Source organism: Sphaerodactylus townsendi, linkage group LG03, assembly GCF_021028975.2.
Source record: "Sphaerodactylus townsendi isolate TG3544 linkage group LG03, MPM_Stown_v2.3, whole genome shotgun sequence".
NCBI lineage: Eukaryota > Metazoa > Chordata > Lepidosauria > Squamata > Sphaerodactylidae > Sphaerodactylus > Sphaerodactylus townsendi.
The window spans coordinates 110201159-110259693 of NC_059427.1; the positions used below are offsets into that span (position 1 = coordinate 110201159).

Genomic DNA, 58535 nt, shown 5'->3' on the forward strand with positions numbered 1-58535 from the left:
GGTGGGGGGGGGGGGGGGTGGGGGGGGGGGGGGGTGGGGGGGGGGGGGGGTGGGGGGGGGGGGGGGTGGGGGGGGGGGGGGGTGGGGGGGGGGGGGGGTGGGGGGGGGGGGGGGTGGGGGGGGGGGGGGGTGGGGGGGGGGGGGGGTGGGGGGGGGGGGGGGTGGGGGGGGGGGGGGGTGGGGGGGGGGGGGGGTGGGGGGGGGGGGGGGTGGGGGGGGGGGGGGGTGGGGGGGGGGGGGGGTGGGGGGGGGGGGGGGGGGGGGTGGGGGGGGGGGGGGGGGGGGGGAGGGGTGGGGGGGGGGGGGGGGGGGGGGGGGGGGGGGGGGGGGGGGCGGGGGGGGGGGGGGGGGGGTTGGGGGGGGGGGGGGGGAGGGGGGGGGGGGGGGGGGGGGGGGGGGGGGTGGGGGGGGGGGGGGGAATTGTAGTCCATAACATCTGGAGTGCCAAAGGTTCGCCAGCATTGGGCTACAGGGTCTCTGGTGGCATACCATTATCCAGAAGGCTATGGGCATGACCTGCACTGAAGCCAAGCCAGAGAATAGGTGGTTGAAACTGGGAGCTCCTTCTGGGCTGGACTGTCCTTTCTCTTACCTTGCTTTCCTTGTTGCAGGCTCGGACCATTTTTGAAAAAGCCAGCAAGGTGAATTTCAAGCAAGTGGACGAGCTGGCCAGCATCTGGTGCGAGTATGGTGAGATGGAGCTACGACATGAGAACTATGACCAGGCACTGCGCATCCTTCGGGTGAGGCATATTTGGGATCTTTTGGAGAGTGGTGGCTAGGAAAAGGGGAAACAGGAATTACTCTTTGAGATGATGGATGGATGAACTTATGGTCAAAGCATAGGGACCTTTTTTTTTACTCTTTTGTCTATAATGTCTGGAGTGGGATCTGCTGGCTGGGGTTCCCTTTTAGAACCAGAAAAGCACATCATGGTTAGAAATTGGATGTGAGAAGCCAGCACTCTCAAACTTCTGTATCTTAAAAGGTTAAGAAGGACCTCCTTCCTGTTCAAGAAAAGGACCCTGTGCAGACTAAGGGTGACAGCTATTTCAGTAGGCACTTGGGCACAGGGTAGCACTACAACTCTGCCCCCCTCCCTTGTGTTTCTGTTCTCTTCCCAAGCCACAGCAATGCTGAAGGGAATGAATTTTGACTTTCTCCTATTACTTTAGTCCCACTGATGCCAGTGAGTCTAAAAGAAGCAAGAAAGGGTCTTGCAGAGTACAGCCTGCAGGCTCACTGGGAATGGTGCTGGGGAGAGGCAACAAAGCAAGATCTGCTTCCTCCAGCCAGGCCAGCCTGATGCCTGTCCTTTGACTAGGACAGCTAGGTTTAAAAATGATCCCAGTTTTCAATCTCCGGGGCTCCCTGGCAGTCTGTTGTCTCGCCACGCTGGGGGTCTGTTTCCTGTGCACTCATCACCTTCATCATCTCTTGGGTCTGCAGAAAGCCACAGCCATCCCAGCTAAGAAGGCAGAGTATTTTGATTCCTCCGAACCTGTGCAGAATCGTGTATATAAGTCCCTCAAAGTTTGGTCCATGCTGGCTGATCTGGAGGAAAGTCTGGGTACCTTCAAGGTAAGCAGTCCTGCTTTGTTTGTCTTCTCCCTCCACCCACAGTGTCCACTTTGCCTGCAGAGAAGAAGAATGCCAGGAGCCCTGGGTAGACCATCCATAGTTGCCACATCGCTGAGATGCGTAAAAGGATTCCTTCTCATTATCTTCATTACTGTAGTCACAAAGAGGAGTGCATTCTTCCTGGCTGGTCTAATGATTAAGGCTGATTGAATAATCTCCTTCTGCCCATTAGTGTCTGGACTGAGGAAGCAAGCACTGGGCAACAAAGGTCTCCTTGAGCTAGCTGAGAGACAGAATAAGGGTCAACATCTGGGAATTAGACTAAAGACAAATTAGAAATCCAGCCCCAGTTTAGCAGGCAAAAGGATTAACTGCCGGGACAATCTGTCCTGGCAGTGAATGACTTTTACTGCTTAAGGCCTCTCTCCTGTCAGTGAGGGAGAGGTGAGTTGATTTTGAATTCATAAAATATTTCTCATCTTTTGCCTGAAGCTGAATCTGGATATTCTGTGGATGTCTGTGCTTGTTGTTGGATTCAGGGTTCTTCGGAGTTGTCCGAAATGAAAGACTTGGATGTTTCCTTGACCCCATTAGGCCATTGTGCAGACTGCCGCCCTCCAATGCCCTTTCATGCCTATAGCTGTGAAATGATGCCGTGAAAAGGCACTAAGGCTGCAGCACGGCAGCACTGCATTGGTTCCCAGTGCCTGAAGAACTGAAGGATCCGTCACTTTGGGAGTTCACTCCAGAGAACTAGCCTCCATTTTATACAGCTGATCTAGCCCAGTGGCATGCTACCGCACTGCCTGGGCCAGCCTTCTACAACTTGGGCTAACCTCTGGCTCCCAGTTGCAGGAACTGTATCTTTGCTTACAGAATGCCAGGGGTTTTTCTGTGTGGGTGCAGAAGCCCAGGTTGCTCTAAATAAATGTGTTCGGTCTCTTGACTTCCTCTTCTATCTCCCACTATTTGTGCTTTGTTACTTTTTCTGGTTACTCTCTGTAAAGCCTACCCCTTCAGCTGTGCCTGCCTCCACACCTTGCCTCAGTACCTTTATTCTTCCTTCCTGTTCTCAAGTGCTCTTACAATCTAATTGGAGTCAATGGAGGACCCTTTGTCTAGCCCTTGGTTAGCTGTCCGGATTGACCAACTGTGGGTAGCAGCCCTGCAGGCTATGCTGCAAAACACATATTGACAACAGAGACTCAGGCATATGTTCCTTCCTCCTGGTCTCCTTGCCCTTTACCTGAGTGTGGTTGGGGGAAGGTGTAGGGGCTGAGGGTTGAACCTGACCTTCTGTTATTTTTAGTGGCTCAGCTAGGTACTAATTTTTCTCTGTCTTACCACCTGTAGTCTACTAAAGCTGTGTATGACCGCATCCTGGACCTGCGCATTGCCACTCCTCAAATCATCATTAACTATGGTCTCTTCCTGGAAGAGCACAACTACTTTGAGGAGAGCTTCAAGGTGAGTTAGTCCTGTCAATACCTCCTTGTACCTCCTCCAGCCTTGGTTCATTGAAGGCCACCATGTCCAATTGAAGAGAGGAGCTTTGCTCCCACCCAGCTGTCTCTTATGCAGGAAGAGGAACAGAACACTTGGCCTGATGGATGAATAAACTCCACCTTGGATTTTAGGTTGAGTGATGCTGAGAGCTGTATGAGCAGGGACAAGTTGATGGGCTACAGCATAGATGCAAGGAGGTGGAAAGGGTTCAGCAGACATTTCCTGGCAGAGATGTCCTGCATGCAAGAGCTCTGAAGTTCGCTTCCTTGGCATCTTCTGATCAACAAATTCTTGGCTTGCCAGACTGGGGAAAGACCTATTTCTGCTGAAGAGCTGCTGCAAGTTGGAGTAGATTATACTGGTCTAAATGAACCAAAGGTTTAATTCTCTATTAAGGGATCTTGGTATGAAGAATCAGAGTGGGTCAGTTTCTGTTGCTTTAAAAAAAGTTCATGAAAGATCTGAACATCTCATTTCCGCCATCTGTTCCCTATGGCAGGCATACGAGAGAGGCATCTCCTTGTTCAAATGGCCAAATGTGTATGACATTTGGAACACCTACCTAACCAAGTTCATTGACCGCTACGGTGGCAAGAAGCTGGAACGTGCTCGGGACCTCTTTGAACAAGCGCTGGATGGCTGTCCCCAGAAATATGCTAAGAGTACGTGGAAGGGACGCTAACCTGTCCTGTGTGTGGGTGCAAGTTGGCAAGAAAGGCTCAATCCCACTGTCCTAGGAAGTGGAGTGATGGCAAATCCCAAGAGGGCCCAAGGGATGGCAAATCACAAGAAGGCCCAAGAGGCAGGACCAACAGAGTTTCCTTTGTTGCCAGCCACTGGGGGCCTGTGTCCAATGGCATATCTTCCTTAAGGACTGATTCTGTTTCTCAGAGGAGGGCATTGTGGAGGAGGGTAACTCTCAGAAGCCAAGTCTATTAAAACATATTTTCCTTTGGCATGGGAAGATCCAGTCCTGTCTTCACAGAGGTGTTGTTGTCACTCTGGAACTGGCACTATAGACCCCATGGTTTGGGCACAAAAATGGGAGCAGGCAGAATTTATGTAATATCCCCTGTCTTCACAGCTATATACCTGTTGTACGCTAAGTTGGAGGAAGAGTATGGACTAGCACGTCATGCCATGGCTGTGTATGAGCGTGCTACTCAGGCTGTGCAGCCTTCAGAGCAGTATGATATGTACAACATCTACATCAAGAGGGCAGCTGAAATCTATGGGGTCACACACACCCGTGGCATCTATGAAAAAGCCATTGAGGTCAGTTTCTTCTCTGTCTGCAAACCTGAGCATGCAATCCTGAGAGCCACTATTATGTACTGGCTGAGACCAGTAGACTCTAATGGACAGGGTTTTGTTCCCCACTCCTCCACAGTGGACTCTTATCTGGCAAGCCAGATTTATTTCCCCATTCCTACATCCCTGCTGGATGATCTTGGGCTAGTCACAGTTTTAGCTTCATCGACCTCACAAGGAGAGGAGTTTGTAAGCTCTCCTTACAGGAAAAGAAAGGCGGGGTGTAAATCCAAACTCTTCTCTTCTTCTCGTGCAGTCAATCCAAGGTCTGACTGACTTGAGTGAGGTTTGCAAGGGATGGTCTTCGCTGCTTGTGGGGGTGGGGGGGGAAGGATTTCATTCCCTTGGAGTGCACACTCTCAATCTACCTCCCTAGGCCTTCTCACAATACATTCTTGTTTCCAGGTTCTGTCTGATGAGCATGCCCGAGAGATGTGCCTCCGCTTTGCCGACATGGAGAGCAAGCTTGGTGAGATAGACCGAGCTCGTGCAGTCTACTCCTATTGCTCACAAATATGTGATCCCCGAGTAAGTCGTCTCCCTCCCCTCCCCACTCACATTCAGAGGATTAGTCAGCTAAATGACTGTCAAGTCCCCCTGTTTCCTGGCAGTGAGGAGTACAAACGCTGTCTTTTGCCTGGGAGGGTTCATAAACACTAGCAACCCATTCAATTCAAAATAATTGTCTTTCGTGGTAGCAACAATGCACTTTGTGATGGCAAAGATGGTACAATGACCAAGTGCTCAAAAAAGAGAGGGTTTTGGCTCTAAAACAGGGGTGTCCAATTGGCCATGCTGGCAGGGACTGATGGGAATTGTAGTCCATGAACATCTGGGGCACCAGAGTTGGACACCCCTGCTCCAAAACCATCCCATTTCTTTTTCAGTGGAACAGGGTTATGTCAGTATTGCAGGATCGCTAAAGTAAATGTTTAATACTTGTCCATCAATGGGCAAGGCTGCCTGGAAATGGGCTGTGCCTCAGTCCTAATCCCATCTATGCTTGCCCAGGCCTGAGCTGTTTGTGAACCTGGGCATAACAGGCCTGAGCTGTTTGTGAACAGATGTGCATAACAGAGGCCGCCACATAGACAGGTTCATCTTCCTTCAGCCACTGAAACCCCCAAAAGTTGGTGGTCCTAGTACCTGCCTCTACATTGTCTGCCCTACCCTGCACAAAGATCTCTGGCCAGGGCAAGCCTAGAAGATGGGAATAGGCTCTGCTGGGCTGGGCACATGATTGGGAAAAGGCCATCTGGCATTCCGAATACAATGCAGTGAGGACATGCAAGTCCTTATGCAAGAATACAGCAGTATGTCCTGCCTGATATTGGGCCATGTTTATTAACGTTCTTGACATCATTGATTGCAACTCTCTTTCTGGTAATGATAAGTGCCTATAATTATTTCAAAATGAAATACTTCACTCAGGGTATCAAACAAATAGCTTATTATACAGTTATATTTAAAATGATGGATAGTGGGCCACATGCTAAATTGAGCATGGCTTGATTTGAAACAAAATATTCTCCCTTCTCTCCCCCCACCCACCCCCAATTTGGAGGACTGATCCCCAAAGAAGTTGTCACACAGAATAAGGCGGGGTAAAGTGTTGCCTCCCCCAGAAGGTGCTGCTGTATTGCTCACTCACCACTCTTAGTGGCTATTTGCTCTGTGTACTCTCTTGCTATCAGCTATGGTCTTCCCATAGCAGTTTTATAAGGGGAAAGGCATTTTTTTCTCCATTTGGGAGCCAATAGAATTGAACCTCCTGACCCAATCTTCACTAAATATTGGGTATGTGTAAGGAGACTCACCAGCAGCTGTGCTGCAAATCTGGTCCCTCTACCTTGGCAAACAGCACCCCCATCTCCAGAGCTGTGCAAAGACACCCCATTGACTAACACGGAGTTGTGATATTGGGAGGGAGAGTCTTCACTTGACAGTCTAACGAACTACAAAATCACCATCTCCTTATTCTTCTCGTCAGACCACTTCCAACTTCTGGCAAACGTGGAAAGAGTTCGAGATCCGGCATGGGAATGAAGACACCATAAGAGAAATGTTGCGCATTAAACGAAGCGTGCAAGCCACCTATAATACCCAAGTCAACTTTATGGCTTCCCAGATGTTGAAGGTTTATAGCAATGCTACAGGGACTGGTGAGCCTTGGCCACTGAGACAGAGGAATGCCAATTTTCTCTCCTGTTCAGCTCCGCCCTCTTTCTGAACCTATTCATGTTTGTCTTCTGTTTTTCAGTGTCTGACTTGGCACCTGGCCAGAGTGGCATGGATGACATGAAGCTGTTGGAGCAGCGAGCGGAGCAGCTTGCAGCTGAAGCAGAGCGAGATCAGCCCCGAGTGAAGGAGAAGATCCTGTTTGTCAGGTGCGGGTGCCAGAGGTTAAAACGATTTGTTTCCTTCTTGTATGGATTCAGTGATTTCAGAGGTGGAGCAAGAGCCAAGTTCTGTGGTTGGGTGTGGCCTGTTCCCTGGGTGCCATTTTGAGCAGACTGTGAGGACATGAGACAGTGTGGATGCTGCCTCTATCATGAGAAACTGGGTCCCTCTTCTAAAACTTTGCTTCCTCGTGTGGGATGTGCTCTGAATTGTACATATAAATGATCTGCAAATGTATTTCTTGCCCCAGGCTTGAGGGATGTCCTTCTAAGACTTCGATGATGATGGCACTGAAGCGTCTGTGGGATTGTTTGAAAACCTTTCTTTGTATTTTGTGTGCAACACAGCCATGAATATTTCCAAGTATTATCTCTATGGTTTTAGCAAAAACTTAGGAGACCTGCTTTTAAATACTGAATGTACTCATGTTCTGGCTGTAGCTAGGAAAGGCATTAGTGTCTTAAATGAGACTAAAGCAGCTTTTATCTAAATTACTGGTGTTGTCCATTAAGAGCTATGGTAGATTAGGGCTAGATGGAAGGGGGTAGGGAGGGCAGCAGTCGTGTCTTGCAGGGAGCTATGATGCAGCAACGGGAACTCTGGAATGCTGTTTCCTGCTGCCCCCTAGAATGCTCACCCAAACTTGTCTATTTTTGTGATGTTTGTGACAGTGGCCTTTCAGGCAGTGGTTATAACTACTAAGCTGTAATGGGTTGTAGAGGTTCTGATACACAGTGTTAGGTCAGGTGTCCCCAGTGTAGTGCCCATGGGGCTTTTCTCCCAACAGAGCTTTTGATTGGCTTTTCAGGCTTAAAAAAATGTTGCTTTGGCAACAGCTGCTGCTAGAGCACTGCATGACTGAAGGTAAGGTATGCAAAAAGTAGATAAATGCTAATTTAGAAAGACATCCTGTCTACAGAACTTTTGCCTGAAATGTTACCTTGACAGTTATTCATACTCTTACTCCCTAATATTGTGTGTTAAAGTCGTCGTGGTGCATTAAGAGCAGAAGGAATCTAATCTGGAGAACCAGGTTTAATTCCTCACTCCTCCATATGAAGCCTGACCTTAGGACAGTTACAACTGTCTCAGAACTCTCTTAACCCACACAGAGACAGGCAATGGTGAACCATCTCCGAATGTCTCTTGCCTTGAAAACACTGTGGGGCCATGATAAGTTGGGTATGACTTGACGGCAGTTTCCACCACCATCAGCCTTTTGTGCCCTCACTCACCACCTTGTGTCAGACACGAGTTGGAGAAGTTAGGGGCCCCTCGAGTGCAGCAGAAGAGTAAACAAGGATGACGGCTTGGCCCTCAAGTGTCTGTGGGAGAGTGGGGGCACAGTGAGGCTGTAATAGGGCTATCTCGAACTTCAACGCTTTTTCCTTCCTCATTTCCAGGAGTGATGCTTCCCGTAGCGAGCTGGCCGAACTTTCCCGGCAGGCTAACCCTGATGAGATAGATATTGACATGGATGACGATGGAAACGAGAGTGAGGATAACGAGCCTGATGGTAAGAGGGAATGGGCCTAAGTTTGATGAAACTCAGGGTCACTAAGTGATCATTATGGCCAGCAGAGAACTTGACCCCAGTCCTAGTCCTGTGCTCAACTGACTACACTGCATGAGTCCACTCTGACATGTCCCTCATCTTCCCTTTGGCAGAGGTTCAGCTGGAGCAGCAGAGTGTCCCTTCTGCTGTGTTTGGAGGCCTCAAGGATGACTGAACTGAGCTCTGCGCAAGCAACTGCTTCTCTGGGATCACTTTTACTTATTTACTTTCTGCTATTGTTTTTGTTGTATTTTTTTGTCAATCTGGCAAGTTACTATTTATAAAATAAGTTGTCCAATGGCTGCTGCTGTTCTTTGGGGGAAATGGTGATTAGGGACATGACTCCATCTGCCTCAGCACCCGCTGCTTGTGCTTCTCACAGGCTGTTTCACATAAGATTTAACCCTTGGTAAGTTTAGTTCCCAAATTGCATCATATTCCTTCTACAGTTCTTCGGAGCTCTCTCAGCCCCACCCACCTCACAGGGTGTTTGTTGTGAGGGGGAGGGAAAAGGAGTTTGTAAGCCCCTTTGAGTCTCCTATATGAGAGAAAGGGGGGATATAAATCCAACCTTCTTCTACTGAAAAATGCAGGAGGAAAGAAGTCTTCCTTCCAATATTTGATCCTTGTCCAGTGGCAGTAGCTCTGCTTTGCCAGTGAAGAAAACTGAGCTTTTGAGCACATAAAGTATCCTTATAGTAGCATGGATTTCTTTTTCATGACTAGTCCTACAGTAAAAAAGCAGGGCTGAAAGCGGTAGTGGGAGGCCTCATATTTCATTAAATGGTCTCATTCGATCCTGCACCTAGGTAACCAGACACTTCATAAAATGGCTCCAGGGGGTATGACTAAGCTGACATTTAAGAGTAATGAGCATCACTTGGGAGATATGTTCAGCTCTGGCGCTTAATTCAAAGGTGTCAAACTCATTTGTTATGAGGGCTGGATAGGACATAAATGTGACTTGGCCAGGCCTGGGAGGCGGGAGGGCTGTTGAGCCGGCAGTGAGCTTGCGGGGTTGGGGGCGGGCGGCAGCGCTGAAGCACCAGGACTAGGCAGCCCACAGTGAAGGGTTGCCTGGACTAATGAGCCTGTTGTGAGCTCACCAGGCCACATCAGGAAGAGGGAGGTTGCCTCACGTGTCTGATAAGCCCCGTCAAGGGGCCACATCTTTGTTCCAAATCTTGTTCCCTATCACCATCCAGGGTGGGTGAGGGCTGTGATGATACTCAGAGTGACATAAAAGCATCATATCCTTGTTTGATCCAAGCAGCTAATTACAGATTCTGATCAGTAGCCAAGTTGTCTCCAGCAGCAGAAAAAAGCAAGAGTCCAGTAACACCTTAAAGACTAACAAAAATTTCTGACAAGCGTATGAGCTTTTGTGAGTCACAGCTTAGTTCTTCAAATAACTGGAGAGCTGTGACTCACCAAAGCTCATACCCCACTAGAAATGTAGGTAATTACCATATACCTGTTAATCCATTACTACTGTCCTGAGAGTAGCCAGAAGTAGGAATGTCAAAAAAACCCGCATTTTAACAGAAATGTCAAGTCAGTATTAAAAACAAAACCCAAAAGACACATGAGAGAGATAAATGGCAGTTTTCCTGCTGTATTGAAAAAAAAACATGTAAATTGCTGCTACTATATTCTGTACTTCTGCAGCTTTTTCCATAGTTTTATACTTTTCTCCTTCCTGCCCTCCCACAGTTCATCAGTGGACACAGTTGACAAGTGCATTCAGTGTTCACAATTAACCATTTGTGAAGGTACAGACAGGCTAATCAATTATACAGTCACAGATTTCTCTCTATTGCTCAAACCCACCAAAGTAATGACCAGCAGAAAAATCATTTAACTTACTTTATTAAGCAGACAGGGCGAAGTCACCAGCTGCTTTTTACACTGACCCCCTCCCAACCCTGCACTATACTGTACCCACCCAAAACACCTACTTGACATTCAATCAGCAACAGGCAACCACAAGAGACCAGAAATAAGTTGCAACAAGACAGAATTAGGCCGGGGGCTTTGAGTTGAACAGCATCATTTCTCTTCCCTCCATTTTAAAAGCAGCTATGGCTCCTGAAGAGCAGGAGACAGATGTGGGGAGGAGAAAGATACTGAAGCAGCATTGTGGGAGGAGAGTATTGTAGTGGCACTAGGTGCTCAGCCTCCCCCGACTAACAGGCCCCTCCAAAGGGACTGAAGTGTACCTTACATTCATTGCCTACTCATGCTCAGGGTGGGGCGACAGCTCTGAGTGGCAGGCTGGAGAAAAGAAAAGGAGAGACTTTACTGGCAGCTCAGTTCAGGGTGCAGACAGGCTGGCTCTGCAACCAAAGGCCATGCCAGCTTCCTGGCACTTAACAAAAATGACCACCTGAAACTTGCTCTGACTCAACTAGAAATTGGCAACCCTACTCACATCCTGCATCCTCCACTACTGCTAAAGAATTATTACGTGTAAATAGCCCTTTCCCCTTCACCAGAGCATTCTTGTGAACAGGGAAGTCAACAAAAAAAAAGTTGGCAAGAAGAAAACGTTTAAACAAAAGACCCCAAAGGGGAAAAACATACACGCATTCATTCCCCAACTCCGTCCTATTTCCCTTACCCCTATCATGCCAACCTCATATACAAATTCACCTTGCCCCACTGTTCCAAATGCAATTTGATCCTTTTTTTATATACAAATAATTGAAAAAATCATTAAATAGCTCCAATATATATATATATGTATAGTATGTATAATATAAACAGGGACTGCCTAAGCAATGAAAAACCAGGCACACAACCAGGAAGGGTCTGAGCACCACTCCCCGGGCAAGCAGGAGTCAGAAAAAGAGACCCTGTCATTGCCCCAGTTGTGGACTGACATTCAGAGATGGTGGCTGGAGGCAAATGGAGCATGCAAAGTCCAGACTCCAATCCCCAGGGCCCTAGATGTAGGGCAGTGTCACTATGGCAACTTTGAGCCTCTGGCTTATTATGGGATTTGGGAGTTTCCAGAGTGTTCGTCCTCATACCACCTCCCTCCAAAAGCCGTTATCAGTCTCCTCTTCAAGGCAGGCACCAGGACTACCCGCCCCCGCCGAGAGCCCTGTGCGGCAGCTGGCTCTGATCCAGCCAGAGTGAGCGCTGGCCCAGGACTAAATACACGCTCTTGCCTAATGCCTCCACCTACTCAAGCCACTTGTTCTGGAAAGCCATCCCTAAAGTCCAGGCAAGGAGTTGACATGGAGCTTTTCAAACCCTCGTTATTTTGGTGTGCCCGGCTTCTTGGGTGTGCCAGGCTTCTTGGTCTGCCAGAGGTGGCCCTGGATGGTGAAGGCATCGACACTCATGGACATGGTCTTGCTAGGAATCTGAGTGAAGCGCTTGCGATCAGAGCTGTACTTGTAGATGCCCTCGATCATGTGCATGGTAATGGTGCGGGGCCCGTAGCCAGCCAGGCGCGTCAGCTCGTCCGTCTCCCCTGAAAGCGTGTACAGCGCCCGAAACTGGCAACTTGAATCACGGAAGAGGATGAGGAAGTGGTTGGCTTTGCTCTTCTCAACTTCCTGAAATGGAAGAAAAGGAAGGAAGGGTAGGAATTCCTTTGGGTCATGCCTTACTGTAAATTACTTTTAAAAACCAGGCAGTTCTATCTTCTTGCTGGGAATTGCCCTACTATCTAAAGTTGGAACTAGAAAAGTCGTAACCTCACACGCTATTTGCCTTTTTTCTTGCAGAAGGCAAAGAGACCAGTTGTGCTGTAAAAGGACAATCACTAGTTCAGATGAGAAGAGGCTCTTGCCATCCTCCGGCAGCCACCACCTCCCATCTCTTACCCAGTGGCCTGCCTGAACCCTGTAGGCCTCACCACCAGTCAAAAAGGCCTAAACCAGGGGTAGGGAACCTGCGGCTCGAGAGCCGCATGCGGCTCTTCTGCCCTTGCACTGTGGCTCCACTAGCCGAGCCGCCGGCCCCATCCTTGCCTGCATGAACAGCCCACGGTCGGCTGGGCCGCACCGCAGGCTTCCCCTCTTGCCCGCCCTGTTGGAGCAAGGCGGGTGCTTTCCTGGCGGCCGGTGAGGCTGAGCCGCCGGCTTCATCCTTGCCCGCCCTGCAGGCAGCAGGGCGGGTGCATTCATGCGCTTCTCAGAATGAGCGGAGTAAAGGGTAAAAAAAACCCCTATATATATAGTGTTGTCTTTATTTTAAATGTCAAAAATTATTTGCGGCTCCAAGTGTTTTCTTTTCCCGTGGAAAACGGGTCCAAATGGCTCTTTGAGTGTTAAAGGTTCCCTACCCTTGGCCTAAACCTTTTGAACTTATTACTGTGATACATTCCAGTGGCACTGTGTGATGTGATTGTTTGAAGCAACCACACCATAAGGAAAAAGTAAATCTGCACAGACATACAACATCTTGTCTTGCCCTGCCAAGCAAAAGGTTATGTGTCCCCAGCCCCAAATCAAGGAAGTGTAGTGAGCAATCTACACTTCCAAATTTACATGGGCAAGAGAACAGGGAGATATGTGCATAAGACCCCAGTACAGAATTCAACTAGTTTAGGCACCAAAATAATTCAATTGCACATGTCTACATAAATGTATCAAGTTTTTGATGCTTTATTGCACATTTTAGTCAAACTCTCATCAAGGGATGATCAGTTGAAATAAAAGTATAGCTAAGCAGAGAAACACCGAATAAGATGAGAGAAGTGAACTATAACAGAGAGTTCACGCAGTAAGATCCCTTTTGTTTCTGAGCCATCATGAACAAAAGATGACATTTTTTTCACACTTGCTGTTGACAAGTATGAGGACCAGCATCTTTCCTTTAAAAATAACAAGCTCTTTGTGTACACTAAGTTCTGCCACTTTCCAGGTACTGACCCATAAACATCTACTGAAGTCTGCAGCGCAAGGCTGAGTCCCAGCTCTAATACACACAACTATATGCTGTGAGGAAAGCCAGTTAACCACATGAGATGCAAGAAGTGGCTGCTCCATGGCCCACAATAACCAAGCCCATCTCTCCGCCTGACTCCACTATCTTACCTCTAGGATGCGGATTTTCTGGGGCTCGTTGACTTTGCCAGCAAGGCAACAATGTGATAGTGCATTGTGGATGATGTACTTATTGGACTTAGCACTGGGCTCCTTGTACAGCTTGGGTCCTGCAAATGTGGCGGAAAGAAACATTAGCAATCAAAGGGATGTCCGCTCTTGAAGGGGAACAACTCCCTGCAGTAACAAGTTGAGAGGCTTAGAACTCCCATCACTTATCAAAGAAAGAGATTTGGAAAATCTTGAATGCATATGCACTGCCAGGTCAAGATAACCAGCTTTACCTGTGCACTTGGGAAAGGGGAAATTCAGTGGAGCCACCCTCTAGGAAAGAGACCAGGAAATAAAGTTACAGCATGTGAAGAAGCAAAGGAGACAGCAGTTTACCAGTGTACTCTGGGATGGAAGCAGGTGAGGAAGCAGTCGACGCATTCTCCCAGTCGCGCTCCCGGTTCTGATTTGGTAGGAACCGGCTGGGGGACATTGGCCCAGAAGGAGATGCAGCTCTGGAAAAACACAGAGAGAGAACACTTTAGGCCTGACAGAAACCTCCCCAATCCTAGGCTATACTGTAGCCAGAATCTCCTGGATGCAGACAAGCCCCATTTACCCACTCAGACTGCATAGGTAGAGTCCCTGCTTAGTATTACTGCATAGGTAGACTCCCTGCTTATTGTACTGGAACAGAAATATCAGGAAAAGTTATGGAGAAACAATCCACACTCACCGAGAAGATCTCTTGATGGAGAGCGTGGGATCATTGGCCACAGTTGAGAGAGACAGTGTTGACTGGGAGTACACTTTACTCAGCTTGGAGCCTAAGAAGAATGTACAGTGTTAAGGGCAGCACCTTTCTGCATGAACATACCTCTAGAGTTGGAAGCCAAACCTTCTCTCGAGCTATCCCTACTCTGCTAGTCAGCATCCTGTCCTCAAGTCCCCACAGGACAAAGCATACTTCCTTACAAATTCTTCCCTGCCTGAAGTGTACATTCAACTGGCTCTGTTAACCACTCAGCAGCTCAGCTGTTACCTAGGAGCCCTTTGACGGGGCTGCGTGCAAGGGCGGAGTCATCGCAGAAGACTGTCTTGGGTCGCCCCTTCTTTAGGGCACGCACTGTGGTGGGCTTCTGCCGCAACACCTTGTCTAGATCTTCCATCAGCTTGAGCTGCTGGCGCCTCAGGTACTCCTGGCGGGTGAAGTCTCCACGCCTGTGCCCCGTTTCCTCCTCCTGCTGGTGTCGCTCTTCTGCCTGCAGCCTAGGGAGATACAGACCCATGGGAAAGGGGGAAAAACCATTGTTGGGATTAGAAGGCAGCGTAAATGTACACTACTCAAGCCCCATTTTGTTTTAATTAACTAAAAATCCATGGGACAGTCTGTGTGCAATTACTATGTGATATCTCTAAAGTGCAATTAGGTTATGGCAGTGGTTTTTAAACTACGTTCTTTGTGCTGGACATATCCGCTTATCCATTCCAGGCAGTGGAGCTCGCACAGGACAGATTCTTTGAAGGCTGATCCAAATTTTTAAACTACTCATAGCTTAAAAACAACATCTATTATCCCACTTCTCCAGACAAACATTTGTGGCTAATTATGCCTAGTCAGTAGGAACAACTCAGCCCTGCCCAGACCATCAAAGGAGTCAGCAGAGTTCCCTGATTCACCCCCTTCAGCTAATTAGCAATCTTTTGCAACGTAATAATATCAAGGCTCCTTGAAGTAAATAATATATCTTCCCCACCCTGAAGGTTGTCAGACAATGGAAACAAACCCCCTCTTGGGCCACCAGAGAGTTGACTGATTTGGCTCTAAAGAACACCCGAAGTCCTGCTTGAAAAGGTGGTGGTGTTCTCAAAATAAATACCACAGATTCAAGTGATTTAGTGCCATCCTGATTTTTCAGTTTCTGAGTCATTCAGAATTTTACATATTTGCTATGGAAGCTCCACTTTCCCATGGTGCAATCCCATGCGGTGACAATAAGCATGCAAAAGTTGTAGACCGGTGGGTATGGCCCACTGGACAGGTCTTCCCCGCCCGTCCATCACCAGACAGCAGGGAAGGCAGCAACTGGGCAACAAAGGCTTGGGTGTCCACATGGCTCCAACATTCCTGTGCACACTGCAACAATGCAAGCAGGGAGAAACCACGCCAGGAGCCAAAAACAGGGAGGTGACTATGGTCCACTCCTGCCCGCCCCCTCACCTTGCCTCCTCTTTTTTCTGCTCCTTCTCAGTCTCCTGCCACTGCTTTCTGCGCCGTGCCTCCTCACTGCGCTTCTGCTGCCTCTCTAGGAGGCTGGCTCGCTTCTGTGCCATCTCTTCCTCAGCTTTCTCTTCATCCTGCACAAACATAGCACAACTGCATAGAAGGGACTTTCCAAGGAATGTGATAATGCTCCTGGTTTTCAAGATGTAATATGAATAGATACAAATACACACATGAACAGCCAAGGCTTTCACTTCCCTACGCTCCCTTGGACTGGTGCTACTCTGCCATTTCCTCTGAAATGCCTCATGTTGTAGCCTTATACGGGGGAACAGTACCTTTCTATCCCCAGCTTCATCTCTGCTCTACCTGTTCATAGTAAGCTTGTTTCTTGCATAATTACGACAGCCATCAGTTTTGATCACCTCATCCACAGATAAGATCAGGATCCCAATTATAAGAGATAGACTTCATATGGCTGGTATTGATGTATTGGGGTCAAAGGATTATGTATCAAACTTAGGTCAAGAAGAAAGCTCAGGAATCATCGCCTAGGATTCCTGGCCCAACTCCTAAGCTGTCCTGTCAGATGTCAGCATGCAAATTTCTAGGGTCTCTAACCAGAGTCTGAACTGTTGCTCCAGAGCTCAAGTATGCACATTGCAGGCTCAGAGCCAGCAGAGGATGCTGCAGAGACTTACATCTCCACCAGAGAGCAGCAAGCTCGGACACAGTTCAATCCCACCTGCAGCAAAATCTATGAAATAGGATTTCCTGACCTGTGTGTCAGAGCAGGATTTCAGTTTTAGAAGGTACGTATGCAATGATATTGTATGGCCAATGGGCTCACAGTAAAGAAGAGAAAGATGTATACCTCATCGACATCATTTAAAGTTAGTGGCTTCAACTCCCATAAAGGTGCTCCTTGGGTCTGCTGGATTATGTGAACAAGGAATACATTCGTGTGCACATACAAAGCAGCATCCTAAAAACATTCCGTACCATCTGCAAGGTTTGAGTGCTTATGGGCTCAATATATTAATAGATTCTAAGGAGGATTCTGTGGGCACACTGCAGAGCTCACACAGGACATCATATTCCCAGCATCTTCAGCCAATCAGCAAGAGCACAAATCAACATACAGGTCAGCAATGAGGAGATCCTGTGGCCTGCTCTACTTTACAACTGGCTGATTCAAGGGAAAAAACATGTCCAGATCCTTCTTCAAGAACTCTCCCTCTTTGTCAAAAATTCTTTTCTAACTTCTACACAGAAGTGGAAGACTCTAGATCAGCGATAACCCAAGGGGCCAAGTTCTCACCTTGAAAAAGAAGCCCAAGCCAGCACGTGGCTCTGTATCCAGGGCCTCAGTGAGGGATTCCTCCAGCGAATCATCACCATCCACATCTTCATCCTCCCCCTTCAGGCTAGATAGAGGAATTTCAATCAGGCTACTGCGCCGGTCACTGGGTGAGGAAACATCACTGGTGCCATCCCCTGAGACACGACCATTGCCTCCCTGTGGAGGGACAGAAGCCACAGGTCTCAAATTACCCTGGGCTTCCACCTCTTGCACTGGCACCTCCTCATCCTCAGCAAAATGGATGGAGGAACGGGTCTGCACAGGCACCTGGCTTGGTGAGAATTTGCGGAGGTGTGGAAGGGTGTCCACATTGTGAGGTGGGGTCAGAACACGTGTTAGGGGTGGCAGTTTTAGCTCAACCGGCCGTGTGTGCTTGGGGCTCTTCGGAGGAGCTGGTGCTGGAGACTTCTTGGGGGTGGGCTGAGGTGATCGAGATTTACGGGAAGGGGATGGCGATGGGGAAGGCGAAGACAGATCCACTGAAGAGCGTGGAGGAGCCCCATCTCGGCTGGTCCTTGGGGCAGGTATCACCCAAGCTTGTGCACTGGGCTTCTTGTCCTGCATTAGGCGCTGTTGCTGTTCGCTGAGGCGCTGCATGTCCAACTGCAGCGAACTCAGAGCAGTGTTCAGTTTGGCCACTGCCCGATTGTAGTCACCCAGGTTTTCATCAAGCGCTCCCTTGGTGATATCTGGGGAGAAAGTCACCTGCTTGTTATCCAGACGAGCACGGGGACTTCCAGCATCTTCCTCAGCCTCCAGTTGGGCGAGCCGTTCCTCCAGACCAAGCCGACTATCCTCTGACAGGGATTCAGGCCCTTTCTGTAGCTGCAGGAAGGCACTCTTGCCCAAGCGCTGGCGGTGCCGCGTAAAAATGGCCTCGATGCGTTTCTTTTGGGCCTCGATGGCACGCCGTTTCTCCTCTAGCCTGGCACCCAACTGGCTCATCTCTGAACTGAGGGCGGGACTCTGGGCAGGGCTTTCATCTGCTGGCACAGGCCCAGTCTCAGAGCCCTCAGAGCTGATGCCACTGGACTTGCTGTCAGTGGCTGCCAATTTCTTCTTGCGCTCCGCAAAACTAGTCATGCGCACGCCAGAGGTGGATGAAGCTGTACTGTCGGGCTGTGAGCTCAATGAGCTCACACACGAGGTGGAATCATCTGGGCCGCCCACTGGCCGGGATGGCTCTTCAGCATCAGAATCCAGGCTACCATCCTGGGCTGGCTCCGCACCGTTGGGAGGCCCATTGTGGCAGCGGTAAACTGTGGATACGGGTACCTTTTCTGGGCAAGAGGCTTTGGGTGGCTCTGGAGAGTGCAGGTAAAAACCATCAGGTGCTCCCTCAGGGAGCAGCCGCTCACTGCTGTGAATGATCTGCAGTGCCTCTTCAATGGTGGGCAGGTCAGAGTAGCCATCGCTCAGCCCGTTCTCTACTGCCAGGCCATCTTGGCCCTTGTGCCCCGCTCCATGAAGCGATGGTGTTACTAGCCCATTGGGGGTCTCAGCCAAATCACTGGGTCGTGGGCGGGAGGAGCGAGGCAAAGAAGAATAGAGGGCAGGTGCCAGGCTATCAGAACTAACAGAGCGGAGGATGCCCACTGGGTTGCCCATCACAATGTCCACATCGCTGTCTAGACCAAAGGGGATGCTGAAGGAGACTGCCTGGGACAATGGGTGGCTACAAAATAGGTAAGGGAGAACATATCAGGAAGGATATGAAAAATTCCTAAACAACTGAAACATCCTAGAACACGTTAGAACACATTAATTATTGCCAAAATTATTTACATTTAAATAAAAACTTGAAAATACATTTTTTTTTGTATTTCTCCAAATCTCCTAATGTGTTCACTGGAAGAATTGATAAAGTCCTCAGGCGTTTTTATGCTATTCATTTTGACTGTGTAAAACCTTTTCCTGTTTTACTCAAAGAGTTTTACTCAATCTTAAGTAGAAATGGTTTAAATTGAGTTAATATGAGTTTTTTCAGGGTTTTTCTGTCAGAAAAACTGAAAGACCTTGGGAAAAGCGTTTTCCCTCCCGAGTCCTCACATCTCTAGGGAGGAGATAATAAGAGGCCACAAGTTGGCTCTGGGTAGGAGGTGGTTCAACGTATTATCAAATAATTTAGTGTTTTTAATGTTATAAAGTTCAGCTGGCAGTCCTTATCTATTGTGACAACAAATTTCTGTCCAAATATACTTCATTTGTTTACTACAAAATTTGCTTTCTACCTTCAACTTTTAATTTTTCCTGCCTCTCAAATGGCAAAAGCTAAGCGAACAAGTGGAATGGTAGCATATGATACAGAAGGTTAAATCCTCTCAAGAGTTGGGTATATGTGTAATTTTTAAGGACAAAATGAAGATATGCCAAATATAATTTTTACATGTAGACATAGTTACAAAGAATGCATTTGATGCTGTTAAATCTATAAAATATTCAGTTTTATAGAAAAGTAGCTATTGCATATATTTTACTTTTTACCAAAATTTCCATTCTTCATTGAAAAAAGGAAAAACCAATTTTTCCCCATTTTCAAAATTTATGGAAATTTTACATCCATTTGCCTCCCTCAGAATTCTACAGCCGAAACTATAGCTGGAGAGGAAAATGGGATAACTCACTTCCCCCACAGGCAAGAGTCTGTGATCCCATTGCGTGTCCCCATCACTCTCACCTGAGCTGCTTCTTGCTCCATGATTTACCAAAGCCTTCTACATGGGACATGGATGTGGAGTGGTGCAGGGAACCTAACAGACACACAGAAAAGTTACTGCTAGGGAACCACAAGTGTTACCTGTAGATAGGGCAACAGCATTCCAGGCCCTCATCAGGGGGATGCCAAGAATCTGAGGAAATCAATGCCTGGGGGCTGGGGACACAGTAACCCCCATGTTAAATCAGCGTCAGGAGAACGCCTGTGAAAAACAGACCATCCCTGTACTCTAAAGAACAACTTAGTAAGACTTCTCCCCTCAGCAAGGGTAGCATTTGAAAGCAAAGCACTTAGTATTTCTGCACATGCATATACAAAATTTATTGGAGCAAACTCTGATGGCTTTTAAATGCTCAGAATGTAAAAAAGTTTTTTGAGGCCGGATTTTGATTAAGGTTTATTTTCTTGTGCTGAATCTTTTCAATGAAGACCAGTTTAATTATGTTATACTCTTTAAAAGTTCAATAAAAACCTTCCTGGTTCATGCAACTGAGAAAAGGAAAACAAGCAAGGAAAACAGAGGGCATAATTCTAAGTTACTTCTGATACAGATTTACTGTAGCCATACATAAACCCTGAAAAATAAACAGCACTTCCTTGGGGACAAATGAAGAACTATCTAGCATCAAGAGCTTTCAAAACCACAACAATAAGCCCTTAAGCTGGTCTGGTCACCAAAGATATTTGTAGTCATCACAAGAATGGCCGCAAAGGACTCCCAAGAGGCTTATGGTCAGTTTAACCTCATAACCCAACAGAATTAAGGGACTTCTTATTTCCCCAGCAGGGGATGGGCAGAGGGGTGAAAGAGGAGTTTCTCACCTAAGGAACCACAGAGTGGGGATGGGGCCTGACCTCCAGGCAGCAGTGGATGGCGGAAATTGAACACTGGCGAGCTGCTGGTAGAACAGAAGAGACAAGCGCAAATCAGGTCAGAACATGTACGTGGTTCCAAAGTGGTACCCAGACACAAGGAAGGTAGCCAAGGAGAGCTGGGTCAGCCCTGGAGGTAGACCCTAAAGGGCTCCAAAATTTCTGCTTGGGGAGGCAAGTTTGACAGAAACTCAGGGCAGAATTTACACAGCCCTGGAATCGTTATATTACCAGTACATTATACATGCAACTTGCGTTTTGTGCAAAAAGCTAGTCTGTCCATTCATGTTTAAATTTCTGCAAACAGAGTGTGCACACATTCACAGACTTGCAGGAACAAGTTCTTGTAATTTGCTGCCTAGAGGCATTCCCATCATTTAGGAATGGGAGGAGAGATCCGCCTACCTGAAGATCAGAGGCTTTCCCTATCCCCCAAGAAGTGCGACAATTTCTACTGGCCTGGAGCAATTTGGAGAGAGCTTCCCTTTCCTCTCTCAGGCACAGTTCAGGTAAGTGAAAAAGGCTCTCTTTTGACCAGTTGTTACAGCTGACCAGGACAAGGAGCCCTCTCTTCCCACATGAAGCCAACTAGGCCTGAACTTTCTCCCTGGAATGAAGGGAGCACCTCCCCAGAGCCTGAAACCTAAACAGGCAATGAGCCGTGATAAGACACAAGGCGTTTCCCCTCCCCTAATTGCTTGGATAATTCCTCCTAGATCAAGTTTCTCCAAGCAGCATCTAATATGTCAAGGGGCCTCTGGGCAAGCAACAGCAGCAGAGTCAATCCTTGTAAACTGGGGCTGCCACTTCTGAAGAAGCAGCAATCAAGCGCAAAGGCTCCCAGGCTCTCTGTGAGCAGAAACTCCCATGTCAACAACAGCACTGGGCTATCAAGCTGAGTCTCCTGCAACCCCAGGACTGCTTATACTGAAGTTTTACATCCCACTCAGCCTTCCCCTTCTTAAGGTGAGCTGAGACGGAAAGGGTATGACATCACTGAGCCCCAAAGCCCGCAAGACTGTTTTGTTTTCTCTCTGCATTTTTCCTTTGCCAATATTGAGCCTCCTGAACAAATGGGACTGGCAGATTGTTGCCTGGATGGTATCTCCCTCCAAGCAGGGGTGCCAAACATGCAACCTCGGGGCAGGATCTGGCCCCCTGAGGGGGCTTACCAGGTCTGCAAGCCAGCTGAGGAAACCCCCCACCCTCCAGGTCAGGAAGACACTTCCAATCCACTGCAGGCTAACCAATCCAGGCACCACCACCCACCCTGAGCTGATCTGGGGCAGCCGAAGCAGCCACTCCCCAACACAGCCTTGCCCAACCAAGTCACGTTTATATTATATCTGGCTCTTGGAATAAATGAGATTTACCTCCCTGCCCTTCAGAATTGATATTTTTAAAGCTTAAAGTGTGGTTTACCAGGTTACTAGCCACTGACAGTACATGCCCAGCGAAGAAAATTTCACTTCATGGACCAAAAATGCAATTTAAAAGGACAGTTCTGCCAGGAGTTTCTTTTAATAAGAAGGTACGGTAGCAGTCCAGCAGAAGAGGACTCGCTAGGGAGTCATCATCCCTTTCCCACAACTCCATGAGCCCAGTGCAACACTGGAATGAGTCTATTAAAACAAAAACAACAACCCTCCACCTTGCCATTGAAAACACAGAACCCAAGTCTTGGTCCCAGCACTGGCACAGGGGGAGAGCCTGAACTGGGCTCTAAGCAGGAGTACAAGGAGAAGCTGGCTTACCTGTTGTTGTTCCCACTATTGGACGTCAGAGAGTCATTCACGCCAGGGGAATCTGGAAGAGATGCAGCTACTTTAGCAAGAAAGCAGGGAGGGAGGGGAAGGAGCAGGGCTAGAGATTAAGTCAACAGAAGGTCAGGAGAGGGTGGGAATGCCAACCACGTGTACTGAGGTACAAGACAGAAACCTGTTCAGATCTCAGCTCACACAGGAGGCCATTGTTCCAATACTGGGACATGCCAAGTCCCAGCTGGCTCGGCTGCAGCTCCACTTATTCAGTGGGGCACCAATCTGGGGAGGGCAGAAGCACTCTGGCTTGCGGTGGACTACAAAATATAAACCCCTAACAGACTAGGCTGAATGGGCATGTGCTGTACATAGGGCAATTGTATAGCACAGATGACTTTAGCCTTATTGTCTGGACATGGAATTTTATACCATTTGATGTACAAAATATATTGGGAAAATAATCTATGAATGAAACAAAATCTCAGGATATACTTGGGAGGTTTTTTTTCTGTGCCATCAAGTCACAGCTGACTTGTGGCAACCCCACAGTGGTCTGCCATTGCCTTCCTCCATGTGGTAACGATGCTGCTCCTTGGAGGTTGCTCATCCAAATACTGCTAAGCTTCTGAGATCTGAAGATTGGGCTCGCCTGGGGCTATCCAGGTCAGGGCACCTGACTAGACAATGCACTTTGCAGACAAAGCATGCAATGTAAGGGGAAAAGGCAATCTGAGAACAATTTACATTCCATGCACAAAATGACTTCACAGTCATTAAGGGGAAAGGAACTATAAGTTTGTTTGCTCATTTACACGGTTGAAAGAGATCATTGTTAGGTGCAAAAGAAAACCAGGTCATTTATATTTGGTTATGCTTCTGACATTTTGTGGTCTCTGCCACAAATACACCTGTTAAAGGAACTAGTAAATCATGAAGGGGGGAGCTAGAAGTGATTCTTTCTGAAGCCTGGCTTCTCTTCTCAAAGTTTTGAGAACTGCAGCTGTTTGCTTTAAGATGGAAAAGTGTGGACCTCAGCATTGCTGTGAAAAGCCAGGAAAACGATGCAGCATGCCATAGTAACTCCAAGAATCTAGATGTGACTACAATCAAGGCATCTTTGGGGGCTCCCCTTCTCTCTGTGGCATCCAGCCTTCCTTTCTCTAGGTATCCAAACACTATAAAAATCCAATTCTTACACTCAGAAGTACTCAAAGTTAAGTAAGCACGTTTGCTACATTATCAGAGGTTGTTGGCATGAGAGTGTGTGTGTGTTTTGCTATCAGCATGCTTCTAAGGGTAATGGTAATTTTTGGTGGACAATATGCCTAACCCTTCTGCATAACAGCAGCGCTAACATGGTATTGCTCCCACACACAAAAAGTGCAGATACACTCCCCAAGCCGACCAGTCATGTCCTCATTCGTGGGTCACCAAGCTAATTGCAAGCCACTGGGCTGCAAGAGAACTGACACACACACCGCACAGGTCACCTTCTTACCTTGGAGACTGGACAGCTCCTTGGGGCACACAAATTCTGGCTTAAGCACCTCAAAGCACAGGAACAGCTCTGCCAGGAATACCCCAACGTTTACCTGGAAAAGCAGAGGAGTTAATTAGTGCAGCATTCTGCAGAGGGGGCAGCCTTCTTTTTGTTGAAACACTCAGACCCAACACCTGAAGTTTCCACTCCACTTCCACTGGATAGAGCCGAAGCAAGGGAAGGAGCAAAGAAGCAGATCTCTCCCAGACTGCATTCTGCCACCCACCACAGAACAGCCCCTTTGTCCCTGCAAGGTCTAGCTCTAATTAGTGCACCCGGAGGCCCCAGCCAAGGCTCATTAGGGCCAAGGCAGGCTGTGTAGTCCTGTTGGCTGCTAATCTCACACTAGTTCCACATGAGCAGCCACAACAAATGAAGAGCCAGACTCTTCTCTCCACCTCAAGGCTGCAGTCCACTCTTTCCGGGTGGCCACTTGCCCCCGAGGACATCACAACCTGGCTACCATTATCTCCCCCACCCAGCAGTAGAGCCTCCCTGGCCAAACATCCTTCCAGCTGCTCCCTAGGTCCAGAACTCACTCACCCTCAGTGCAGGGGGCATGTACAAGAGGTCCTCCAATGACAGGAAACAGCAGCTGCCCAGGTAGTCTGAAGAGAAGCCTTGGATCAGCTGCAGGTTATACAGGCTGTCTGCCACTGACATGGTCTCCTTCAGGCACACATCTACAAAGCAGGGGAAGCACACAATAATTAACTAGTTTGGGGATCCTCAAGGGGGCTGCACTACATGACAAGCCCCAAACCAACATCTGCCCCCACATGAGTCCCCTCCAAGATCAGGCTTACCCTCTAGGCGAAGAAGCTGGGGGCAGTAGTAGTGGATAGTGGCAGCAATGACTCCCCCATTGGCCAGATCCTTCATGCCTGTGATCGCAGGGAAACAAGGAGTCTGCTTGGGCAGTGCCTTATCCTTCCGGTAGCGGATCTGGGGATAAAAGAGATGCAGGAAGAATTCACTGTACAGACAGGAGCTAGCCCTATACAAGGGCCGCCCTAGAAGCCACAACAGTGCCCTTGCTACCCATGGCTCCCCATCCTATGCCCAACACCATGCTGCTCCCACCTTACCATGCAGCAGCCCTCACAAACTCTCCTCAGGGTTGAACTCCCAATGCATTAGTTAAGGGTCCAGATGACATGACACTGGCCCAACCAGGAAACAGCGCACGCATAATATGCTACCTCCCACCCTCACCCTGATATCAAGAGCAGAGTGCATGCTGGGATGGGCAAGGGCATAAAGCAGGGGAAAGGGGGCAGGCGAGAACTTTGGCAAGAATCCTTCAAAGGCAGCCAGGGAGAGAAGCACAGGGAGGGAGGGAGGGAGGGAGGGGAAGGGAACAGCCACTAGAGAAGAAGAGAAAGGAGACACCCTCCCTTCTGTAGAAGCTCTGGCTCACTCCGAAGAACAAGAGCTGTCCGCTCTTCACCAGTTCCCCTAGGGAGGTTCTGGCCCCACACCCAAACCAGTGAGCTATATCACAAAAGAGTTGTGGGGGTGCTAAGTGGGATGCTGTGCACTACACAAGAGAGAGAGTAGAGGAGAAATGTGTCAATTTCTCCTTCTGTTACACTATCGCAGGTTATAATTTCCCACTCCAAACATGCTTGTCCTCACCCCAGGACACAGCAGACAAGACAACAAAGGCAGCCCCCGCACCAGGGACACAGACAGAGCAGGGCAGGCCGTGCGTCGACAGGGCAAAGAGAGGAGGGGAAGAGGATCACATACAGACACAGACACCCAGCAGGCCAGCAAGAAGAAGAAGAAAAAAGAAAGAGGCAAATGACTGTGTGGCAACCCCCACCCCCTTTCCTGCTGCAATGAGTTGGGGGTAGTATCAGAGGGGAAGGGTTAGAGAATTGGCCATACACAGCAAGCACTGCAGATCTACCTCTTATTCCACTTCCTAGAAACCTACAGAAGCCTGGAAACTCACACAGAAAGCCTTCCCACCAAGCAGGTTCCAGTGACACCTTTGGGGTTGGGGGGTGAGACCCCAAACAAATAAAATTTGAGGTACCTGACTGTAGGGGCTGAAGCAGGTCAGCTCCCAGTCTAGAAGTCTTTCATGATGTCGACTCCCTCATCCTCAGTTCCCTCCCCAACCTGTACCTTGCAATTCTGAAGGGAAAAGGAAGATGGATGCCTAGGCCCCAGGGTGTCAAATAAAAAGGAGAAATGCAGTCTTAAAGTCTCTATGAGGCCTGGAAAAGCACACTACGGATCACTGATGCAGAGACTACTTTAGCCTTATCAGAGCAAGAGGCAATACTGTGAGCAAATGGCAGATCTCTTGCACCTGTGACACAGAACCAGTATGGTGCAGTTATTGGGGTATTAAGGATCTGGAAGACACGGGTATGAATCCTTCATGCTGTCACAGAAATCTGGGACAGTAACATACTCCATCTAATCTACTTCACAGGGTTGTTGTGAGGATAAAATGGGAGAAGAGAAGTAAGTATGCTGCTTTGCACCCCAATCAGGAAGAAAGGTTAGGTAAATAATGAAGTAAATAAATAAACGGCTACTGAAGGCAGTTGCTGGTTACTGTGAACAGGGGAAAGGCCCCTGTAAAGTATTCAGGAAAGCAATTTGGCAGCACGTGGGAAAGGGCCAGGCCCATTGCAGCAGGAACAGCTAGAAGTTCAAGAACAGCAACCCAAGTAGATGGCAAGGCGGTGCAGGCGAGCGGACAAGCACACGCGCCGATGGATACATTACCACAGGAGGCTTATTCCCCGACTCCTTCAAACAAAAAGCGATGGCATGCTGGATGCAATAGCAAAGAAAAGAGAGAGCCTGATCAATGCACCCACCAGGAGGAAGAAAGGAGGGAAGGGCTGCTGCCTTGCAGGACTGGGGGGCGGGGGCACGCAGAAAAGGGAGATGGGGATAGCTGAGGCCTCACATTTTGCTTTGACTGCTTTCCAGCATGCACTGGGGAATCTCACAAAACCCCTGATAGAGCATCTCAAATCCTTACACACACTGTGGCCTAACAAAACCTTTTGGACAAAGCATTGACAGGTCCCGGTCTAGGCTGCACCGAGGACTGCAGGGCAGCAAGCAAAAAGGAAGGGGGCAGAAGGCAACAACACACAGGGGGGAGGGAGTAGAGGCATGTCATGTAACTAGCATGCTGTTCCTACTTGGCAGCTCCAAGCATGGGCTGCCCTGCTCTGGCTGTCTCTTAACCCCTCCGCACAAGGACATGTGGGCTTTTTGTTGACCTCTGAGGTACCACAGCATCTGTTATTAGTCCATTAGGCTCCAGGAAGGCTGTGTTATCTGGGCAGGGAGGAGAGAGGCATGATCGCATACACACACACGCGCACGCACAACTAGGTAAACTGACCCCCCACACACATACAACACGGGATACAGAGCTAAGAGAGACCAAAGCAGGCACATATTTCAAAGGGAAGGGAGACGAGAACAAAGGATGCTGGGATATAGCAGCATCCCAGCAGCTGGCATCTCACACAGAACGCTCCTTCTCTGCCCTCAAAGCCTCCCATTTTAGTCATAGAGCCCATTCCACACAGAACAGAGCAGTTAACAAGTTTAAACTCTAAGCAGCGAGTTACACCCTTCTATGGTCATCGATTTCAAAGGAGTTAGAAGGATGTAACACCGCCAAGGGTCACATGTAAGTCAACCAAAACTTTACCCAAGGGAAGACCTCATGAAACACACAAGCACCTCGGGCTTTATAGTCCTAAGCCCCCAGCATCCTTTGCTCTGGGTCCCCCCCTGGCATGCAGCACAGGAGTTGAGGCAGCAGGGAGATAATAAGTAAAGCCACCCACTTACAGGAACCAGTTTCCAGTACCACCTTGTGGGACACTGAAGCAGAGGAAAGAGAGAGGCCGTGGGAAGGCGAAGAGGAAAAAGATGCAGAAAAAGACAGCTTTGTCATGTACCACACTTCAACTGCATTGCAGACACAGCACTGGAAGTCAGATAGGCAGCTTGGCTGGGACGAGGTTGCCCCGCCCGTCATGACTGGAGAGGTGCCCCACCCCTTGCAATAACTTTGAGGGAAAATATCCAGGAAGACAGTGGGTATCCAAAGGGCAAAGCAAGCCTAAAACAGATGGAGCCCATCTCACATCACAAAGATGAAGCAACAGATTGTCGAGCGGGGGGGGAAGTAGGGAATCCTCAACTCTGAAGGGAGGAAGGAAGGAAGCAGACTCTACCTTTTACGGTGAGACGAAACAAGGGCGCTGCTCATTCTCAGAACAAAGCCAGCATAGACACAGCCACCCCTTCCTCTTTGCCCACTGCATTTGGAGCAAGGGGCAGGGCCCATTCCCTGCCAACCACCCCATGGTTTCACCTCACATTTTAGTCCAATCCTCAAACCTTCCCCCTTGAATTCCGAAGGAAGGTGCAACAGCGAGGCACACGCACCTTGGGACCACTCCCGGAGGCCTGAGTCTGGCCATCTGTAGCAGGAGCAGAGCGTTGCAAGGTCTCCTGTTCAGTGCTTTGCTGCATCTTGTGGATGACCTGCAAGGAGGTGGCAGGGATTGTCATAGATGCACAAAACGCTCCGTCACTCATAATCCCTTTGCTGCTGAAGTTCCCTTTCCCATAGGTCATAGCATCCACATCGCCAAAAACAAAGAGAGATGTCTTCCTGCTCCCAGGCTAAGACAGCACCCAAGAGCAATTCTTACCTCACAATGCCAACTTCATATTTTACAAGCCAGAAATAATACGGTGTAGTGGGCATAGTGTTGGACTTTATCTCACAAGATGATTGCATAGATCACGTAATATAACCCCACACATGCTAACCTAAGTTGCTTAAAGAAAAGGAAGATGCACAAGCAGAATCAATAAAGTACCATGTCAATCCAGTGAAGTAGCTTCTGGTCCCAGGAGCTGGCAGCTGGATCAGTGCCTGGCACAACAGTTAGAGAGCTGGTGGCTTCCACAGCAAATGCTGTCATCAATGAGTCAATCAAGGCTAGGTGTACACCCTGCAAGAAAAAAGAGAAGGGATAGCTTAGGCAACCTGGCAGAGGCACATGGGGGGAAAATGGTGCCCCAGGGCAGCACCTGGTCAAGTGCCCCTCCACCGCACTCCACTTACGGTAATGGCTCAGGCAGGCAGTGTGGGGGCAGGCCGGCTCCTGCACTCCCCACCAGCAGGAGCCCAAAGCATCCCCTTTGCAGGGGAGGGGGCTCCTGGCCACGCAGCAGGGCCCAGCCTCGGTGCAGGGTGCCACGGTGTGGCTGCCATGATCCCCGGTGTGATTCCTGAGGAGGCGACCACTGTCCTGCGCAATCCACTCCAGAGGGGCAGGAGGACAGCTCACGGTTGTGGCTGGCGAGCAGTGCCCCGGCACAGGGAGAGCCGCCGGGTGCCAACAAGGTTGCCTCGCCACAGGGGAGGCTGGGCGCAGGGACCAGCGCCCCCCACATTACCAAGTGACATGCACCCGGGGACATGGGTTACCCTATGTCCCTGTGGGCAGTACGCCCCCTGCAAGCAGCATGAGGACATCTAGACACCGAAGATGGAGTTAGGCATACATCTGCTACTACTGCCAAGGTAAGAAATGTCAACGGAAGGGAGAACTATGTGCACACTAGTGCACCTTCAGGTGAAAACAATCTTAATCCTCAGCCATGATGGCTGCATCAAATTTAGCTTGGCTTAGGCAGTGGCGTAGGAGGTTAAGAGCAGGTGCATTCTGATCTGGAGGAACCGGGTTTGATTCCCCGCTCTGCCGCTTGAGCTGTGGAGGTTTATCTGGGGAATTCAGATTAGCCTGCGCACTCCCACACACGCCAGCTGGGTGACCTTGGGCGAGTCACAGCTTCTCGGAGCTCTCTCAGCCCCACCTACCTCACAGGGTGTTTGTTGTGAGGGGGGAAGGGCAAGGAGATTGTAAGCCCCTTTGAGTCTCCTGCAGGAGAGAAAGGGGGGATATAAATCCAAAACTCTTCTCTCTCTTATTTATCTTACTAACAATTCACACAAGCACAGATCTACCATGGAGGGCTCTACCACTAGGGAGCAACAGCAATCCCACTGGCATGGCAGACACTCTGTTTCCAGTCAGGCAATATGGCAGAAAACCAGGCTACAGGCATATGCTGGATAATGCTATGTGGCTGGGGGTGGGGGTGGGGGTGGGGGTGGGGGATAAGGATCTGCCATAAGTTTGGGTTCGAAAAGAAAAAAACCAAGGGACTGGAAACCCTCGCAAAACCCTGGTGACATCATAACTCTCCTTCTGACCAAGCAGATTCAATCTTACTCCAACCCAAGTGTTACACCACAGGAGAGCTGGGATTATTTATCTTAAGCTTTTAATGCAGTTAACATGAACCTGGATGAGGTAAGGGTAGCTCTGGGGGCAAAGGCAGGCAGCAGACATGGGACAACCTTCATTACCAAGGCATCATCATTAAGGAGTCTGCCTGCCATAACTTCCAAATTCTGCATGCAGTGCTTCTCAGTGCCAGCCACACAGTGCCAGCCAGATTCCAAACACTGCTGGTTTAGAAGCAAGAATCTCTTGATTACTGAGCAGATCTAATGGTAGAACTCACAAGCTTGCTATCTCTGGGAAGATCCTGGCACCCCCTTTATCGAACACCTTCTAGCATCCCAAAGGAAAAAAAATGGAATGCAACGGTTATCCCAATCCCCCTTTGATATCAACAGAAACTGACAGAACTTGACTCTCAATTGGTTGACGCCATCACCATACCCATCACCGAGTACACAATACAGAGCAAGAGTGAGGAGCACTGCTGCCCTCCCCAGCCCTGCATACTGAAAACAGACAGGGCCGTTCAACTGAAAGACAGAAGGGGGCTGCAAGTCTGCCCGTGCCAAGACCAGACCCTCTAACTGCGAGCACGTGAGGCTTCCATTAGTAGCAAGCCAAACTTGAACCATTCTACATCCTCCAGTGAGACAAGGCTCATCTCTCCTCAGAACAGAAGAGTTAAGAGAAGTAGCTTTTAACTCCATCACCCTTGACACTGCCCAGCAATCTGATCTGTTTGTTTTTTATTAAACTGAACAAAGATCCGAGCAAGGCCCACTTTGAAAGTACCACATTTATACTGACAGCCAATTTATACAACAGCAGGATCAAGTGCTGGAGTGGGGAGAGACTTTGAATTTGCAGAGCCCCTGTTCTACTTGCATCTTGAGGTGATATAAAGACTGGGAAGAGTGCCACCGTTTCATGTTGCTGATCAACTGTACTGGTACATCTCACGCATAGTTTTGTCGAAATCACTCAGATACCAGGGAAGTGCTCCTCTACTCCAAGGCTGTAGTGTTAAGATAACTGGTGGAATCATATCATCCCCACATTGAATAATATTTCAGAGTATTAACCTAAGGAGATGGGGCGGGGGGGGGGGAGAGAGAGAGAGACGATCATCAAGAACAAGGAGGAGGAGGAGGAGGAGGGGGGAGGAGGGGGGGAGAAGAAGAAGAGAAGGAGTTTGAATTTATATCCCCACTTTCTCTCCTGTAGGAGACTCAAAGGGGCTTACAATCTCCTTGCCCTTTCCCCCTCACAACAAACACCCTGTGAGGTAGGTGGGGCTGAGAGAGCTCTGAGAAGCTGTGACTAGCCCAAGGTCACCCAGCTGGCGTGTGTGGGAGTGTACAGGCTAATCTGAATTCCCCAGATAAGCCTCCACAGCTCAGGCGGCAGAGCTGGGAATCAAACCCGGTTCCTCCAGATTAGATACATGAGCTCTTAACCTCCTACGCCACTGCTGCACACAGAACTAATCCTGCAGAAGTACTACAGAGAATGGGTCCAAAGTGTGCTGACATCCACCAGGTTCTGCAAGCACAGGCATCAAGACAAACTAGCAGGTCATATATAAACCTTCAGGCATATTTATACTATACCCAAAGCTCTCCTGGCAGCCTGATATTCAACACCACAGCAGAGAGAATTGCAGCAGTGAAAAAGGTGGTAACTAGACAATGAATGAGGACTGGAAGTGAATTAATGTGGAGCTCATTCTCAAACAAAGGACACAGGGAGGGGAAATACAGCATGTGTCAAGCTTAAGCATGAAGGTAGGATGCATCTTGCCCTTCAGTATGGCTCATTCACACTAAAAAGCAGACAAGATGGAAGGAGCACAGTATTCTTCAGTGGCAGCACAGTATTCTGTTGGCTCTCTCTACACTTCTGACCCACCCCCGCCCTTCAGAGTTTGGGCTCATCCCACCAGGAGAGAGGAATGACCCTAGCTGAAGCCACACTGTACAGACCTAAATAAGAGCTGTGCTGGATAGACTGTACCAAACAAGGACACCTGCTTTCCAGTATCATTACTGGCAGTGTGCCAACACCACTGCTACTGCTGCCGCTGCCTCCCTCCACAGACCATTTAATCCTGGGGTTGGGGGAGCAGGGCGGGGTAATCCAACTCCCTGTTCCAGAATGAGAGAGAGCCATACTACCGAACTACCCTGCCTTATGGGCACACTCAGGCATTCCATGGGAGTTTCCAGAAATTATGTCAAAATCAAGGGTCATCTCTCTGATTCTCAAGATGAAATCCTCCCATTTCACCTTTCTCAATTGGCAGCATTTCCCCTGTAGCATAGAACAGAGGATATCCCCCCCCTTCAGCTATAACTGTAGTTCCCTCTTTCCAGCTCAAAAGATGCAAAGCAAATTTAATAACCAGCAGCAACCCGTTCAATGCAGATCAATCCCATCAGGCACCTGCTGGCAGAGCTACATCAGCAGCTGGGATTCCCTTCCCTTTGCCATATACACTCTCTCACACATACACACACACTCGAGGAATTATACTTGCTCGGAGCTGAAAGCAGACATCTCCAGCCCCCACCTTCAGGGTTTGAACAATTCAAACATCCTTCTTAGAGCCAGCTAGAGAGAAACAACCATTCCAGCCTCGTGCAGCCGTTCACTGACCGGGAGACCCTCCCACTAATACCAACCAAATCCCACAGCAGAAGGGAATTTCAGCCATCTGCAACCAGATTATCTGCTGGAATCCCCATCCCCAACCCCTCGTACAGGCGGGAAGAGGATCGCCAAACCGATGCCCTCTGTTGTACTTGTCCTTCTATCAGATAACAACCTCTGGCATTTCAGTGTCCCCTCCACACTGAAATCAGGACCCCACTCCTCTTTCTTTTTCTAAGCACAGCAGAGGGGAAAAAATCTGCAGCCTTCTCCACTCCACATGTGGCACCGTCTACAGACCAGGAAGGAAGACAAAACACCTTCATCCATGTTGAGTGTCAACAAATGGAGGAGGAGGAGTTTGGATTTATATCCCCCTTTTCTCTCCTGTAGGAGACTCAAAGGGGCTTACAAGGCCCTTCCCCCCTCACAACAAACACCCTGTGAGGTGGGTGGGGCTGGGAGAGCTCCGAAAAACTGACTCGCCCAAGGTCACCCAGCTGGCGTGTGTGGGAGTGTACAGGCTAATCTGAATTCCCCAGATAAGCCTCCACAGCTCAGGCTGCAGAGCTGGGAATCAAACCCGGTTTCTCCAGATTAGAATGCACCTGCTCTTAACCTACTACGCCACTGCTGCTCCTTTACGGCTTTACGTTGTGGGCAAGCACAAGAAGTATGGATACAAACCTACAACCAGCCTTTGCTCCTGGGTTGGGGCAGCAGAAGTACAACAACAACAACGTTTCTAGCTTTATACTCTTATATGAGACTTGCCAGCATCCCTAGGAACTGCTACTGTGCAAACATGAAATATCATCTGCTCAAGCATGAGAGTCGAGAAGGTCTCACGCGTTACACAAAGGCCCCCTACTTCTTATACACAGCTGGGAATTCAAGCATACCTAGCAACAGCAGCCACCTGATGCACATTATTACCCAGCTTAGCTCCCTGGTCTGCCAAGCTACAAAAACATTTATGCTTCAGGCTGTTAGAACAGGTTCCTCGCCCAACAAGTAATGTAAACCCTGGGAAAAGCTATTCCCGGGGTGGCTTCAGCTACACCTCAGTCCTCCCCACCCACAGGGAGATGAGAAAAGAGGTTCCCACGGGTGGCTAGGATCTAACCTTGTAAAGGTCTCACCCTTATGCTGCGGCGCCACATAGGACACTCCTACTACCAGGATAGCAATGAAAGATAAGTTTGGGGATTTGTCTTTTGCCCTCAGGGCCTTCGCCAGGTCCCTTGCACAGGGCAGTCCTGGAAGGCATCTTTCTTACGCACAGCAATAAATTAGAGCTTCTCGCTCTTTTGCCCATTCCCAATCTATAGCAGGCCTCATTGATTTCAGGAAAACTTCTCTCAAACACCTCTAGTAACATCGAACAACCAACACACACCACCCCTTACAGAAGTATCAGTCACGGGCAGTCCAGTCCAGAGCCCTTTGTAGCTCAGGATGGCGCCGCTGCTGCACTGCCCCAGCACCTCCGGAGGGCTCTTTGGAAGCAGGCAGGCAAAATACGAAAGAAAACCTCCCCGCCACTGAAAAGCCCTCCACTGGGATCAAGCCACCCAAAAGGGTGGCATAAATCCTTGGCCTGGGCTGATGCAAACCTAGAAGCGATGCCAGCGTAGAAGCCTACTAACATTCACTCCTAGTCACACCTCCAGAATGCTCCTGCTATGCCGGCAAGGGCTGGTGGGTGATGCTGAGGCACTGACATGGTGCTCAGAGCCGCAGCAGCCACCCACCAGTGGATTTACCCCTCTGCCAGGGTAAGTGTCCCAGCAAGGGCATTTTTGCCAGCATAGGGCTGCACAACTCCTTTCAGCCCCTTCCCCCTTGGATTGAGCTGCAAAGCAAATAAAATTCCCACCACCTACAGCCGCTCATACTGAAAACACATACATAGTTGCTCGCTCAGGCAGCATTATACCAATTTAGCATAAAGTTGCACAATTTAAGGTACACATTCTGCAGACTTCCCCATCGCAGAGTAGCAATAGCAGCTTTAGAGGTCTAAAAGGGACCAAAAACTTTGAGCTTCAATCACTCTGCACGGCAAGCATTCCCTGGGCGACCCAGAGAATCTTATACTTAATTTAGAAAAATGGTGCTGCCAAAAATATCTGGAAATAAGAGACTACAATGTCCCTGCTTCTCTTCCCCTCATGCCTCCACAGCCTCCTTTCCTTGGGTAACCTAGAGAGGACCTCTTCCGCCCTCCCACAAAAATGGTACACATCCTGAACCCTCCACAAGAGCCACCATCAGGAACATCAGATCAAGATGGCACCTTGAGAACTCCCTGCAGACTTACCAGCCTGATTGGCTTGTGGTGCAAGTCAGCCTCCTTGATAGGCTTGTCTTGGAAGGTGGGCACCAAGCCACGACGGGCCAGAAGTTGTAACAAGGCAGCATTATCCTTTGGGGCTGATGTGCCATCAGGGCCTGGGGGTAAGGCCTGACGCCAGGCACGGCAGTAGATGTCAGATGATAGCAGCAGGCGGATAAGAGGAGGCTTCAGGTGCTCCTGTTCATACTGGTCCGTATAGAAGGGTTCACGCAGCTCAGCAGGGACATGCTCTGTAAGAGGAAGAGGAAGAGTCGTACTACTTGTGACCATTCTGTGCCACCCAAAATATCACACCGATTTAAATTTAACATCTAACCCCAAGTCCCAGAGCCTCCTTGGCCCTCATTAACCCTTGTTGGCTTTTTGTTACCCTCTTAAAGTGCCCCACATCAGTGAAGGTACCATGGCTAGAATACTGAATTTAGGAAGATGGGTTCAAATGACTGTTCAACCATAAAGATCAGTGGGCAGCCTTAAACATGGCACTGTCTGCTGTGAGACTCAAAGGACACGTCCCACGTACATTTGCCCAGGACTAAAACAAGGGTGGAGTACAAATGTGATGATTTTTTCCCCAGGGCTCTCCACTGTCTCCCTTTTCTAGATCTTCTCCCATTTCCATTGTCATAAAGAAAGAGAAGGAGCCAGGAGGAGGCTGGCTTCAGCCCAACTGTACGAGATGAAAGGGAGTCAGAACCACCTTCAAGGCCTTCAAGGATCCCTGATGCTCTTCACTCCCTCCTGCTTGAGTATGCAGGGATTAGGCAGGCAGCACAGACATCAAGCACTGTGTAAGCATATATCAGAACAAACCCCTTAGTCAGCAGTCTGCAAGGAGACTGAGCTCAGTGCTAGAAACACCTCATAATTGACATTCACTTGCGCTGCTTGAGACCCCAGAGAGTCATGCCTTCAGGATCACAAGTCCAAGGTCCAGGCTCACAGGCTCAGATGAACCCTCCCCAGTATACTTTGTCATGTATACATTACGACCTAAAGGGGATATGTAAATCCATTACATCAGGTATCTAAAATTACCTGACTCCATCACTGCCCCCAATTCTCAGTCTTCACAGATACATTATGTTAGTTCAGCCTACATCCCTAGCATACTTTGCAGGTAGCCAAATGAATGCTGTTGGAGTCGCATCCCTTCCTATGTCTTGAAATACATGTTAATTCTTAGAGAAAGAAGGTTTAGTTGCCCATTCAGATGCCTTTCCCATTCCAACAGAGGCCCCTCTAAGAGACCAACAGGTCTTGGGAACATGGACAAACCTTCTCTTCCCAAGACAGTCTCCTACAGGAGATCCATACTGTGAGTTCACTGCTCTGTAGACACAGTCAGGGATGCTTCCTAACTAGGTGGATGAAGCAAGAGACACCTTAACACCAGAATAACCTGAAGGCTTCCAAGACTCCACAGTGCCTGGGCACATGTCTTAGTATAGCATCCTCACAGGCATGTAACTTAGTAACATTTGTGATGAAGGGTTTTGACTACCTTTCTCTACTTTACACAACACAAGCCCCATCTTCAGCAAAATTTCCCTAAAAGGATAGGAAAGGAAGAAGGAATAATATGGATGTTTAATTATTTTAACCAGTGCAGAGCTGTATGCTTGGGGACCAGACTAGAGAAGTACTTCAAATTAAGTCAGAGGCTGCACAGAACATGAACAGGGAGTCTCACAGGAAGCACCCCTGGCTGAGCATTCACTGAGAGCTCCCACAGAAACCCACCTCACTGAACAAGTCTACCACTGACAAGCAGCTCAGGAGGACCCGCTTTTAGAGCTGGCACTGAGCCATAAGAAAAGGAACATTTGCCTTATTTCCTTCCTTCAAGCTGCTATATGCAAAATACAGTATATCGCTCTAGTTCTGATAAAAGGCAGAGGGGATCAAGAACATTTGTTCCTAGGTTACAAAAGACTAACTACATTTCATGGGTTACACTAAATCAAGATCCTTTTGGGACTCCTTTGTTTAAGGTGTCCATTATGTTTTTACAGGTTCTGACTATCAGAAGCAACTGTCACACCACAACTTCAACTGTGAGATCAACCTTTTCTATATTAGCTGAAGCAAAAAGGATAGGGTCAGAAGGTACAGAAGGGCCTGGACAGTTATAATCCAGAACTGAAAAGCAGTTATACATAGGTAATGTAAATTCCTGTGGGTTCGGAGAAGGAAAATAACCATTTACTGTACTTTCACTCTATTTAGAAATTGGCAAAGGGTTTCATGCCTTACTTTTATGTGTATCAAAATGCAGGTAGGTACACACACAACAGCCCTAACAGTCCAGTTTAGGCTGGTCTCATCAGAGCTCAGGAACCAAGCAGGACCAGCCACCAATAGGACTTGGATGTGAGACCACCTAGGACAGGGGTCGGGAACCCGCGGCTCGCAAGGAGCAGGGCGGGCGCATCGTTCCCCCGGCGGCCGGCCCGGCCGAGCCGCCGGGCACCTCTTCACCCGCCCTGCTCCTCGCAGGGCGGGCGCATCGTTCCCCCGGCAGCCGGCCCGGCCAAGCCGCCGGACACCTCTTCACCCGCCCTGCTCCTCGCAGGGCGGGCGCATCGTTCCCCCGGCGGCCGGCAAGGCCGAGCCGCCGGGCACCTCTTCACCCGCCCTGCGAGGAGCAGGGCGGAGCAAACACTCGGCCTCGGGTAGCCGGCAAGGTCGTAGCTGTCGCTCTCATTCCACGCCTGCCCTGCAGGCGGGTGTGTGTGTGTGAGTGGGTGGAGGGGGGGCGCGAGCGAGCAAGTTGGCGGGGGAGCGGAGGGGGGGCGTGCCAGCGAGTGGGGGGGTGAGGGGGGGTGAGCCAAATGGCTCTTTGAGGGGAAAAGGTTCCCGACCCCTGACCTAGGAAGACCAAAGTTGCAAAGCAGAGGAAGGCAATAACAAACCATCTCTGTTCATCGCTAGTCGGGAAAACCCCATGAAGTTCTGTTTCATGAGGTTACCATGAATTGTTCAAGATTTGATGGCATACTTTTCCTACAGGTGTAAACACAGGCACAACAGGTATAAACACAGACACAATCAAACCCTTTAACTCTTGGTTCCACCTGCACAAAATAACAAAAAATGTTTCCTTAGGAACATCCAAAACAATGAACAAAAGTCATAGAAATTGGAACCTCCAGGGTTCTCTAGTCCAGGGGTCTGCAACCTGCGGCTCTACAGATGTTCATGGACTATAATTCCCATCAGCCCCTGCCAACATGGCCAATTGTAGTCCATGAACATCTGGAGAGATGCAGGTTGCAGACCCCTGCTCTAGCCCAACCCCCTGCACAATACAGGAAATGCACAACAATCTTCCTCCCTACGCTCACACACACAATGACCCCTGCTCCATGTCCAGAAGATGGCAAAAAATCTCTCAAAGATCTCTGGCTAATCTGTTCAAGGGGAAAACTGCTTCCTAACCCCAGAGGGGCTATTAGCATTACCCTGGGCATGTAAGAAGGGCCCATAAGAGCCAAGACCTTTGGGTAATTAACCCATTAAAAGATGTATAGAGATTCTACTTCAAGGTAATTCAAATTGCTGACTGGAATGATCTCAGATTCTTCCTCAAACTAACATTGCCTTCAAAGTCCAAGGCAATTGAAAGCCACAGACTACAAGCCTCAGGCCAAGAGCCATTTGGCACTTACCCTTGGGCGCTCACCAATGCTCATGCCTCAAGCAAGCCTTGCTTAAAAAGGGAGCGGCAGCTGCTGGTAACTAGCTGGGTAAGGTGATCTTAATTTCCTCCCCCTCTCCAAACTTCAGGCAAGACTGCTTGAAATTATAACATTTGTCTTGCCAGAACTTGGGCTCCTTGTACCTCCTTTGCTTTAGGGGCAAAATGGATATAGTAGAAGTTGGGGACAGAGTTCTCAACAAGCACAAAAATGAACAGTAACAGCAGTCGCTTGAGAGCCCCAGCTACAAACCCAGCTCAGGGTCTTCAACATTCTGGGTTGCGACTGGCAGGTGTAGGGAAAGCAAGACATTCATACTAGTCTCTTGTAGTCTGCAAGCAAGATAACGCCAAAGTCAACATGAATGCGCTCTACTGGTCATTTCCTCAAGAGGCAAAGCCATGAGACTGAAGCTCTACATGTCAGTTCCTGCAAGTGAGTAGGCTGGGAGGGCCAGGGCATTCCTGAGAAAGCAAGCGTGCATGGGGAACAGGTGGAACAGCTTTACCAGCTGATTCAGTATCACCTGATCACAACCACATCTGCACGAGACCAGACTTGTGGCTTCAACCCCAGCTCCTGCCCGCCCCATGGCTTAGTGCCCAAATAAATAAACCCCTCCATCTTGGCAGAGAGCCCATCACACACCCCTCCTAGGACCCAGGGCACCCAACACTGGGAACAGCTTGCTTGGGACAGAAACACAGGAATCCTTACTCTGAAATGTTTGGGTTGTGAATGCCGCAGCCCTGGGCCACATGTCACGAATGATTTCTGGCACAAGGAAGAGCTGGAAATAAACCAGGCATGGGTAACAGAGACACATGTTAAGAGTAAGTTTCATGCCTCTCCCCCACTGAGATCACCACCAAGAAGAGAACACAGAGGCCTCATAAACCAGGCATACAAGCTTGTCCCAACCCGCGGAGACCTTAAAAGCATGCAAACAGGGCAATGCAGAGACTAATAGCAAATCTGGCTTTCTGTTCCCAGGACAGTACCTGCACCAATCCTTCCCAAAGACCCCCATGGCAGCTGTTCCCTATGCACACTCTCTTTTGCTCAACCGCAGTCAAGATGGGCAGTTTGTCCTATAGAGACATGCCTAGCATAATAAACAAGCAACACAGAGTCAAAAGATTATCAAGGCAATCTCTTTAACGCCTCCTCACTCTTGCATTACTTTTGTTTAGGGAAAGAGAAACTCATAGTACGCCAAAACTAGAGGAGCAGTTAAAAGTAGCAAGAAGAAAGTCCAAACATACACCAGTCTGAGAAACACCTACATTTCTATTCCTCCGCCTACTCCTAGAAGCCAACAGAGAAAAGGTGCCCAGTGTAGGCTGGCTCAGGGCAGAGAATCCTGCTTGCAGACAGAGCTCTTCATCTAGGCTTGAACAAGAAGGAAGTGTTTGCCAGTACCAAGTGTTTGCCAAGGCCCAGTCTGGAACCCAGCTTCACTTGGCTTTGCCAAGGAAGACTATCTCAGCACCCAAATCACTTAGCTTGGCTTCCACAGTCCACAAGAGATGTAGGGTTATCTTCATGAGAGTTTCTTTGAAGCCAGCACAAACCTTGTGACTTGTATCCCGATACAAAACACATGCAATATTAGCACAAGCATTTTGTTCAAATAGCCTTCCCCTGTACAAGGAGAGGAAAGATCACCATGTAAATGTTAGGCATACTCTGCCTCACCCAAAGATCTCAGGAGATTTCTGAATTAATCTGCCACTTCTTCCTTGACCCTCTTTATAGTGGAATGCACTGCTGTGTTCCTAGGCCTTGCCTAGTTCTTCCCCCCCCCCTCCCCCCGGCTTTCAATTCTCCAAAAGCAATAAATACCGGTAATCTTTTGTAAGCACCATAATTGTCAACATCATTATTCTGTGCATTAAACACTGGACTTTGATAAGAGAGCATTTATAGTGCATCGGATAACTATCAGCAAGACTTATGCATAGTGGTGCCCACCATTTTCTTTCATGTCCAGGAGCCTCTGTGCCATTTTAAGAATCTTTCCAGCAGTTTACTCTGCTTACAGTTCATCTGATGGGCATTTCCATGTAAAAAATAGATTAAGTTTGTTTATCCTGGTGATACTGTGCACATGTGGGTTTTCCTTTCTTACTTTGTTTTAAATTACCAATGTTCGAAGCTTTGCAGATCGCATATTAGAATAGCAGCTGCATGGAGGACTGGTCTACCTCGTGTTAAGAAACATTGGGCAAACGCTCTACTCATTACTTTCAATTGCAGGTAGACTGGCCTGCGATGCTTAAACTAGCCCTCTGAATGGCTGCTATTAGAGTCTTCCCATTACTATCAATTGCAGGTAGATCTGCCCTCCGAGGGTCTACCCAATGCTTTTTATAGGAGATAGACCAGTTCTCCGAATGGCCAAAGCTATGAATATTGCTAATTTAAAAAAAACAAAAACATACGTATGCAAGCTCTCCAGAATAAACAAACTGGTGTTTGTGAATTTCAATTTCAACACCAAGACAACTTCAACAAGAAAGAAGAGACTCTGAGAATTAACAAAGCTTGGCTACCAGTACTTAATAACACCAGAATCAAAGGCCAAGGGCATACTAAGTTCATGGACAATGGACTCCACCCAGTCACAGGATTTGCATTCACCAATACTGCTGCTGCTGCAGGGAATGCAAATGCGACTACAAATGTAAATGGACTGATAACCCCACCCGCAATACAAAGCACTCAATTACATCACTTGCATAACAAGTTCCACCCAAACATGTACTGATTGGTTCCTCACCCTGGGACATGGACAATATATACCCCACTAAACATTCCCTTCTCTCTGTGATACACTTCTAAAGATGCCAGCCATAGATGCAGGTGAAATGTTAAGAACAAGATCTACCAGACCATGGCCACGCAGCCCGAAAACCCACCACAACCAGTTGAATCCGGATGTGAAAGCCTCCAACAATAAGCTGAAGTTCTTCATCTCCGACCAGTCAAACTAAAGGGAACTGTGAGGCACAGTCTTGTACTTCACAAGATTCAGAACTACAAGGTCTCACCAGCCACATATGCAGTCCTTACTATGATACTATACCAAAACCTGCTCCCACGACAGGAAATCACTTCACCACATAGAGCTTTATCTAAAAAACAAGCACACAATTAACCACAAGAGGGCAGGTGGCATAAGCTGAGTTTTCCCAACAATTAGTGTCCGAAGAAACAATCCTCCCATGCTCCCAGCCAACATGCAGAAGCCTTAATACAGTTAATGAGCAACAAGTATGGAGCCAGACACCATATTTGCATCCTAATATAATACATAACTTGATTTTTTTCATATTAGATGGTGACCACAGAGTGACTAGAATTACATTTTATACTGCCCTTCCTCTGAGGAACTCAAGGCAGCATTCTCCTCCATTTTATCCTCAAAACAACCCTGTAAGGTTGGTTAGGCTGAGAATAAGAGACTAATCAAAGGTCACATGGTTTGCTTCACAGTTGATTCAGGATCTGAATACAGGTGTCTAGTCAACACACTAATCACTAAACCATACTGGCTCTCACACTGAACTGTCCTTGGGAGAATGACTGTACATGGATCAAAGGCAGAGAATTTAGTTTTTGGGGCACAGATTGCAGGGAAAATACAAGTTAACAGACTGATTTGTGGTATCTGGTCAATACCTTTAGAACATCCCGTGACCACAGTGAAAGGGGAACCCCTTTCAAACAACCACCTCAGCATGTTTTGAAGAGAAAACAACACTCCCAGGACTGGAAAAAGCAGCTTGGAATCTGTTTCTAGCCCCAACCCACTTAATAACTCTCCAGATGTTCCTTAGATTCAGAATTGCAAGCTACACTTAAGAGACATTTCAACACTTAGCAAACCCAGATGAACTAAGATAACTCACAAGTTTTGTTTAAAAACAGGTCCAGATGGAAAATTTCCCACTATTCTGAGGGATGATTAAAGTGTGGAGTTCTCATTCTAATCTACATGTACTGTCTTGGGTAGGTGAAGAGAGAGGCATGAAAGAAGGTGAGAGTACATAAGCAGGTGAGAGTACATAAGAGGAAAAAATGGAATGTCACGCACTTTTTACTGAAGCTCAAACTACCTGTTATCTTCAAATGTGTAACAGTAGTCTCCCAGCCCAAAGCAGGAAAAGTCACTTCTCAGGAAGGCAATCAGGTACTGAGAAACAGTACACGCAGCCATGCATTTAATCCATTCCCTCCCTGTATTTCCCTGATCCAGCTGGTTCCACCTGTGACTCTGAAGTCAAGATTTTCAGCCTCGCAAGGAGGGAAAAACCACTTTGGGCTTGAAACAGGGAAATGAAATTTGGGAAGAGAGTGGGATTTCCTTCTCTGTCCTATTCACATCCCTCCACCGAGAAGAACACCCCGTTCTTTTCCTGTAACAAATGGGGTTGGTAGCCGGAGCTACCATTTCTCATACTCAGGAAAACCACACACATTTGATTCTAGAGTGGTGAAGGGCATTTAGAAAAACCTAAACATTTCCTACTCCATGTAAAAGGGTCTCAAGAATATATTCCCAAAGTGTAGAGTGGCAATTCTAATAACATGAGTTAATGATTAGGTAGGATACTTCATAGCACTGTTATCTGCCCATCTACGCCCCAGAAAGTATGACCAAAAAAAAAGACCAAGTCGAGGAAAACTTCCCTATCCCCTACACACAAAACAACAACTACTGTGCTGTGTTGCAGGACACTCATAAACCTCAGTAAACCTAATCTGCCACAGCATGAATGTACAGGAGTCTGTAGAAGCATATGCGACAAGTGCATCCCTGGGACTGTGCAGGAGTCAGAAGGGCAAAGGCAAACCAGTTTTCAACACAGGGAGACACTCACAGAGACAACAGGCAAAGAAGCATTTGGCAAAGGACTCAAGATGCATACAGTGGCCTGAAATTACATTAGCCACTTGTTACATTAGCTCTTGTTACTGTCACTCAGCTCTGCAACCTAGATTTTAGTTCCTACCTACATGCCGCTTATTCTATCGCAGACTACAAGTCAGCTGAAAGATATTTTCATGTCAAATAATCCTGTACTATAGTGAGTTGCTGTATTTCCTGAAGGATACTTTTTTCTGCTGTCAAGTCATAGCCAACTTAAAGCAACCCTGTAGGTTTTCAAGGCAAGAGATGAACAGAGGTGGTTTGTCACTGCATGCCTCTGTAACAATTATGGACTTCCTTGGTGGTCTCCCATTCAAGTGCTAACGAGGGCCAACCCTGCTTAGCTTCCAAGATCTGATGAGATGGACTAGCCATCCAAGTCAGGGCAAAGAATATGCTTGAAAAGCATAAACACTGAAAGGCAAAGCACCACATCACTGAAGAGAAGAAGCTACAGTCACAAAGAAATAACCAAACTCAGGGTTCTCTCCAAAATAGACAGGGGAAGGAGGAGCAGTGTGCCTATTCTCACTCAAACATACCAGGTGATGTCGTCTGATGAGCAATGAAGGCATTGCAGCTCAAAGAGATCAAAGGAAATGGTTTCATTGACCCACTGGTACCAACCCCTAAGGTTATGTCACAGGCAATAAAAAACAGAGGTATAAGCTTCAGAATCAGGCAGCAGAGTCCTGAGATGGGAGAACGGAGCACATGCTTTCCAAGTGCATGGAAAAGCTCAGATCTTTAATGCTCACCTATGATTTACATACCACTTTGTAAGCAGAAAACTACCACAGCAAGAGAAGGGATAGAGCCTCCCTTCATTATGTGCTTTCTACTTGCATTCTAAAAATTGCACCACCCCCATCAGGAGCCTGAAGTAGTACAGTCCACTCTACCCCAGCCTCCTGCTGTATGTTTACTCAAGGCCTAAATGATGACTGAGGTCCATGGAAGGGTCAACTTGAGAAGACTGACTGACACACTAGGGCCAGCAGGAAAACACTTCCAATTTGGACAAGGGAGAGAATTTCCATTTATGAAGACCCATCATCCAGACAGGGAGCTGGCCACCAGCTTCAAAGACTATTGCTGCTGCTCAGCGCCATTCCTGATGGGACACCGTTCAAGCGCTACTCTAGGGTACTTAGAACAAGCAGCATGAGAAATTAACACGGCTACTACAGCCCAAGGGATCTAACTCAAGCCTGGAGACGTTTTGAAAAAAAAAATCACACACAGAAGACTTAGCCAAGCAGCTGGATTAGAGAGAAAAACAAACAGGCAGGGCAGCATTCACTTCCCTGAACACCAAGGTCAAAGCCAGGCTGGAGGGGAGGAGCACAGCGCCCGAATCCTCAGCGCAGAAGTAACTGGTAGGTGTCCCAAGACAGAATCAAAGACATGCCAGTTTCAAGATATTTGCAACATGAAGATGCCAGAGGGCATAAATGCTTAAAACATCCTATTCTGCAGAGCCCCGTTGACAAGATATCCCACAGAACTGCTGGGTCTGGGGGTTGCATGGAAAAGCAAGAATTGCTGTGACAGCTACACCTATGGGGTAGCCCTTGACAGAAGTTCTTGTGCCATCTCATAACGCTCAGTCCTCACAGGAGACAAACATCCAAACATTCCTGGATCAAGAGAAGCCAACCTGTACAGTGTCAGCCTCTATGGAAATGCTCAGATAGCAGCAGGTTGGCCTATTTGGAAGCCAAGTCACAGAAAAATGGCAACAGCCTCCCCATTCAACTGCAACTGGCCCACAATAGATCAGAGCTCAGATCTCTTCCTATCTACATGGAAGTTCACCACAGCAGCCAGCTGTTTGCTACCAATAATCTCCAGCCATTTCCAGATTCCAAGCCAGAGAGTAATTATGGCATGGTCAGATTAGGCCCTTAGTTCAGATCAACACAGGGTAGGTCAACGCAGGGTAGTAAGCAAGAAGTATCAGATGCTGTGGAAGGTGCAAGGGCAATCACTAACAGGTTCACAAAGACAGGCACTCACCTGGGTCATTTTATGCCAGATTCTTGCTAATGCAGTGCTATGCAATGAGGCAGGCTTGATCACTATGATCAAAGAGATCAGGGAGCAGATCAGGCTTCTACAGAGCATACAGTAGTAAGAATGAGACATTAGTGTTCATGGTGGATCATTAGAAGTATTGAGTTGCACTCTAGCTATGAGTTCTGCTTGTACTAATGCTGTAATCTCAAGGTAGACCAGATATTATCAAATATCCTACCTACCAGTATAAACCACAGTGGCCAGACTTTGTATTGATGGTGCAAGAAGTATAACATAGCCCCTACCTACCCAGGGGACTTCCCAGGGACACAGGAAAATATTGTTTTGTAAATTAATCTATTTTAAAAGCTTGCGGAGGTCTAAAAGCACTTTATCAGCTGCCAGTTAAAAGGGAGGGAGACAACAAATAAGCCTGATCAAGAATTAAGATAATATTAGGCAGAAATTTTGAAGAATGGGATTTTCTAACTGCTCCCCCTCCCACGATTCCTCCCTTTTAAAAATCTAGTCAGTTAAGTACATAGCAATACATATGCACCTACAATCATGGTTATTGAACCAGATACAGTTGGGGCTAATTTTCAAAGTCTCCTTCAACTTGCCAAGCCAAGCTTGTAAACTAAGTGCCAACCTACTCTAATCCAACATGGGGATCATCCCACCCCTATCGTAATGAATACAGACACAGACATAAATAACCCAACATATTTAGGACAAAGTTTAGTACTTGTGTGTACAAATTAGCCAAATACCTGTACTGTCCATAAAGTGTAATTCTATACACACTTACCTGAGAGCAAGCCCAGTGAATGCAGTGGGGCTGGCATAGGGTTGTGTTTTCAGACTAGCAGATTCTTAATATGTGATTCTCTCTAGAACATACAACACATACCTCACAATGCAGGTCTAGGTAAGGCCAAGGAGGATTTCAGTGTCAGTTCTCCATATCCATTAGACAGTCTTGAAAACTATGTGATCCCTGCTAATAACTACCCTGGCACAAGTTCAAATCAGGAACGCACTTAGTTGAAGATTCAATTCATGCTACTTAAGCCTGACAAAACAAGGTACATTGGAGCAGCAGTGGCATAGTGGTTAAGAGCAGGTGCACTCTAATCTGGAGAACCAGGTTTGATTCCCCGCTCTGCCACTTGAGCTGTGGAGGCTTAGATTAGCCTGTGCACTCCAACACATGCCAGCTGGGTGACCTTGGGCTAGTCACAGCTCTTTGGGGTTCTCTCAGCCCCACCTATCTCACAGGGTGTTTGTTGTGGGGGGAAGGGCAAGGAGATTATAAGCCCCTTTGAGTCTCCTTACAGGAGAGAAAGGGGGTATAAATCCAAACTCTTTTTCTATATAAAACTTGGTACCTTAACTGAATATACAGCTTCATGATGGACAAGAGAAACCATGCGGCATCATGGCAGTGTTTTTTCCCCAGATTTATTTTTCACAAGAGAGTATTTGATGGCTTCATGTTCATTTTTAGTTCAATCTTCACAGATTGGTTGCCAGGTAATATCAAACAGGTATTAAAATTTAAAAAACATATAGTTAAGAAAAGACATGGTTAAATTATTTGTATCAATGTCTTAATGAACTACACCTACAAGTTCTAAAGAGAGCAGAGGCAGAAACCTCAAAGCTACTACCATCTTTGAGAAATCATACAAGACAGGAGAAGCTCCTGCAAACTAGCAAAAGGCCATCATTTTGTCTATATATAACAGAGCAAACAGAAGAATCCAACAAATTACATGTCTAGTTTCTACCTTATAAGACATTAATAATATATAATGACTTATAAGATAGAAACTAGACCTGTAATTTCTAGAATTTTTAGAACAAATCAGCTGTCAAGGAAAATCTGTAAACACTTAGAAGAAAGTAAGGTAATTATTAGCAACCAACTTGAATGTGTTAAGATCAGACTTATTCTAAGCCAACTTATTCTTGTCCTTTGACAGACTGTCTTATTTGAAACCACTTTAAACATCTGACAGTTCCATACAACATAAATTTGAGAGGGAGAAATGAAGATCAGAAAGCACTATCATGAGGTGAATAACTATTACTCTTCAAAAAGCTACACCCAAACAGCAAATCAAGAGGGTTTTAAATTTTAAAACAATAAGGTGGTTCTGTCAGTTTTTGTTAGTCAGTGAAATGACTAAAAAATGAAATGGAAAAAAGTAAATATGTTCAGCTGTAGGTGATACAAAACTTTAGGACAGAACAGAGGATATACTCAAGAGATTCAAGCCATAAAATTAAGGTTGACTACATATTACAGATTACAGAAATTGCTTTCACTCTGATCAAGCACATGTATCTACTTCTCAATGGTCACCAGAGCCCCACTGAATAGTTTGGGTACAGTTTTCACAAGATAACAAAGATGTACACTCCTGTTCATTGCCTCTATCTGTGCCTGAACTAACACTGGACCTGGACCAGTGTATAATTACTACACTGGCTAGGCTCCAACAGCACCAATGAAGATGGATTCAAAATCTAAGCAGAGTTAGAAATGCAAGGCTACTAGAAAAAAAATAGCATTCACCCATGGAAGCAAGTGACCTAAACAATGAGCAGAGCCTTACATAGCACTAGCTAGTTTTTAATATCTTCTAGGGATTCTACTAAGACAATATTCAGAGGAGTATGATGAAAGAGTAGGAAAATATGATATATAGAAAGGCTAGAAGAAGACATACCAGCTTAACTTGGAGAGAACATGAAGATGAAGAAGAAGAGTTTGGATTTATATCCCCCCTTTCTCTCCTGTAGGAGACTCAAAGGGGCTTACAATCTCCTTGCCCTTCCCCCCTCACAACAAACACCCTGTGAGGTAGGTGGGGCTGAGAGAGCTCCGAGAAGCTGTGACTAGCCCAAGGTCACCCAGCTGGTGTGTGTGGGAGTGTACAGGCTAATCTGAATTCCCCAGATAAGCCTCCACAGCTCAGGCGGCAGAGCTGGGAATCAAACCCGGTTCCTCCAGATTAGATACATGAGCTCTTAACCTCCTACGCCTCCTACGTTATGACATCTAGAACTTGCCCTTTCTCAAATGAGGTCAGAGTACTGCAAATGAGTACAGAGCACTTTATCTTCATAACTGCCCTCTAAGTCAGGATAAACTGAAAGATAGCTCAGAGGCCATCCCATGACTGCCATTGCTGAACAAGGCTTTGAAGCCAGAGCTCCATGTACAACAGTAATTCACTAGGAGTAGGAAGGTCCTACTCACTACGGATCCCACTTATAGTATGATGGACTTATTGGAACATCAAACCAAAAACAACAGAACAAGTGAATTAACTTGGGTTCATCACTCCCATTCCCCCCTTCATTTGCTGCCACACCCTTTGCCCTTGAGGACAGAGGCTGCTCCACTTCATGAACCAAGAAACAGGAGACCCAAAGTTACAAAGGAATCAATCCCAGAGTGATACCACTTATCACATAATTACTAGTAACTGCCTTGAATGACAGCTGTGTACACAGGAAACCCTGTTAAGGGTTACTCAATTCCTGACCCAGTTTAGAAGGAAGTCACCATAGAATGGATGGGTAAGCCAAGTGGATCCAACCGACACTATATGGAATTGGTGTCCATAGATCAGGGGTAGGGAACCTGCGGCTCTCCAGATGTTCAGGAACTACAATTCCCATCAGCCCCTTTCAGCATGGCCAATTGGCCATGCTGAAGAGGCTAATCAGGAAATGCTGAATTCCTGGAAAACTCTATAAATCAAGAGTTGACTCTCATTCCTGGGCACATTGCAGGCCCCTCTGGGGAACACTATAAGCTGCCTTGAGTTCCTATACTGGGTTCCTATACTGGAAGATAGGTAATAAATATTGTAAATAAATAAATGAAAGCATGTGAAGGTATCCCTGACCCATGGGATGATGTCATATCACAACATTTACTATACTATACTACACAGACTGTGTTTATAGTGTGGTTTGTCATTGCCTTCTCCGGTCATCTACACTTTACCCCCAGCAAGCTGGGTACTCTGTGACTATTTCACTTTTTTTACTCTCTTAACAGAAGCGCAACCCTGGAAGCATTCCATCCAATTGTCAGTAAGAAACAAACTGGCATTTAAGATTCTGCATACCTGGGGGAAGCTGCATATGAAGAAAAATGCAACATTCCCATCACTTGCTAAGCTGGACCCCCCTTGACACACACCAAAGGGAGTCAGAGATGTATTACTAACAGTTAAGATTGTAAAGGCAACCAAAATAGTACTTTATAAGATTTTACTTTCCTAAGGCAATCCAAAATTATGCCTGACCGAACACCAAGTCCTCCGGCTCCCATTGCGCTATGGGATCTCCCCACACAGTACAATGTTCTCAGCCAAGAACTGGGCATCAGATGGAACATGCCCCATTGCATAACAGCAGGAGCACACCTTGATATCTGTTGGGTTGATAAAGCAGCCCAAAATTGCATCTGAAACATCACAAGACCAACTTGCTAAATAAACTTCAGGTGCCAAAGCAACTTGGCCAGACAACAAGAACAGGGAAAGCATGAGGGGGAGGGGGAGGGCAAGGAAGACCCTCTCAGTTGCTCATGTAAATTAAGTAACCAGATATATATTGAACTACTTACATGCAGGGCAACAAGTATGGTTAAGTGAGGTGGAGCACCTTCCCTATGAGGAAAAACTGAAGAATCTGGCTCTTTTCCATTTAGAAAAGGGACAACTAAAGGGGGACAAGATAGAGGTTTATGAAATTATGTACGGGGTGCAGAGAGTTGACGAACTTTTTCTTCATTTCCCAAAATACTAGAACTTAAAGGGCATCCAATGAAACTGACAATCAGTAGATTCAGGACAGACAAAAGGAAATACACAGTGAGTGATGAAAATGTGTAATTCACTGCCAGAGGATTCAGTGATACCATGAGCACAGATGGCTTTAATAGGGAATTAGACAGAATCATGAAAGAAAGGTCCAACAATGGCTATTAGCCATGGTAAGTAAAGGGAATTTCCACATTCAGAGGCAGTCAGCCTCTGAATCTCAGTACCAGAAAGCCACACCAGAAGGCCTCGGCCTCTACGCCATGTTGTTGGATCCCCAGAGGAACTGGTTGGCCATTCTGTGGGACAAGATGCTGAACTAGATGGATCCAGTAGGGCTCTTCTTCTGTTCGTTGCCATTTTAGATTTTATATTACAATACCTACCCTTTGAGGTCACCATGAATTGTACAAAGCTCCTGACTGGGGACCTACTGATCACAGCCACCATCACCCCAGCTTATTTTGAGAGCTATTTACAGTGTCTGGCATGACGCAGCAGATGTCATGTGAAAAAACTGCTTAACTTGCAGTCTGAAAAAGGTCCTCAAGGCTCTCAACCTGAAGCTCCTGCATGTCCTAGAAACGAGTATGAATCCTCCCAGGTTTGAAGGCCACAATTTCCTGGACTTTGAACTCAGCATTGGCTCAGAAGGGCAATCTGGCCTCCGTCCAAGTCAAATGACAAATCTCTCTCCCTTCACCACATTGTACTGTTTGTGTGTCACTTATATGACAAGGAAGGGCAGGGACAAGGGGAACCTGTTCTTACTTGGGGTTTGACCAGATCACGTATTTACACTAACTCCAAGATTAAGAGCTGGCCATCCAATTACACTCCTGTGAGTGCTCACTGGAAACACACATGGCAGTTCAACATCAACCAAGCACACCAATTCACTCAGTCTTCCCCCTCATGTCGCTTCATGGAATGGTTCTTGTACCTCACTCTCGGAAGAGAGTCACATTTCCAGCAGTAACAACTTCTGGCAGCAAGGGCCTTAATGTCAAACATGGAAGAAGGAAGAATCAGTTATTCACTAGGCCAACAGCCTCAAAAAGCCTTTCTCCTGTTACACACTCTCTGGCTGCCTTGCATTCCAGCAGGCTGCAAACCCTACTGCATTACTTCCAGGTCAGCAGCAACAGAGGAACTCCTACCCAGCCCCCAGGATGGAGGCTTGTCACCTCTAAACTGACAAACTCAGTATCCTGGTCACAGGTATGATGACAACATGGTGCTTCAGCGTACACCCAGATCACCTTTCCACAACTGTCAAGAAGTCACCCCAATACTGGTCATTGACAAAATCAGCCCACCAGCACCACTTTCCACCTATACACCAGAGACCTAAGTCAGACAAATATGAAGAATTTTTAGGAAGCACAACATTTAAGAATACAAAGTACATGGACTATTGCCCTTTAAGCAGCAGAAAGGCCTGAAAAAGAACACCACCAGAATCCAAATCTGGAAGGGGAAAACTACATCTAGGTAAGTCAGACCAACAGAACAGTGATGAAGACACCTCAGGGTTTTGATACAGGAACTACAAGAAGATTCATCTCCATCAGCGCTTCTCTGCTGCTTGTTTTTCAGCCCTTTATACCCCCAATATATGGAAGCAAAGCCAATCTGCAAATCTTCACAGGACCTTAATTTCAGGCCTAAAAGAGACAAAGAACAGCAACTGGAGTCCAGGATTGGCCAGGTGCACAGAACTGGGCCTGAAACTGCAGGGAGCTGGGTGGAACCACACTTAAAATACTAAGGCCCCACTGCTTACAGCCTACCTCCATGGTGGCGAACCTTTGGCACTCCAGATGTTATGGACTACAATTCCCATCAGCCCCTGTCAGCATGGCCAATTAGCCATGCTGACAGGGGCTGATGGGAATTGTAGTCCATAACATCTGCAGTGCCAAAGGTTCGCCACCACTGGCCTACCTGGACACCCTGTGCCAAGGGAAGGCCAGAAGATCAAGCACATGGCACCCCAAGGCAGCATTAATTACTTCCTCCCTCTCTCTTTTGCCTTACCTATGAATAAAGGAAAGAGAAATGCTCAATAGCTGGGGACGTGCTCTTTCCCCAGAGCCCTGCTTCTCCTAAAGGAATTTAACACCAGTGGTGGAGACGCTAAACAAAAGGTAAACATGTCAACAGGGTCATCACAGTAGCTGCCAGGGCAGCCAAACAGGGTGCAGCAACAATGATACCCTCAGCCTTCACAGACCAGCTGGACACCAGGCTGCTCAGCAAGGTGTGCCTCAAGCCTCTGATCTCACCCAACAGCACACTAGTCATGCAGGCAGGCACTGCCAGTGCAACAAAGGCAATATACAGCTAGGGAGGAACTGGAGTGGGGGGTAGGTTGGGGGGGAGGCATGGTGTACACAGGGGAGTGCTAAGAAAGCAGAAATACCCGTTATGACATCACAGCAGCCCCCAACACACTGAAAAGGTTCCTTCCCAGATTCAGGGCAAATCCCCTTCTGCCTGCTTGGTAAAAATGATTAGGAGGCCACCATCTGGAGGCAAGGTTCAAAGATGAGCCACCGCTCACCCTGCCAGCCCCACCCGGGCTCTCTGACCCAAAACGCTGCGACCGCGACAAACCCATTGTTAACGCTCAAAGGATGGGTTGGGAAGACCGGGAGGGGTTACCAAGGCAGCCCCCTCTCCTTTATTCTAGGCTATCTGATTTCTAGCAGGTAGGGCAGCCATTGTAGCCAAGAGCGATGGGGGAAGGGAATATATCATGCCAGCCTTCCCCGGAGAGATGGGGGGGGGGGGGCGGGCGACAAGAGAGAAAAGAATGCAGCTCCAATGCAAAGCTCCGGGAGCTTGCAACCCGCCAAAGAGAGGTTGCAACAGCGCCCCAACGGGGGGAAATCACAGCTTCTCCTCCTCACGCCCCTCCTATAGCAGATCAGGAAGAGAAATCAATAAGACTCTGGTATCTATCCGCCACAGCATACCACCCAGCCTCCCTCCTCCGCCCCCCGCCAGCTTCATTGGTACCTGCACCCCCGTAGCCCTTGGCGAGCACCCAAGCCAGGCTGGCAGCGCTGCGCGCCCGAGAGAAATCATACTGATCCAAGGGCTTGATCTCGGGCACCAGGAAGCTCTTCCTCATGGCCGCGGCTGCAGCGGGAGCAGCAAACACCATGGCCCCCCCACCGGGGTCTGGAAGTGGTTTCGGCCGGGCTCAACAGCGGCTGCGGAGACCCAAGTGGCGCTGGCACCGACGGCCCAGCCGAGCGCATCCCCGTCCGCCTGCCCCTGCCCTTCAACTCCAGGTGCGAGCGCCCGCCCCGCCGCCCTCCTCGCCCTCCTCGCCACCCTCCTCTTTCCCCCTGCCCACGTGATCCCGGCCGTCAGTCAATGCGCAGGCGGAGCTTGCAGACAGGTAATTGCCCCGGGAAAGAGGGAGGCGGCGGTGGCAGAGAGCTGCAGCCCAGGGTGGGTGGGGCGCGTGCGCGCTTTGCAGCAAGCAGGCCCGGGGCTTGTGGGGGGAGCTTAAAAGCGCTCTTCTATTCATTACACACGCACTGACGGGGAGACACGCGCTGTAGTGAGAGGCAACGAAGAGGCTGGGATTCCCTCCCCTCCTTCCTCATTGCTTGGGCTGGAAGCGAGTGTCCCAGCCCTTTCTCCTGGAGAGAGACACAAAGGAGCCGCAGCACAGGCTGGAGCAAGCGCGCGCGTGCTCGCTCTTTCGCATACACACCTCCACCATGTTGTTAGGCACGACCCTCCCGGCATGGGGTGGGAGGAGAGGATGTAGGGCCCCTTATTATTTTCCTCAAAACTGTGTGCAGTGTGTGTGTGTGTGTTTTGACCGTCTTGTCCCGCTTCCAGAATTGGATCTATGGAAGCTTTAGTCCAAAATTGCGTGTGTTCTGTTTTGCATTCCCGAGTAGCATCTTCAGAGAGCTGGGAAAGAACAAACACAATACTCGAATCTGTCCAGTATCTTCCTTATGAGTGGTAGCTGAAACGTACATGGCTTTTTTTGGGGTGGGGGGGTGGGGCGGGGGGAGATGAGAGACCCGGTGAAATGATAGATGGTTCTGAGTGCATAGAAATGTGTGTCATCGCCCCCACCCACCCCCGCTCTCGGGATCACCCAATGAAAGGGGTGAGGGCAGATTTGAACAGACAAAAGGAAATACTGCTCACAATGCAGAATTCACAGATGCTGCTGCCAGATGTGGTGGTGGTGATGGCTCCTGGCTTAAACTGCATGTAATCAGACATGACTGTTGCAACCAGCCTAGTCCTGATTCTTATAAAGGCTAGCCCGCCAACCTGCCTGACTGTTTTGTTTTTTTCCTGGCCCTTCATTCTCTTCTAGTGGACCTCCCAGAAGCAACTAGGTGTCTGCTATTAGAATAGAAATAGGATACTGAACTATGTAGCAATTTGGTCTGATCCTCTGAGGTTCTTAATAAATTGGGAGTTGATGGCATCACCAACTCAAAATGAACTCTGAGGGAAAATCCCAATTCCCTTCACCTGTGGAAGTTATTTGTCTGCACAGTCTGTGTATGCACATTATTTTGGGTAGGGTATTGTTTAACAAGTGTCCTTAGCATCCAGTAGTATACTAGGATTTTGCTTTTGAATAATTATTAACTAAAATCAGACATTTGTCTTGCCCTGTGAAAACTCTAACAAGCTAGAGCCATACTGAGAGCAATTGTTGGAATGCCAGGTGTGTGTTTAATTGTATTTCCTCTGTGTAGTGCCAGATTTAACTGCCCTTCTTATGCTGGGGGTAGGTAATTTAGGAAAGATGAAGGCATGAAGTTTTTGCTGCCAATCCTATTCATTGTATTGTCGAAGGCTTACACAGTGTGTAACAGACTTCCCTCTGTGATACACCTCTGAACATGCCAGCCACAGATGCAGGCAAAACGTTAGGAACAAGATCCACCAGACCATGGCCACACAGCCCGGAAAACCCACAACAACCAGTCCTATTCATGTTTATTCGTAAGTAACTCTTATGGCATTCAGCAGGGCTGACTCCGAAAGAAGTGGACATAGGGTTGCACAATATACCTCCCCCACTGCAGTGGATAATGAATGCTAGCGAAAAGTATGCTAGAAGGCTGCTTATATGGTGCAATATGTTTTTCTGTTCTGGAACTAAAGTTTAAGTTATTACATGTACTGATTGCACATAATTCCATTTCCATGGATGTGTAGAGAAAAGCTGTTATAAACTGCACATGCACACTAGGTGTACATATAGCCAAATGCATGTGACTGTCACCTTGGAACTGACATTTTATTTCCTTCACAAAACAAATGCTGTCCATGTTGGAGAAATAGAAATAATGAAAAAAAAAAGATGAGAAATGCAAAATTATCCTATGGCCATTGCTTACCTCTGAAATTAGAAGGAAAGAAAAGTCTAAACTATGCTAGGGAATATAATGAACTGATCGTTTGAAAATTCATTGATACATTGAAGACTACTAACACTTCCTAGGAATCTGCTGCTGGAGTTATGTGTGAATTCCTTTTGCACAAGCCAAATGAAAGAAATGACCCTCATAGATCTTAGGAAGAAGGAGAGGCTGATAATATTTTCAGGATTGCTTTACCTGCTTGTATGTACATGTGCATAGATATTTATTATGTTTTTTAATTCAGTTGCCCCACATCACATACTGAATATTCTAAGAAAACACCCATGGCACTCCTTCCTTTTTCTCCCTCTCCCTCCCCACCCAATGCCTAGAGCTTTATGAGGCCCTGCAACCCACCCTGCTCACCACAGAGTAACCATCCTCCGCTATAAGATAAAAAAACCCTGAAAGGGTTTTTTAAGACCTTCCAAATTTCCATTGGGTGAGTTTGTTTCCCATTTGGGACTGGAGGCATGTTTTCCAGATGTCTTTATTTTACAGGATGTTCCATATGTTAGAATCCAAAGGAAAATGCATTCAAGGAATAGGCACTTCTGGAATTACTGTGGAAATGAAACTCATCTTTGATATTGGCCTGCATACAACCACATTCCAAGAGCACTTAAGTTGTCTTAAAGGGTGGTGGTAACTTCTGTTGATTTCCTCTTCCCACTAAGCTGTTCCTAAGAGAAGAAGATTTGGAGTAATACTCCCCTTTCTTTCTTGTAAGGGTCACAAAGCAGCTTACAAACTCCTTCCCTTCCTCTCCCCACAACTATCTTGTGAGGTAGGTGGGGCTGAGAGAGTTCAGACGATCACCCAGCAGGCTTCTTGAGGAAGAGCGGGGAAACTAATCCAGTTCATCAGGTAAGAGTCCGCCACTCATGTGAAGGAGTGGGGAATCCAGCCCGGTTCTCCAGATTAGAGTCCACCTTCTCTTAACCACTACACCACATGACTCTCACACCACATTGGCTCTAGTGACCCCCTCACCAAAACAAAATTCCATGGGCTCAGCGAGCTGCTGCAGTGGGAGAACTGGTGGAAATCACTGGCCCTTTTTTTTTACTGAATGGTTGAATTCAGGCCAGTAATTTTGAAAGTATGATTTTGTCATGTTAAAATTGGCTGTAAAGCAACCATTGGGTTTGAGCAGAAATTTAGGACTTAAGCAGTAGTCAGTTGGACCTTGGCTTTTAACAGTACAGGACTAAGCGGTTATAGTCAGTGGTAGGATTCAACTAATTTAACAACTGGTTCCGAAAGGACTCAGTGGTGGGATTACAACCATTCTCTGAACTAGACAAAAAATTAGCTACCGGTTCTACCAAATAGGTGCAAATAGGCTGAATCCCACCACTGGTTATAGTCCTTTAATGGCTTAGAAAGGTGTAACTCTGCTTAGCATTGCACTGTAGCAATGCACTGCAGTTTTTGAATGTGTACTGCAGTTGCCTCCAAAGGGGTGTTGTTGGGGCAGCGCAGCAGGGGGGGAAAGTTGAAATCCCTTCTGCCACCCAAATTGCCCCATTGGCCACAATGGCTTACGCTGCACAAAAGTGCAATCTAAGTCCAAGAGGCAGGATGTCGGTGTTCCCATGCTGCAACTCTGGTGGAAGCCAACTAATGTTGGCTCCTCTCCCCCCTCCATGCTGATGGCTGCTCAGGATGCCAGCACAGGTCCAAGTTTTGGCACTGCAGATCAGAGGGGTAGCCAACGTTTGCCCCCTCCACCAGCAGGACTATCCCTTGTGCGTCAGAGGGGGCAAATGTGTCAGTGCAGCCTTCCACCATTTCCTCTGCAGATTCCCCACACACACGCACCTGGATTGGACTATAAGTCATTTATGTTTTCATCTTAAGTACATGTACTTGGAAATGTTGCACTAGAACATGCCACTGTACATAAGGTTACCAACCTCAAAAGTGGGGCTTGGCCTTTTTCTGAACTACAACTGATTTCCAGACTATAGAGATCCAACCCTCTGAAGAAAAGGGCGCATTCACGGGGCAGAGTCTATGGCACTACATCCCTGCTGAGCTCCCTTTTCAAACTCTCCTCATCAGTGGCCCCAACGGGGTGAGAGGGGTACCACGCCCTGGGCAGAGCTGCGGCAGAGGCAGGGCTTGGCAAGGGCATGGTGTTCCGGGCAGGGGCGGCTGGCGCCAGGACAGAGACATAGGGCACAAGAGTGCCCCAGGCACAGTTTCCCCTCACTTTGTCCCTGCTCCTCATGTATTGCCCCCAAATCTCCCAGAACTTCCCAAGCCAGAGTTAGCAACCTAAGTACACATAGCATCATAGGCACTGAAGCAGTCCATCTGAATTCAAATCAGTTGCTTGGTAGACCATACAGATAAATCTGGGCCTTCAGCACTCCTGGACCAGTGGACCTTG

At 47.8% G+C, this 58535-nt stretch overlaps 2 protein-coding genes across 6 annotated transcripts; one reads left to right on the top strand and one right to left on the bottom strand.

The window, feature by feature from the left end:
• Window positions 1–551: 551 nt before the first annotated feature.
• On the top strand, window positions 552–8653 carry XAB2 (XPA binding protein 2; the record flags this gene model as incomplete). Its single annotated transcript, XM_048487394.1, has 10 exons — window positions 552–743; window positions 1450–1581; window positions 2935–3048; window positions 3587–3749; window positions 4172–4362; window positions 4804–4926; window positions 6389–6560; window positions 6659–6785; window positions 8202–8314; window positions 8467–8653. Coding segments are annotated over 10 exons (1389 nt in total), but the record flags the coding sequence as incomplete, so codon positions are not given.
• A 1290-nt stretch (window positions 8654–9943) lies between these two features.
• On the bottom strand, window positions 9944–54025 carry CAMSAP3 (calmodulin regulated spectrin associated protein family member 3). 5 transcript variants are annotated; one of them, XM_048490064.1, is made up of 19 exons: window positions 53739–54025; window positions 35173–35438; window positions 28764–28898; window positions 28324–28422; window positions 27721–27753; window positions 26629–26676; window positions 24687–24825; window positions 24424–24563; window positions 23839–23932; window positions 22335–22386; window positions 20530–20606; window positions 19669–19741; window positions 16950–18666; window positions 15626–15762; window positions 14447–14673; window positions 14141–14231; window positions 13801–13919; window positions 13405–13523; window positions 9944–11919 (listed from the first exon to the last, which is right to left on the bottom strand). In XM_048490064.1, exons 1-19 carry the CDS (start codon window positions 53884–53886, stop codon window positions 11617–11619), a joined length of 4017 nt encoding a protein of 1338 aa, XP_048346021.1. In that variant the 5' UTR covers window positions 53887–54025; the 3' UTR covers window positions 9944–11616. The 5 variants fall into 5 exon arrangements, with proteins under 5 accessions (XP_048346021.1, XP_048346023.1, XP_048346020.1 ...); XM_048490066.1 differs by lacking the exon at window positions 27721–27753; XM_048490063.1 differs by lacking the exon at window positions 27721–27753 and having other exon boundaries at window positions 28276–28422.
• Between the last annotated feature and the right edge of the window lie 4510 nt (window positions 54026–58535).

Bases quoted from the DNA above. Each gene is read 5' to 3' on its own strand.
- CAMSAP3 (XM_048490063.1), bottom strand. From the start codon at position 53,886: ATGGTGTTTGCTGCTCCCGCTGCAGCCGCGGCCATGAGGAAGAGCTTC. The intron at 23,933-24,423 runs GTGAGTGAGTTC...CTGCTTTTCCAG, and splicing joins ACATGCCCCCTGCACTGAGG to GTAAACGTTGGGGTATTCCT. The intron at 14,232-14,446 runs GTAACAGCTGAG...CATTCTTCTTAG, and splicing joins CCCCGTCAAAGGGCTCCTAG to GCTCCAAGCTGAGTAAAGTG.